The 72,089-nt window shown below is 39.4% G+C and overlaps 1 protein-coding gene across 1 annotated transcript; it reads right to left on the bottom strand.

The window, feature by feature from the left end:
• Positions 1–14,990: 14,990 nt before the first annotated feature.
• Positions 14,991–55,622, bottom strand: FOXO1 (forkhead box O1). The gene is made up of 9 exons (XM_044668950.1): positions 55,555–55,622; positions 54,824–54,993; positions 29,538–29,698; positions 29,314–29,414; positions 29,017–29,196; positions 23,523–23,655; positions 23,304–23,420; positions 16,158–17,514; positions 14,991–15,688 (listed from the first exon to the last, which is right to left on the bottom strand). Exons 1-8 carry the CDS (start codon positions 55,620–55,622, stop codon positions 16,177–16,179), a joined length of 2,268 nt encoding a protein of 755 aa, XP_044524885.1. The 3' UTR covers positions 14,991–15,688; positions 16,158–16,176.
• Positions 55,623–72,089: the final 16,467 nt, after the last annotated feature.

The following is a 72,089-nucleotide window of genomic DNA, read 5'->3' as shown; positions in this document are numbered from 1 at the left end:
ATGTTGGGTAACATAATAGTTGTAGCAGATCCAGTCAGAATGGTTGCGTGACTTTCTCCACCTTCATGCAGTACCACATGTATAGAGGAGTGAGGACAGCAGATGGTGGGAGTAATCTAAAGCTGAAGCTTGGTTCCATATAATCAGGGATATAAAGAATTCAAGAGACTAGGATAACATCGGATGGGACTGGTTCACCGAAGGGTCAAGATGGGGAGAAAAGGAGAGCATGGCTAGTCCAGGGGAGAATTTAAAGGTCAAGGGATTAGAAGGTGACTGTGCAGACAAAAAGTAGGGCTTTGTAAAGGAAGTTAGAAAGAAAGAGGTGAAAAGTCCATACATAACAGCTTGATAACAGAATTTTGGAATTCTTGCACATAGAGGTAGTACATTTGTGGCTAAGGTCAAGATCAAAGGTATGACCAAGGTATGAAGTGAGGGGAAAGAGTAGCTCGTGGGAATTGAGTAGGGTGAGAAAATGAGTAATTAGGGTACTTCGAGGAAAGTCAAGATGAATGTTGTGGTCAGGAATTGGGGAGGAGATAAAAACTGTGAGCCATGTACCAAACTCAGGGAGGAAGGGAATGACTTGGGGATCCACAAACATATCTGCTATTAGAATTTTGATTGTGTGGTAGCTATGAATAGCATGAGTCACAAAGGAAAAGTGGTTTCTGGTTGATGGAGATCTGCACCTTCTGCAGAAGGGGCATTTCAACTGAGTTCTTCAAGGATTTCAAGGAAACTTGGAGGGGAGAAGAAGAATATTTCAGGCAGGAGGGACAGTCAGTGCAGAGTCAGAGAGTATTGTTGTACAACCTAAGAGGTCAGTATAACTGGATCATAGAATATATGAAAGGGGATGAGGTTTTAAAAAGCCTAGAAAGGTGGGAAGGGACTAGACCATGTTGTGAAGGTCTTTAAAAGCCTGAGAATTTTTATTTGATCCTATAGGGTAATAGGGCACCAATGGATTTCCATAAGTAAAAAGATAAGAATAGACTTGCACTTCAGGGCTTTGGTGGCTAAGTGGAGGATGGATCGGAGTGGGGAGAGACTTGAGGTCGGGGTGCCAATTAAACAACTATCATAATAGTCTAGGCAGGAAGAGGTGAGGAACTGTGTAATGGGGAATCTGTGGGAATAAAGACAAAGGGACATATATGAGAGATGTCACGAAGGTATGACAATAAGTTGGATATTGGGTTGATGCAAATGAGGAATCAAGGCTACTCAGGTCTGAAGCCTGTGTCACTGGGAGCACAAAGGTATCTTTGAAAGTAATAGGAAAGGGGGCAGCTGGGTAGCTCAGTGGCTTGAGAGCCACGTCTGGAGACGGGAGGTCTTAGGTTCAAATCTGAACTCAGACACTTCCCAGCTGTGTGAGCCTGGGCAAGTCACTTAACCCCCATTGCCTAGCCCTTACCATTCTTTCTGCCTTGGAGCCAATACATAGTATTGGTTCCAAGACAAAAGGTAAGGGTTTAAAAATTTTTTTGAAAAAAAAAAGTAATAGGAAACTTGAGAAGAGAGGAGAGGTTGAATGATAAATTCTGGGTAGAATATGTTGAGTTAGAGATGCCTGAGACCATCCAATTTGAGACATTTAGAAGGCTACAGGTGATATAGAGCTGGAGATCAGGATTAAGATTAGGACCCAAAATAGAGATCTGGGAATCAACTGCACTGAGAACTACTTCTAGGGTGAAGAAGATCTCATTCTACTTAAGTATGCCATTATGTGAAATAATATTAAAATGGGGCAGTTAACATTCATTGGAATAATCTTACAACTAGGTCATAAGTCAAATTATATTTTGTTAGGCTCTGCAATATTTACTTTGTTACAGGCATTATGGTGAAATAATGTTGGTTGGAATATGGCTGTGCTTCAATAAAATTTTGTTTAAAAGAGCTGACATTCCCTAATGTAATATCAATTTTCCTTCTAATGGTATAAGCTAATGGTATAAGTATATTTCCCACCTCCTTCCCAAAGGGTAATTACAGGAATGACTGAGTCAGTGTTTGCAAAGTGATCCTAGCATCCTCTGAAGGGGGGACAAAAAAGGTATTACACATACATAATATTATTCTAATAACAAAAACACCTTGAGTTAAAAAAAATAAACTTTTCTGGGGTAGCTGGGTAGCTCAGTGGATTGAGAGTCAGGCCTAGAGACAGGAGGTCCTGGGTTCAAATCTGGCCTCAGCCACTTCCCAGCTGTGTGACCCTGGGCAAGTCACTTAAGGTATAGACTCCAAGATGGAAGGTAAGGGTTTAAAAAAAATAAATAAAATAAACTTTTCTAATAATCCACTTTTCTTAGTTTTCCTTCCATAAAGTTTTCTAGTTAGTCTAGAAAGAATATGCTCCATCTTATCTCACTATGCAACCAAAACCCTCAACGCTAGCTTTGTGTCCCATCTCAGGCTCTGAGCCTTTCTATGCCCTTCCTTTTCTAAATTTCAAAGGTATATAAAAAGGCTTCCCTAAAACCCAAGAATTAGAAAACTCTCTAAGACCAAACTGCAGCTACATCAAATAATAGTATGTGGAGAAAGCACTAGATAAGGTGCTAAATTTGGTGCATGAGGAACTAGAAGGGCAGCGAGATGGCTCAGAGCAGGGGTCGGCAACCTTTTTGGCCGTGAGAGCCATAAACGCCACATTTTTTAAAATGTAATTTCGTGAGAGCCGTACAGTGCTCACAGTGCGCTCCTGTAACAGCGCCTGAAAAAAATGGACTTCATGGCTCCTGCAGAAAGAGCCGTATCTGGCCCTCAAAAGAGCCAGATACTGCTCGAGAGCCATAAGTTGCCGATCCCTGACTCAGTGGATAGTGCCAGGTCTGGCCTTGGGAGGACCTGGGTTCAAATCTCACCTCAAAAACTTCCTCCCTGTGTGCCCCGGGCAATTCACTTAGTCCTGATTGCCTAGTCCTCTCTGCTCTTCTGGCTTAGAATTGATTAAGAATTAATCAATTAATCGATTAATAATTAACTAGAATTGATTAATGGATTAATTGACTAAGACAGAAGGTAAGAGTTTAAAAAATAATAGCACCTATCTCCCACAGTTGTGAGAAGCAAATGGAATAATATGCAAAGTACTTTGCAAAGCTTAAAGCATCACATAAATGCTATTATTATACTTGGAATTATCGAGAAAAATTCAAGTTTCTTTTTGGCATTAGGAAATCTTAACAACACAAGGTTGAATAAATGAAAATTCAATCTAGATTACATTATCATTCATTCAATTCCTATCTGTTTCTTAGATGCTCATAAACAGCAGGGAAGGAAAACTGGATGGATTTTGATCTAGTGCTTAAGGCAGAGTTAGGAAATGCAGACATCTAATTTGTTATAAAACAAAAGGCTTTCTATAGGAAATGTCTCTAGGTCCTTCAAAGCACAGTGACAAGGGTGCCCAGGGATGACAATGAAAATTATTTACCCTGAGATAGTCTGGTGAGCCATCCCATTGGTGAAACCAAAAAATTAAAGAATTCATTTCTCTGTCTTCTAGTAGCCCCAAATTATTTACCTTGGGACAGCTGAGTCATCCTTAAGCTTTCTTTTTTTTTTTTTTTAAACATTCGGTTTTCTTGTAAGACAGAGACAATGGCTCAGCTTGTAGTGTGCCCCATCCACCTCCCCCCCACTGGGGAAAAAAAAAAAAAAAGAAAATTGATGATTACATGATTTTCCATTCAACTGTTAATGCTTCCAACTTCTATTCAAGGTTGAAAAGAGTTCCCTTCTTTTTAATGGGGGTATCATGGAATAACAATGACACAGACAGAAGTAAGCTGGAAAGGAACTAAAGCTTTGGAGATGATCATCACCTCATTAAAAAGTCTAGCCAGTGGAAGCCCAAGGAGTTTCTGAGGTCTCTGGTGCTGTATTTACATGCATAAATGGAGCTCCTTAATAACTGTTTTCAGTGAGAGGAATCCTGGTCACTCTCTATACGGTCATGATGGCTTTATAGTTGGGGTGACCTGTCGCGGGATTCCAGGTGAAGCCCCTTCATTCCAGTGATTATCTTATTCCTTTATTTCCCATTTCTCCCATATATACTTTGTTTGCCTCTCGTCTTCATGTGCAATCATTGAGAGCAGAGGCTCTCCTTGGCTTTTCTTGGAATTGCTAGGGCTTAGTCTGCCCGGCACATAGTTTTTTATTTTTTATTTTTTTTATCAACTGACTTTAAAAGAAATTCTTGCTTTTAGGAGACAAGAAGAGAAACAGGGAGACATAATTCCAGCTACTTTCAAAAGGAAAATCTGCTACCTTCCCTTCAAAATAATTGTCTAAAAATCAAATGGTCAGTTAGAACTGGAAGGGGCCTTAGGAAGCATCTCGCCAGACCCTCTCTTTTCTTTGGTGAAGTGGCAACTAAAGTCACTCAGGTAATAATGTGTAATCCAGGATTTGAACACAGGTCTTCTGGTTCCAAAGTCTGTGTGCTTTCCACAGCTGTCCTCAATCTCATTGGACTGGTGAACATGCTCACAAATAGATAGAACTAAAATTTTCATTAACTATTTCATCTCCAATTGTACTGCTTTAGAAGTGTGTGTGTGTGTGTGGGGGGGGGAGCAGCTGGGTAGCTCAGTGGATTGAGAGTCAGGCCTAGAGACAGGAGGTCCTAGGTTCAAATCCAGCCTCAGACACTTCCCAGCTGTGTGACCCTGGGCAAGTCACTTGACCCCCATTGCCCACCCTTACCACTCTTCCACCAAGGAGCCAATACACAGAAGTTAAGGGTTTAAAAAAAAAGTGTGGGGGCAGGCAGGGACCTGGGTGGCTCAGTGGATAAAGCATCAGGCCTGAGGATGGGAGGTCCTGGATCAATAGCAGCCTCTTCCTAGCTGTGTGACCCTGGGCAAGTCATTTAAGCCCAATTACCTAGTCCTTACCTCTCTTCTGCCTTGGAACAGATACTTAGTATGAATTCTAAGATGGGAAATGATGGTGTTTTGGGTTTTTGGTTTTTTTTAAGTGTATGGAGCTGTTAAAACTAGGCTAACTTGCCATTGTCATTGTCACTGGGAAAAATGGTAACCGCTTAAAAGATGGAGCATTAGCAGATAAGCATTTTGGCTGAATGAATCATTTGTTTGCCAGCAACTCAACTGCCAAAAATAGTAGAGAAAAATGGAGCCCAAAGACCAATTTATCTTCATGTGGCCAGAATCTGGTGACAGCAAATATGGCAAGTGTCATTTTAATTGTCAGAAAGAATGGCATTGGTGCCATTTCACAAAGCAGTTTATTGACCCTTAAAGCATTTCTCCTCTTGAAATCAGGTGTACCAACATTCCTGTTTTGGGACCTTCTTAAGGGAAGTGCCTGACAAGTAATGTTTTTGCATTTCTCTTTGTATTCCCAAAGTTTTGTATAGTGTCTGTCACATAATAGTGGCTTATTAAGTGCTGATTGATTGACTGATTGATTGCAAACTTCCTCATTTCCTTAGTCTCTTTCAATTGGACTCAGAATAAAAAGGATCCTGTTTCCCATGCTTGGTCTTCAAAATGTACAATAATGTTTATGCAGGTAAATTTGTATCATTAGTAACACTGTTCTACAGATAGTAATTGTGGCTAAGATACTTTGTGGGGTCTCTTTGTGAGACTTTAATGGTGGGCAACCTTAAGACCAAAGCCAAAGCCAAAGCAAAGGATGATCAACCTCCCTCCTAAAGCTGAAATTTGATCCAAAATCCTAAATATATCCCACTCCTAATAATCCATGGAAAAAGTGGGCTCCATTTTTTCATTTCCAAACTCATAACTGGATCTGTGAGAACAGAAAACAAATCCATACCAACTTGGCCGTTCCTTTATTTACCTTCTTCTGAACTTTCTCCCTGGAATAAGATACGACATGGGGGCTGGAAGTAATGGATGTATGTGTAATGATGTAAGGTATCAGAGATGTACTCTTTTGTCTTTGGAAGGGGAACGGGGCTGCCATTTGGGGGATCAAAAGAATCCTTGGACTGTTGTATGAGAGGCATCATTTTTTTCTCCAAAAGAAGTCATGGAAAAGTACCTTAAGCCTCTCATAAAATCTCAAAGGAAATAATGGAAAGTTAATACTGCTGGAAATTTGGCACCATAAACACATGTCTACACAACAAGTTTTCTGTCATAGAAAAGAATACCCACGATATTTGTTCACACTTTTTTTCTGTATACATTATGCTTGGGAGACCTTCAGAATATAATTCAACCTGTCAAACATGGGCATACTGAAGGGGGGGGGGATTCTCAGTTCTCAGTCCTAAGATCAATGATAGAGTTTTCAATATTACTGAAATTCAGTTGTTGGAATAACCTTGGAGGGGGAAGGGGAGAAATGAATCTAACTTGGGACTTGTCTTTGAATCAGCCTTTAACAGCACTGAAATCATCCTACATTGTCCCGCAGGCATGGGCACAGTGAAGACTGATGCTTTGATCCTTGTTTTGGTCTCGCATTAGACAACAGTCAAACACTTAGCTCTTCCAGAGATAGACAAACTAGATAGACCAGGCAGACAAAAACAAGAGTGCGAAAGTGATAGAATGATAGAGGAAGAGAGAAGCGTTCCATTCTCTAAGGGAAAAAAATGTGTTTTGAGCTTTGATTGCTCCATTGCATTGATTCACCAAGGAGTCAAACTCTTATAGCTATTAATTTATAAGGCCATTTGTAAAGATGGCAAGTAGGTAAAAGTGTCTGGATAATCTGGGCTGAGGCCATTATTCATTAAAATGTACTTCTTTTTTCCCCCGCAGAGTCAGTCTTCTCCTAGTACGGTGATGGCAAACCTATTACAAACGTGTCAGCACTGAAGTATGGGGCCGCATGCCAAGGATGAAACATTTGATGTAGTGTAGTGTAGACACTCTGTGCACCATAGATGACAATTCTACCTATATTAATTTACCTATTTTTGTTTATTAAATAGTTATATATTACAATTATACATTTTTTGTTATTTAAACTATAAATATCACAAAAGTATGGCTTTTTTCTCAAAGTGACACACCAGCTGAGTTATGCTTGTTTTTTTTGGCGAATTTTGACACACCAAGCTCAAAAGGTTGCCCATCACTGGCCTAGTAGAATGTAATCTCTTTGAAAGCAGGAATTAAGAAGTGCTTTCTTTCCCTTTTTTCAACAGGAACTTCTAACAGGTGGATTCCTAAGATCTGATAAATGAATAGTAATCAAGCGCCATTAATATATGCAGTCTTGGATCTTGGAGGATCTTGGGAAATGTTAATTAAGCTAGTGAGGCTGAATTTTTCTTTGTAAGCTGGAGAGGAAAGCAGCTGAAGTGGAAGGGGAAATGATTCAGTTTAATTAGCATAATACAGGACACATAGTAGGCATCTAAAATGTCCTCATGACTCCCACCAAGTTGGGTGTCAATTTATTCAGAAAAGAGAAGCCAAAATTCAATTCAAAATATTAAGAGGAAGGGAGCCTCCTGGGTCAATAGTCATTTGTTAAACATCTCCCAAGTGCCAAGCACTGTGTTAGTTTCAGGATGGTCTCCTCATACCTCTGGCTGGATGATGAAAGGACAAAAGGAACTGAACAAATAGTGGAAGAAGAATTTTAAAAAGGAAGATTTACTCTTTGGCTCCAGCTTCAAAGGACCTGCTGACTACTCAGAAGTTCCACACAGGAGACACTATCATCTGAGGAGGTAATAATACCTACCACCTTGTATTTGTCAAAGGCTTTCCTCAGGGGCACTGGAAGCCATTTTCAGACATTACCTCATTCTCTAATCTTCACATCAAACCTGTGAGGCAGGCAGTGGTACATAACCTTGGGCCCTGCCTTAACTATGTGGAAAAGAAAGCTTAGAGGTGAAGTGCTCCCAGTTCTGGATTTTCAATCAAAAATAGCTCTTTGGAAATGTTGAGGCATCTGATTCATTGGGGAAGAAGGAGAGCGATTCTGTAAAGCAGCACACTATACACAAACTCCTGGCAAGGCAAAAACATTAGAAATATGTCCTGGAGGGAGTCAGGAAGATCTAGATTCAAATCTGGCCTCTGGGCAAGTCATTTTACCCGATTTGCCTAGCCTTTACCACTTTTCTGCCTTGGAACTGACTCATATCAAAGATAAGGGTTTTTAACAAAAAAAAAAAAGGGGGGGGAAGGGGGGCTAGGGTGGGATATAAACTAGAGTCGAATCTATTCCAATGTAGGTCCAAGGGAAGAGGTTTCAGTTTACCGAAAGAAATCCACCTACCTGATCTCTCCCAATTGATTCTTCATTTGACCACACTCTACTGCCAACCCCTTCATTGCAACCTCTTCCTCTGCTTCCATAAGAATTCGGGCAGGTTGAATGTAGTGACTCAGACCCATCGGAAGCCCAAGGCAAAGTTAAATCCAAGCAAAGGGCAGCTTTTCTCCCCAGAAGACAAAAAGACACAAGAGTGGGTTTCCTTATTGTAGTCACCTTAGGGCTCAAGTAAAAACAAGCCCCAATTGGGCAGACACAAGATATACATGGCAAAGATGGGCTTATCCACATGCCTTGAACCCAGCACAGTAAAGGGGGAGAGAATAACTTGGCTTCAATTAGACATTTTTAAAGGATTCTTTCCTTCACAATGGCATATCACCAAGGTAGAATCATGCCTTATAGATTTGGGGCTTTTATGTACTATTCGTGTTTATAACACTGACTTCATAAAAGAGATGCTAGTCGAGCCTTTCTATTTTTTAACTAATTCTAGGTTTTTAGCTTATGTATATTACATGTAGGACTAGAGACTAGACCTGCAATCTCACTGGAGAGAATTCCTAGGGAGGAAACTCCCTCTACCAAATGCAGGTTAGTAACTTCTCTCCAACCTAAAATCTTAAGAGAACTGTCTCTAGAGCACTCTCCGGTCCAATGATTTATCAAGAGTCACACCACCAGGAGATTCCTCTCCTAGTAAGCATTTCTGTATCATCACACATTTGAGAAGTTGCAAAACCTTTTAGGTGATCCTGTTTTTTCTATCTGTGGAAAAAAATGCTACTGGAAAAGAGAAAAAGCCATTAAAAAGACATCTTTCCATAGGATGGTGTCTGCTTGTAGCAGAAGCCACAACATCGAGTTCTAATTAGTTTGTCTTCTCCCATCGTGACACCGAGGAGTAGTATGTGGGGACTTGTTCTTACTTTCTTATTTCTCTCATCTCTACAGGAGTAAGGCTTATTTTCCTCAATTGGTCCAAATGATACTTTTAGAAGTAGCTTGGTATAATGGAAAGAACTAATAAATAAATAATGGCTAGAGGTTAGATACGGTGGAAGCCTTGGGTTGGAATCCAGTCTCAGAAATTCAACCCTGGACAAGTCCCTGAACACCTCTGGGCTTGCTGGATCCATCATTGGTGAAAATCGAGGACATGGGAAGTCCCCTTCCAGTTTTAAATCCACGATCCTATGAACTTGTAGTAAGGAAGCAGAGATCTTTGTCTTTAGGGAGAAAGGCTAGTTGATACTTGGTCTTACCCTTTGCCTTATTCCTTTCACGAGTCTTTAAGTCACTTCGCTTTCAGCCTTCAAAACCCAACAGAAATGTAGCTAGATAGGTTTGGGAGCAGCGGTCAGATGAGGAAGAGGAATCCCTCCCTTTGACCTACGTCGATTGTCCAGTTCACACTAGGTGCTGGGTGTCCATTCTCAGTGGGATGCTGAACTTTGCCTCCACCCCCGCACTCACGTTTATGTGATGGAGACCCTCATTTCATTACCCTACATCCCTTGGGCCCACCTGGGGACATCTGCTGTGCCATTGCTCCAAAGGATGGGAGGATCCCTACTGTTTAAGCACTGGCCTTTTCACCAGCAGTAAAGCTGACCTTTTGTAGCTGTTTCCTTTCACTAGAATCTAAGTTCCTCAAGAGCTCCTCAATCCTTTATCATATCCTCGAGCTCAGAACACAGAGGTATATCTAGTAGAGAAAACTACCAGAAAACCACCAATTGGAAGGTTTTCCATCCTGGTAAATTTTCCAGAACGTTTCATGTACGAGTGTGGACAAATGGACCTTGCCATTACACGTCTTTCATTAGCTTTTTCTTTTTAAACCCTTTTTTGTGACTTAGAATTGTGATGACATAACAGTTCCAAGGCAGAAAAGCAGTAAGGGTTAGGTAATATGGGTTAAGTGACTTGCCCAGGGTCACCAAGCTAGGAAGTGTCTGTGGCCACATTTAAACAACGCAGAACCTCCCATCATCTGGCTGCCCCTCTCATTCACTTTTAAAGGCCCAATCCATCCCATAGGATCCTCCATCCCAGGAAGGCATCCACAAACCTTGAGTTGACCCTTCTGATTCTTCTCCAAATCGTCTTCCATTCCTTGTCATTTTTTTTTTTCATCTAAAGAACAGCTCAATCCTAGGAACACAAACCTCTCTTCTTCTTCCTGAGGTTCTCCTACCCTAGTATCTTCTCTTACAAGCTTCACCTGAAGTTTGACTAGCATTAATCCTTCGAGGAGACAACCTTCTACCCATATAAATAGACATCATTGAAGTGTTTTTTAACATTTTTATTCCTTTGACTTCAGCTGTTCCTGAACAATAGACATAAAGCCACATTTGGAATTCTCCTTCCCTTGCCTATGGGCCCAGGTCAAAAGCACCAAGGTGCACGTTCTCAGGAAGCACCATTTTACCGTTTGAAGTATGACTGACTGAGACACTTGATGCAGTAACAGCCTCCCTCGCCCATCCGCCTTTGGACCACTGATCATTAGTGTAAGTTTAACTGGTAAGGATTTGCTGTAGATCCCTGAACCGTTCGAGAAACAAGAGCCACAGAGGAGTTCTCAGGCTTCCCTGGTGGCACCCACTATCAGCATCAGCATCTTCCTGGCCCGGTTTGTCCTATGTGTCAAAGAAATAAGACCCGAGTCAAAATCCTCATTTACTACCCCCTTCCCCAAGCAGGAGGAACAAGTGATTGGGAGGCTCCGAGTAACTTCCCAAACTGGAAGTCTACCCTCTCCCCCTAAAGTCTCCATCGGTGGAATGGGCAGACTCATTGCAACTGACAATTGGGCAAAAGCAAGCACAGGTGGTGTAGCACTGCCGGAACCTTAATTGGAATAATTAATTTTTTAACTTCTTAAAAATGAGATTGTGTTTATGTGTATGTCCTCATCTAGGGGAACTCAATTATTTCCCTGCCACCTTAATTCACTAAGCTAATAAAAAAGGCCAGGGATATTGAATAATAATAAGGAGAGGGCTTTTCATTTTAAAATGAAATTAACATTTTAACCAGTCAGAACTAAATGGCCTTTCAGGTATCCTCTGTAAAATGCATATGTACAAATCCTCCCTCTAAAGCCATTTCAAGAAAAAGTACAATTCTCCCCTGAACCCTAGGCTTCAGTGAATGAGAATTCTCAAACCCCAATGATCTCTGAAGGCTACGGCTCTGTAGATCTACATGCTTTCACCATGTACGGATACCCCTTACATCCTACCCCCGAAGGCTTTCAAACTATTGCCTTTAGCACGGTGTCCTCTGGCAGAAGACTTAAAACAGGTTCAGTCATTTAAGTACCATATGTTGTTTGAGAGATTCATCCTTGGCAAATCTCTAAACTGTGGCACTCCAAAGGTGGTTTGTTGTTAGGGATTCTACTTGTCTGTGATCTATCCTGGGGCTCAAATTTGACCCCAGGAAAATCTTTTCCCAACAGAAGAAGCTACAGAAAGAGCGAAGAAATTTTCAGAGTTGAGCTGACTCTACAACTGTGGCCATCAGAGCCTGACAGCAATCATAATTATATGACAGTGATTTTTAAAATTCTAGTTCATCCTTCACAATGGGGAACTTAAAAAAAAAAGACACCAAACTATTTTAACATAATTTATATACATTTATGGCTTTATACAATAATAGCAAAGATTGTTCTTGTGTCTGTAAGTACATCATCATCAGGCACTTCTCAGAAAAGATCTAAGTATGAACTTGAAGTCTGCAATGTTTCTGAACCAGAGAGGGGAGCTGGAGGCTGTGACCACTGCGTGAACATATGAGTATCCATGCCTACCTCGTGTCATATGCTGGGCTGTGAACACCTTCAAATAGGAGGCCAGGTTCAATGCCAAGTTGTGTTTTGTTTGCATAAACCATGCTGCATTTATATGTAATGATTGCCATAACAAAAATACAAAACACAAGGATATACCTTATTTAAAATCAGTTATAAATTAAGAAACCAAAGAGTTGGAAGGAGGATTTTCAAATAAAGGGAGATGGAGGGGACGAGGAAGGGAGAAAGTATTGATAACGTACATCCAGTGGTTTAACAAGTGCAAATTTTATACTATTTGAAAATTGGTCCAATTTTAGATTTTCCGTTCTCTTCTTAGGGATGCTCTGTTTATTTGCCACTTAATGGGTTACAACTTTTGCTTATAAACTTAAGCATTTTGTCAGTTTGCTAAAGCAGAGCTTTCCAATTTAATGCATTTACTACCTAAATATATTCCATACATCTATTACGGAAACAATACATCTTTATATTTAAAATATCTGAATAGTTCTATAATACAATATACTTTTAATAACAGTACAAACCAGAGGAAATAAATCAAACATGGCTGCATAGGTAAGATCATTTGCACATTTCACAAAGCAATCATTTACAATAATTGACAAAACTAAATTACTCCAGAAACTCAGTATTCTTACTGGAAAAAAAATTACTAGAGGTCACATAATGTTTGCTATCAAAACAGACAAAATGCCCTTCATCAGACTTCATGATGTCCCCGAGTTGTATGGGATTGATATCAGAAATTCAAAGAGATTGAGAAAAAAAGAAATTCAAAGACACAGGCCCAAGAAAGTAGAAAGAAAAAAAAAAGTGTGTCAGTCTACCCAATAACCAAAGGTTCACAAGGTAATTTTAATTGCTTGCTTCTCTAATTAAAATACTTTTTTTTTTTTTTTGGCTCACACTATGCCGGGGGAAAAAGTATATTTTGTGGTAAATGGCGGGGTGGGGAGGTGGGGTAAGGAACATAAAATTTAACAGATACTTTGGCACCATGGCTTAACATGTTATATTTGACATAGGGAGGCTACTAATTAGGGAAGCTAAGATTTAAAATAAGCAAATAGGCACACACTGCAAATATTGTACTACTCGGCAGATGGGAAGGCCATTTTTTGGAGTGGCTACCAATGGAGATGGCTGTGTATTTGGTGATTGGGAGGATTTTCCGTGACTTGAGATCATCGGCGACTCCAATGGTGAATGCCACAGTGGGAGGTCTATAATAGAGCTGGCCTATAGACTGTCTGTCATCTACAGTGGCTGCATTTTTGTCAAGCATGGCTGAAAGGCTGAGAAAAGCCAAGAGAGATGCAATTAACATGCAAGACAAAGCAAGTGTGATTTGGGCTAAGTACACAGACAAATGCAAAGAAATCAGAGTGTTCCTAACAAGCCCAAATGAAGACTGTTGTGCACCTGGTCTTTTATTTTGTCGTCTTGGAACATTCAAAGAATGACTTGAAAATACTGATTGATTAAATGGGACTCGAGCTCCAATTAACTTAGACTACAAGTTACAGGTAATTGAAAAGTATTAAATATAGTGATGGGAATGGTGAATTAAGTTACTTAAAGCTGAAGAAATCTTCAAATTCTTGACTTGTACTAAGATTTTTCTTTTTTTGAAGAGGCATCAATTAGAGATTCTGAAACAACTCCTTTTCAGGGATGGTGTGGTTATTAAAACCCACCTGTATTATGAATACCAAGACTCCAATAATCAGTATTGCTTCACTTAAAAATCCTCACCCCCAAATTAATGTGCATCGTGCAGTAAAGTGATTTGAGGAGATGAAAAAGGGGTGGTGTGAGTGTATGTATGTGTGTGTGCGTGCGCACACACGTATGTAAACAAAACTTCAAGGGAGGACAATAGTCTCAACCTTTTGGGATATAGCAAATATGGAGGAGGGGTACGTGACCAACACATCTGGCAGGCTTTTTTTCTAAAGCTAAAATGAACGCAAACTTTTCATTATAAACTCCAGTTTGTAAAAATAAGAAAATTGCAAGTGTGGTACTAAAGAAAGAGTTTGGTTCTAGAGTCAAAGACCTGGAACCAAATCCCACCTCTAGCAAGCGCTCACCAGCTGTGTGACCTTAGTCCAATCACTTTATATTCCTGTGCCTCCAATTCCTCATTTGTAAAATTTAGAGAACTGAACTCTATTGGGCCTTGTGGGGTCCCTTCCCACTCTCCATCTATGAGTCTACGCCCTTTTGGATAAAGGTTCTGCATCCCCCCCCTTCCCCTTTTCCTGGTCTAAAACATGATGAGACCTCTAGGAAACAAAGGTGACAAAGCATTACACAAGCATCTATCAAAGAATACTCAACACTTTGTGGTACTCATTGTTAACATGGAAAGAGAAGCAGATGAAGTTTCTAAAAATGAATATATAAAAAGCAGATTAGAGCTCTTAAACACGAAATGCCAAGTGTCTATAACTATACATCACTTTCCTCTCCCCAAAATGGGACAGAAATGCTTAGTATTCAAGGCCCTAATTATGACTTCATTTCTTTTTTAGATTAGTCATGGAGATATCACCAAGTAGCATCCCAAGGTGTACAAACTAGTTAAGCACATATAAAATTAGTACGAATCCAGTTAAAAATACAAAATGAACATTATGAATGCTGCCCAATACCTGTGATTCCATAAATTTACAAGCTGACCATGTAACAAAGTAGACTCTAATTTTAAGAAAACATTATAGTTCAATATCTATTCCCTCCCCCCCACAAAAAAAATTATCTGAAGTCTCAAGAGCAATAAAAATCATTCATTTGGAAATCAGAACCATTTAAATGTTTGCACCAATGTGCTACCCACCCCATCTCCAAATAAAAAACAAAAACAAAACAATAGAAAAGACCTGTGTGAGCTGGTATTTAATCTATTGTTTCAAAACCGTTGACAAGTCAATTAACTCTGCTGATTCCTAACAGGCTATTTCTTTCTCATATGAATTACGTGGCAACCTGAATAAAGTCCGGGGCTGTCCTGGAGCTACTGAATGGAGATCTTGGTTCACTGTGAGTCATCAGTTCAGTTCAGAGGAACACAGGTAGCACGAACAAAAATGATTAACTTACGTAGGACATGAGACCATCACGGCTTTACAAAAAAGAGTATAAACTTTCCTTGGACCAAATGGATATTCTTAAAAAACAAAAACATATAAACACACACACAGGCGCACACACGCACACACACAATTCTTTATCTACTGCTTATATACAAACTCTAAAGCTCTCCATGATCCGAAAGTCTATTCTGTGATTATATGGTGTAGTGAGTTTGGCACTTCATTGTAATGAATGAAATCTCCAATGGCACAGTCCTTATCTACAGCAGCACATAACCTGCAAACATCGGGCAAACATCCTGTACAGGAAAAGTAGTTTTGCTGCCAAGTCTGACGAAAGGAAAAAAAGGAACATGGGTTTTTGCTTTTTGTTGCGTTGCGTTGTGTTTTTTTTTCTATCAAGAAAACTAAAACGAGGGTGAAGGACATCTTTGGACTGCTTTTCTCAGTTCCTGCTGTCAGACAAATCTGAAGTACTTTTAAGTGTAGCCTAGGAAAATCAAAAAGAAACAGTGAAAATATAGCCAAATTAGGATAGACTTATACTTAACACACTACAATGACAGACATGTACTTAAAAAAAAAGAGAAAAAACCAACCCACCACCCTAAAGATGAGAAAGCTAAAATTACCAAAAGTGGTTCAAACAGCTTTGAAACCATTGAATGGGGAAAATTCCACTTAAAAAAAACACCAGGGCTTGATGTGTATCAAACGCCCTCATTTACTGAAAAGCTCCTAAAGAAAGGTGGCCATTTAACTGTCAACAGAAAATCTTGAAGGCGGCTAAAGGAATCCTCCTCGCACTTAGGCTCGACAGGGATCATCCGGACGCTGCACAAAGGGCAGAAGGAGCCCTCCGGAGTGTCGGAGCCGGCACGGCCACAGCCGCCGTGGGCCGCGCCTCGGCTTTCAGAGGGGCAGGTTTGTTTTTGTTCTTAAACGTGTGGGAAACTTACCTGCTCTGCTGCCTCCTCCTCAGCCCGACACCCAGCTATGTGTCGTCGTCTTGACGCTGTGCGGAAAACTTTGGTTAGGCAACACATTGTCAAAGTTAAAATCTAGCGTGTCTCCGTCCATGAGGTCGTTGCGGATGATGGACTCCATGTCGCAGTCCAAGCCTTCGATGAACATGCCATCCAAGTCACTGGGGAGCTTCTCCTGGTGGAGAAGGCCCATCCTTCCGTAGCCGTTGCAACTGTTCACAGCAGGGTAGGGGCCCACGGTGTTCATCGGCATGGGGTGGGGCAGAGGCACTTGCAACAAGGGCTTCACGGGGGTCAGGCGGCTCAAGCCCGAGGGGTGAGACATGGCGCTGGCCACGTGGGGCAAGGCGCGCCCGTTGACGGCGGAGGTCTGCGGAGAGTGTCCCGGGTGCGGGTGGGCGCCGGCGCCCATCATCTTGTTGTGGGACGCCTGGCTGCCGTAGGCAGGCATCACCGGGCTCGGGGCCATCAGCACGTTCTGGCTCATCACCCGGCCGCCCGGCGGAGCCACGCCGCCATCGACGGGCGTCAGGATGTCATTGTGGGGAGGAGAGTCAGAGGTGAGCAGTTCCTTGAGCAGCCCCGCGGGGCAGTTATACTGGTTCATGCTTCCGTAGCTCGATTTGCCATCTTGGAGGCTCTGCATAGGCATCTGGGGGAGCGGGCTCATGGCGGACTGACCGTAAGTGTATTTTTGGTAGCTGGGGCTCGGCGAATTCATGCTCGTGTTGGGAGGGGTGAACGAGTAGCAGGGCGTCTGCTGCATCATCGTGGCGGGAGAAGACTGAGTGGACACGCTTAAGGAAGTAGGCGATGGCAAAAGGTTGAGATTATCCAAGAGGTTTTCCATGTTTTCGGGATTGCTGATCTCCGACAGGCTGGGCAAAGTGGACGCCATCTTAGTGGTGGACGAAGGATAGACCATCGAGTGGACGTCCCCGTCGCCAAGATCGTCCTGTTCGGTCATGATGGGAGAGAGTCTCCCGCTGATGGTACTAGCGTTGGAGCTCGTACGAGGGCGAAACGTGCTCCAGTTATCGAAGTCGTCGTTGCTGTGAGAGCCGGGGCTGGCGGGCCACTTGGAGAACTGTGGTCCAGGGCTGTCGCCACTCCCTTCCTGGCCAGACTGCAGAGACGCTTTTTTCTTGGCTGCTCGGCCTCGGCTCTTAGCGAACTTGCTGTTGTTGTCCATGGAGGCGGCTCTTCTCCGAGGAGATTTCCCGCTCTTCCCTCCCTCTGGATTAAGCATCCACCAGGAGCTTTTCCCAGTTCCTTCATTCTGCACTCGGATGAACTTGCTATGCAGGGACAAATTGTGGCGAATCGAATTCTGCAAAGCGAAACAAACATGTTAGAAACAGTGTGCCTTCTCCCATTCGGGAAATCTTTCCTACAACATAAAGGCATGGATGTTTTCTTTAAAAGACAGGTACAATTTAAAGGACATTACAGTACAAATTCCAAGGGCCTCACAACACAGGGACCTGTTCTCAACCATAAAAGACAACGATCCTGCGCCAGCAATTTATTGGGTTTCTATGAGTATTACAAACTAACAATGGGGATGAAAGGGAACCCAAGTACCATTAACCCCATCTTTACTTTATGCACAGAAAGATTATGGGATATTTTCATGGGGAAAAATACAGGAACTGGTACAAATGATAGATAATTCATTCTCTATCTTAGTTCTACTTAACTAGAAGGCTTATAAGACTAATAATAATACAAACAGCATAAAGACAAAAAACATTTTCATGCCATTCGATTTTATTTTTATTTTAAGTTTCAATGTAAATTCAACTCCAATGTCTAATTTATAACTTGAAAAAAGTGGATAATTTTATGTCATTGGATATGGAGGGAAAAGTGATTGAGGCAGAGTACTTTTGATAATAACAAAAGAAGCCTAAAAATGTATAAGGTTTATGAATTAAAATATACATATATATGATAAGGCCTTAGATAACATCGGGAAAATACATAAATCAAAGGAAAGAAAAAATTTCTAGTATCAAATAATCCTGTAATTTAGGAAAAGTTACTAAAAAGGACGTTGTAACCCTCATCATAAAGGTCTCCAATATTGGTATATGAGATTGGAATCACCAACTATACTACCTTTTATAGCTTTAGTGACATCTTTGGATAAGGTAAGCAGGAGAAACCAGTTGACTTTCTTCCCTCTCTATATGATTTGGGAATTGAAAAGCTAAATTTCAAAAGAAAATAGTATAGGAAGAAAATATACTTAAAAGAAAATATTGGGAGCCAAATTGACAGAGAAAAAGAAGACTATTGGATACATTCTGTCTTTTGAAGGACAAGGGAACATAACAGGGTAAATATAAGAGAACTCATCCATGAAGGCAACAACCCTAACTGGGCTTTTAGACAAAACCTTAAGTGACTTCATTTGCAATGTCCCCAGAGCACCGGAGGGAGCTACTAAGGAGTTAGGGGTGTGTGGATATGATCAAACCCAAACCCCTCAGTAGATAGTGACAGGGAACATTTTTAAGCTTCAGTTGTGTTTCTGCCTTTCTATGTGAGATACATCAGGGAGCCCCAGTTAGATTCTGCTACTAGCCAAAACTGGGCACAGAGAAGTAAGGAGGGGAGAAAAAAGACCATTTTATGGTTCTGTGACAGAGGTGGGGAAGAAAAAAAAAAAATCACTACAACTATTCAAATTCAAATTGTCCTAATATCTGGGTCTCTAGATTCCCAAGGACCCCATTGGGTTTCTTTCTTTTATTTTTTTTAAAACTCTTACCTTCTGTCTTAAAGTCAATACTGTGTATTGGCTCCAAGGCAGAAGAGTGGTAAGGGTAGGCAATGGGGGTCAAGTGACTTGCCCAGGGTCACACAGCTGGGAAGTGTCTGAGGCCAGATTTGAACCTAGGACCTTCTGAGTCTCTAGGCCTGGCTCTCAAACCACTGAGGCTACCCAGCTACCCCCTCCCGCCCACCCACAGAGTTTCTGCTAGGACTAGCAGGCAAATTTCCTGATAAACCCAAAAGATCTTGAGTTAATGTAATAACTGCACGGAGACTTCCCTCAGTCCCCTGTCTGAAGAGGGTTCAAGGTTCAACTGACCTTGTACCTTAACTCCATCTCTCTTCTTTCCAACCACAAAGAGGTTCTAGTTTAGTTTGTGGTCACTTAGGGATGTAGCCACAGTGCCCACATCCTTGTGCCATCAACTTGGGCCATAGTTTTGTCTGAAGTGAAATAATTATATTAGACCAGAGCCATTATTGAACAAGGTGACTTTAAATATTTCACTTCAAACTCCAGGATGGTAGAAAAACTAGGGGGAAAACCTCTCATACATACACATACATCCTCCGCCACCCCACCCCCCAGCTTTGCTGTAACTCAACTAAATCTAAGAAATTTTAAATTTAAAAAAATCTCTAATTTGCAATGACATACCCAAACATTACAACACAGAACTATGTATAATGATCTCCTGATTAACCACGTGGGGACTTTGGGTCAGAGTTCCAATCCTGTTTTATTTGGGGTATGATGATATCAACATGCTGAGGGGAGGAGGGCTGGAGAGGGCGGATTTCTAAGGGAGCTGCAGTGAAGATGTAATCTGAAAACTACTGATTCATCCCCACCTCCCCCCTTTAATTTCCTCTTCATATACCAAGATGAGAAAAACCATGCTTTGGGGAGGGGAAATGGGGTTTCAAAGCCACTATTACTCTGCAATGGTCTCCTGAGGCTACTATTTTTTAAACTGCCTTTAATCTAGTTTTTACAAATTTGCACAAAGCACGTAACATACACTGGCTCACTCAAGATGCTACGGCACCATCACCCTGCTCTCAGGATGACGTCCCTCCTGCTTCTATAAAACCCTAAATCCCTGGTCTCCTTTAGGATGGCATTTTGGGATTGAAAGGCATCCTAACAACCAACATTCCAAGTTTTAAATCTTGCCTTAAAGGCAGAAGCCAGACATTCTGACTATTGGAACACTTGGACAACAAATAGATTAAATCCTAGAATACCATTCTGAAACATTTTTAAAATTTTAACTTCACTGCCTAAGCACAGAGAGAGAAATTAATAAGAAATCTATAAAAGAATGCAATTTCTGTATTCGTCTTCTGGTTACAATTGGTTTAATAGTGAAGAGGAAGCAAGATTTTCCTAGATAGTAGCTTCCTGGTTTCTTACGTTAAATTAGGAAGGCAGGAAAGGGAGGGTTTGTCTCTCTTCAGCACATATGCTGAGGCAGAGTACTGAATCCCTCCCTTAACACTTCTGTTTTATTTTGCAGTCTGGTTGTGTGTGCACCAGCTACCAAACTATATCTCCCAATGTAAAGGCAGCAAGCTGGGTAGTGGTTACAGAACTGGCTAGAGAGCAAGAAGATCTGGGTTTGGGGTTCAATCCTATTTCTGACACGTATTGGTTGTGTGATCCTGGGCAAATTACTTAACTTCTTAGTACCCCTAGTCAACCCTCTAAGACTGTAATTGCAGAGCAGGTACCAATGGGCACTGGTAAAAGGAATTTATAAGATGAAGTGATAAGTCCAGTTAAAAGAAAAAAATATCCCATCATAATTTCCCCAAAGGATGTGATAAATCAACGTTTCTGAATTGAATACAGAATATGCCTGGGTGGCTTCATTGTAAAAACTGCATTTTGGAAGTATTCTCAACGTTGGGTAAAGCATCTTGGAAAAGTGCCTATTAAACAAGCTCAACAAAAATGGTCTACACATCAAGCGGCACATATACACTATAACCTCCATTTCCCCTCTCTAAATGTGGCCTTCAGAACATACGGCAATCCCTTAGTCATCAAAAATATTACAATCTAATATTATTGTAAGAGGACATTTGAGGTCGCTCTTTGAGTAACAGAGCTGTCTCTTAACTTTGCCAATAGTTAAAAAAAATTTTCCGAACAGGAAAAGGTTTGCAGCCCTGAGTTTGTTACATAAATTCCTGTTTTTCACACAGCCAGCAGGACATTAAAGAAGCTATGATTTACTAACTTGGGGGAGGGGGGCGCACAGAGTGCTGAAGAGGTAAATCTTATGAAAATATGCCCTGCTTTAATGACGTTGTGTCTACGAATCTTTGCCCAACACAGACACGACATGACAAAAGCAGAGCTTCACCAGTAGAACCTGGCACAGGGCAAATCGCGATTGTCACGGTTTGGAGATTCACGTTTAAAACTACCAACTAGCATCATATTGAGCGAGTGCCTTGGGCTGGAGGCAAGGTAGATCCCTTCTCCAAATCTTGAATCTTTGGCACGATCTAATTTGAAAGAAACCAAGTTAGTAAATCCCTTTCTTCGTTTCACTAAAGTTCATTTCTCCCCCACAGGAGCTTGTCTAGGGACACCCTCACTCCACAAGTATGTCTGTACAAAGCCTTTTATTTCTCCTCCTTATTTATTCTTCATGAAACCACGTGGCTTCCTTTCCACAGGCCTCCTCCAGGAAGCTTCACTAAAATCCATTAACCCTACAGGTCCTCTGTTCAGGAGCATAACCATTTTTTTTAAACATGTTGCTCTGTTGTATTCATAAGTAATGATGACAACTTAGCATTCACAAGGCATTATACATTTGTTATCTTAGGTCATTGCTATTATTATCATCTCCATTTTACAAATGAGAAAATTGAGGCTGAGAGCAGTGAAGGGAGCTGCCCAGGGCCAGACAGCTGGTGAGTGTTTCAAGTGGAATTAGATCTTAGGTTTTTCTGACTCCACATCTCCTTATCCTCTGAACTACCAAGCTATGCAATAAGATGTCATAGAGTAGTAATTTTGTCTATGTTTTATATGCATTTTTAGGTATATAGGTTTCCCTGATAGAATGTAAACTTTGTGGGCAGGAAACATTTCTTGAAATATTTCCTTTTTGTCTTTGTTTCTCCAGTCCCTAATAGGGTACCTGCTAAATTTTAAGTGTTTGATAAAAAGGCCAAGTCTTACTGTTTCCTTTCTTACCTTTAAAAAAAATTTCTACTGCTTGCTCGTTGAATTGAATTATAAAATACTCAGGGATCGCTCATCTTAAAAATTACATTTTGGAAGCATTCTTGGTTGGGTGAGGCATCTTTAAGGTATACTGACTATTAAACAAGTACAATTAGGTGGCGCAGTGAATAGAGTGCTTAGGCCTCAAGTCAGGAAGACCTGAGGTCAAAACAGACCTCAGACATTAGCTGTGTGACTCTGGAGAAGTCCCTTTACTCCGTTTGTCTCCGTTTTCCCCATCTGCCAAATGAGCTAGAGAAGGGAATGGCAAACCAATCTGGTCTCTTTGCCAAGAAAACCCCAAATGGGGTCATGAAGAGCTGGGCACAACTGAAAAATGACCAACAAATAAACAAGTACAATAAAAGAATGTAAGAAATGTTTTCCAGGAACTCGTTTCTGACTCGTAGGGTACTATGTGTTAAGAAATGACCAAGTGCCCCAAAAGGTAAGAGAGTTTAGTTTTCTCAATGCACTTTGCTCATTATATTTGCCATTTATTTCCTAAGTCTTCTCAAATCACTACCACCAAAAAGCTCTGCATTTCTACTGCAATACTCTGGCTTCTGAATGTCCTAGCTGCAGCTAGCATGAAAAACGGAATGCTGGCCAATGGATGTTACAGGAACGTATGAAGGAGGCTAGCGATGGGCCTTTGGAGCAATGCTCTATTTCAAGGGAGCCCACTGACATCCATCATGGATGCTAGAAATAGGGAGAAAACAGAGGCCCTAACACTGACCCCAAGGGCTGGGCATATCTAAAAGCTCTTTCAAGCCCTGAGGATCATCCCCAGGCAGTGCTGATCCTCCAAAGCTGCCCTCAAGCCATCCAAAGAAACTCAGTGCAATGTTCTAAAGGCCCCTTTAAAGGCTAGTGTTCCTAACATGGGGAAAGTTGTCTGCCTGAGGTTTATTCTAGACTAGTGCTGAAGCAATCCCCAGCCTCCTGGCTCCGGTTCATTCTTCCCTCAGCCCCTCCTCTTTTGGCTCTCTCATCTCCTTGGCTTCCCCGATCTCAGATCTCCTCCGCCAGAGACTTCCTGAGCTGAACCCCCAAACCCAGGGCCTCTACCAGAATCAATCCCTCACCTGACACCAGCCACTGCTTGTTTGCTGTCCTTCCCCAGGGCCAGGGTAGTTCAGTGGCCCATCTGAGGAGGAGACCAACACCCCAAACTCTGTGTTACAGATAGATACCTGCGGGTGCTAACAAGGGAGCCCAAGGGAAGGAGCATGGCGAGAGAGGCACACATTCCTTGCTTCTAGGAGTTAGTGAATAAACCCCTATTTTAAGTGGGCACTACATGCCAGGCACAGAGGATCCAGAGTGCGGGGCCCACAGTCTGATGGTGATGGGTCAGAAACATCTGCATGCTTGATGGCTAAAATATGAACTCGGAGCAGAGCCCTCAAATGTGCACTTGCAAAACTCCCCAAGAGGCTGAAATCAGAAAAAGACGCTTGAACCTGATTAAAATGTAAGTGGGAAAGCTTTAATGAATTTTTTTTAAAAAAATACAAAACCGATAATGTTAAATTGTAGTTTTCTCAGTAATATTTGGCCAGCAGACCGATTTCTATTTGAGTTTGACATCACTATTCTAGGAAATATATTTATTTTTCAAAATTGACGTTGGCCTAGAAATGTCCTTTTTGTATATTTTTATCTTGTGTGATGAAACAAAATCATTTCCATCTATGTAATGCTGTATATTTGCATATTAGTGTACACATATAGGGCATGTATGTAGATAATAAGAACCTAGGTTTTCTTTCATTCCACTTAATATCTGGCTACTAAAACAGCATGAAGATGGTTAGTGTGTTAAAACACTAGCCTATTCCTGAACACCTTCAAAATGTCCCCGCAAATTTGGGAGTATAAAATTCTCTCTCAAGATGATATTTTTATAATACAGTGGTCATTGAGACAGATTTCAATATTAAGGCCAGGATACAGTTTAATTCATTTATTTACTTAACTAGGAGTGGGGGAATAATGCTTTGTATGAGTTTAAAAAAAACTCATTTCCTGTCTTCTAATAAAGTTTTTGACAGACTATCCTTAAGTATTCTAAATTTGTCACCCATCACATATCCTGGTGATCTAAAAATCAATATGCTTATTGTAAAATATGGTGGTTTTGCTTCTATAAAGGACACTCCAATGCCATATTCTTCTTGGTTACCCAATCGTTAGAGGCATTAGCAGCTGCCAGAGCTTGGATTTATAATGTGTGTTACCATCCAGAGAGACGCAATGTAAAAGAGGTTTTGGGGACTGACCAAGGAAACAACAAACTCACCAAGGGGCCGACTCCTAGAACTCCCATCAGTATTTATGGAAGTCGGGGCAACAGTCCCATTAAGTTACCTATAAGCGAGTTCCCAATTGGAGACTGGGACACAGAGCTAAAAGAGCTTGCTGTTCTAGAAATTCTAGAAATTCTTTCAAAATGCTGGACAAACTAGATTCTTCCAATAGCATTTTATTGAATTTCTGTGAACTTTCTCAATAGATGTGATTGTTACAGTCTCCAAGTGACCTTTATTCCCTCCTGTTGCTTCCTCTCTTTTACACAATCCCTTCCTGCCTTTGCCTCTGTACATGAAAATGTAAACTAGCTCAAGAAAAAGTGGGAATGATCTTAGTTTTTTTTTTTCCTCTTAAAGTCTTAATAGAACAATGTTATACAAGGCTGGGGGAAGGGGGGGGCACATTTTGATTGCTAAATAAAACTTCCTCTACAGAACTGGAGTACAATATAGTTAGTTACACACATGCTATTTAATGTCGGAATACAAGCTAAATAACATACCTTGCTCTTAAGTTCCATTGCAGATAACCTGCTCTTGTCATTAAACTCTAGGGCTGTATCACATCAAACTTCTTTGCCAGTGTGCCTCCTTTAACGGCTGCCTCCCCTTCTCCTCTCCCCCAGAAAATCTACACTGGAGAGTTAAGGTATTAAAAAGAAACTCCTGATAGTAGAAGTAGTGAAAAATGAAAAAGTGTGTGGCTGAAGCAAAGTTATCCAAGAATGCAAGTCCTTCTCCCTCTCACCTCCAGAGACCCCCTGTGTGTATGATCAATGCCCTCCCTATGGAACAAGAGAACATTTAAGATATTTTTCAGCTTTGCGCTACTAGAGATTTGCGTGTAGCCTTTCTAATAATATCTTTCCAAGTCAGGCCATTCAAAGTATAAAGACTATAAGCTACCCCTGGCCAATCATTAATTATAAAAAAAGTATGAAATTATTCTCTACGGTTACCAAACAGTAGCAAAATGGCAAGACAAATGTATCTTTAGAAGTAAAGAGAAAAAAATTGTGCTTGATCTTTTTTATTAAGAGAAGATAAGGGGCAGCTGGGTAGCTCAGTGGAGTGAGAGTCAGGCCTAGAGACGGGAGGTCCTAGGTTCAAACCCGGCCTCAGCCACTTCCCAGCTATGTGACCCTGGGCAAGTCACTTGACCCCCATTGCCCACCCTTACCACTTCTTCTACCTATGAGACAATACACCGAAGTTAAGGGTTTTAAAAAAAAAAAAGAGAGAAGATAAAGTAATATATACATGTGTACAATGTTCCTAGGAGAGACTATGACTGAAAAAGATACTTATCACAAAATTCTTACCTTTAATTCTCTCTATAGTCAAACTGATTTTAATCACAAATGAATCACTAGAAAGGCATCAGGGTGGTTCAGTAGATAGAGGGACAAGACTAGAAATAGGAATTCCTGGGTTCAAATATAACTTCAGATACTTCCTAGCTGTGGGACCCTGGGCAAGTCATTTAACTCCCACTGGCTAGCCTTTTATCACCCTTCTGTTTTGAACCAATATTCAGAATTGATTTTAAAATGGAAGTAAGGATTTAAAAAAAATCACTATGAGCTACAATCTATGTGAGTCCCAAGACAAAATTACCCACCTCAAAATATTTTTAATATAAAATTTTCTTAAATTCATAAAGTTAAGACATACTGGTAAGATATATCCCTTTCCTGAAGAATTTTTTTAAGGCCCAAAGGGTTTCTAAAATATAAAAACCGTTTTAAAGAGGCACCTTAAGTTCTACAGAGATGTCTTGCAAGGAAGGAGTTATTGTGTGATCTCAAGGAACAAAGAAGGAGGGAAGAAGGATGTTTCCCTACTTGGTGTGGAAGCTAAGATAAAGGATAGGTGGGGAAATTCACAACGGAAAAAGAAAAAGCTGCAATATGGACTGTCTGATTTTTAGTAAAATCTCTCCTTTACCCAAAGCCTAAATATTTCATAGGATGAGATCTTATTTACAAGGGGTTCAAAGGAGCAAAGCCAATAAGTTTATACCCTTAGGATAAAAACAGAAAGAAACAAAAAACACTTCAAGGACAGATAGAAATTTTACTTAAAGATATCAAAACTGCAGAGATTTTTGTTTCTCAAAAGCAAGTAATTAAAAGAGAAGCACCAAGCTTCCTTTACTATAGTTTAACTATGTCCCACAGGAAATTCCTATATCAAAGGAAGCTAGTTTTGTGAAAGGAAGGGCAAAGCCCTCAGTTTTTTAACAGGGAAAACATGTCTGTTCTTTATCATTCTATGCCATGTGTTTTATCAACTATTAGAAATGGAGTACTTGCACACATATTAAAATTTAACTCAATAGACCTAAAACTGAACCCAAATCAATTTATCAGTCAACATTTATTTTATCAAGGATAAAGAATATTTTATCAAGGATATCCATATTTTCAGTTGAGATGATAGATGAGGCTTGTCCCTCAATTGCAAGAAATGTTGGCTCAACATTTTACTTAGGATAGGTCCAGATTTTTAGGATCTTTTGTTTATTCACAGTGGCACTATAAAGTCTATGGGGCAGAATTGATCCATATCTAAGCAGAATCATGGGTGAAAAAATGCTTAAGCTTCACACTAACACATTCCAGTGAAATAGTGACATGTAAGTCCCCTAAAAGCGAGGACAATTCTCAAATCAAATCTAAGGCTGTGCAATCCTATCCTCATAATCTATTGTGTCCCTTAGTAATGACTCTTTTACATGCTTCCATAAACATTATCAAGAGAAATAAGAAGAAAAGCCAAATTCATTCCAGTGGTATCATTTATATGTCTTGTTCTTTAGTTTTTTTGCTTTTCATTTCTTTCCCTCTTCTATCTTAGAATCGCTACTAAGCATCAGTTCCAAGAGAAGAGTCAGGCAAATGGAATTAAGTGACTTGCCCAGGGTCACGCAGTGACGCCGTGTCTGAGGCCACATTTGAACTGAGGACCTCCTGACTCCAGGCCTGGCTCTCCATGCACTGAGCCACTTCGCTGTCCTATAGTCATTTGCTTTTGATTGGTTCTGCTTCGTTCTGTAAGAGCCTAAAATGGGCCAGCCCCACTCTACCCTAAGCTCCCCAAGCTTGACCAGAAGGCGGCCCCTTCCTTCACCACCAGGTATCTCAGGAGAGGAAGTTCTCTCCCAGTTCCATCCCGCCTCCATGACCCACCACCGCCCACCCTCACTCTCGGTCCTGGCTTGTCATCTGTTCTGCAGAGCTTTCCAAAATTTTAGCTTGAAGCCCAGAATTCAAACTGACACGCCCCACAACTGGTTTCCTCAGACACACGGGGGTGAAGAGTGAGATGAGAATATTAAAAGCAATTTGCTGCGGAAGCACTTCCCCTTGTGTTCAAACACCAATAGTGTTTACTATTTTATAGGTCTTACCTCTTCTGCGATGGCTCTATAAACACGCAGCAGCATAATGGAATTAACTATCATTGCTTTTCCAAATAGTGAGAAGCAGCAAAACATAAAAGAACTAGTTTGCATTTTCCCTTATAAGAACAAGTAAAATATTTCCAGTTCAAGGTCCAGGATTGGGAATAAGATCTAGCTGACCACAGATATTTTTTAAATCACAAAAGGAAATTTTATTGTATTTTTGTCTTAGTGATGAGCCCATTAAATTTGCTCAAGTTCGGTAAATGTTTATCCAAGTTGTGTGCACAGAATTGTTTGCAAAAGCCAATGAAGGTTTACGCACACCCAAATTTATAGGCACAAGTGCAGAGGTGAGATAAGGACACTGGAAATTCGACCCATAAAATCTCTGAGATCATGTTCAGCCCGGTATATGCAGCCCTGAGATCACTTATAGCCTAAACTGGTTTGTATTGCCCAAAATATTCAACACATGTAAATAAATATCCAATCCATTTTTTCTTTTTGGCACAATCCATTTTTAAGAAATGTTTTATAGCATTATAAATTATACCTAATAATAATGAAATTAAAACGATACTAAAAAGCAGCCAAAATCTAGTTAAATGCACTGTACCCATCTCAGCTGCAGAGAACATCTTCCTCATCTCTTCGAGAAGTGGGGATGGGGGCTACGGCAGGGAAAGTTCAATTCCATTTCAGAAAGGCACTCAGGGGGTTGGTTTTGCTTAGCTAGTTTTCTCTTTAACAAGGGGAGGGTTCATGGAGGGCGAGGAGGAGAGGGTCAGGGAGATTAATGTCGGAAAATTATGGAAAACAAGAAGGTATCGATGAAACTTTTCAACATTGCCTACAGTAAATGCCATCTCAAGTATGGGGCCTGCTGCTGCGAAGTCTGTTTCCTTAGTCAGATGCTATTATGTGCAGGACTAAAAACAACATTTAAAATGGGGCAGAACACAGCGCCTGGAATGCTACCTATCTGTGAGGTAAATCATTTCTTAGGTACGAATAGGGCTTTTTTTGCACTGAATATTTTCCCAAACAGCCCTTCTCCGGCTTCTGTGTAAGCGTCACCTCTCCCACTCCAGAGTGAGCTCTTCAGGACCAGCACCCCGGCTTAGCCGTGCCTGGTACGCAGGGGGTGCTTCATAAGCATAGGCTGGCCCAGAGCAGCAGGCCATGGGCCACTCGTGTCCCAAGCGGGCCCTCCTTTGCCACAGACAGCGAGCCCTCCCGGCATTTCTGCGGGCCTCCCTGCGGAGGGCAGAGACACACTTTTTTGTGTGACTCCAGGAGGCCCACAATCGCTAAAATCCCATCTCTGCCCGAAGCCGGCCTCGTCATTTAGACGTAGCCATTTATACTTCAGACCCGTCTGACAGCCCCGCAGAGTCTCGCTGGCATCTCACGGCACTCCTGGGATCATAGCGGATGGCATCCGGTCTGCACTGATGCAGCGAGGGGGCCCCGGGCTGATGGGCGGGACCTTGGCGAATTTGGTGTGGAAACCGGGCCTTGACTCCTCTTCAGAGTGTGAGTGTGTGTGTGTGTGTGTGTGTGTGTGTGTGTGTGTGTGTGTCCGTCCGAGAGGCCGCCGTGAACAGGGCGCCGCTCGCCTTGCTTCCTTTGGGAACGCTGTTAAAAGGCCGGTGGGCACGCAGCGGCGCCTCTATCTCGCAGGTCACTACAGGAGGGAAGCCGCTCTGCTGGACACCAGGCCAGGATTCCGGCCTCCCCGACCCCGAGCTGGGGGGCCCTGGCCGCACAAACACGGAACCTCAGAGAGAGCCAACTGCACTACCAGGCCTCTCCACCTCACCGGGGTCTGGGGAAATTAAATGAGAGAATGGAGAAGCATGCACACAATGGAGCCCCAGGGGCGGAGCCAATGGGGGGGGGGGGGTGTGCACAACTTGGCTCTACTAGTGTTTTCCTCTAAGACTCCCGGCTTCAGTGTTCTCATCTGTCAAAGAAGCAGATGGCCTAGAGCAGTGGTGCTGAACTGGAAAAGAAATGGGGAAGGGGGGGATGTTCCCATTTATATTTTATAAGGGCCTCTTGCATGTCACAGGCTGATTTAGAAAACCACAAATGAACATTATCTAAGTTTTACTGTATTTTCACTCATTTTGTTTAAATATTTTTCAATCGCATTTTAATCTGGTTCAGACTACACACTCAAGAATATTGTGGGCATATTTGCTGCCTCTGGCCTTAGATGATCCCTAACATCCTCTAATTCTGATTTCTATCATCTATCATGAGTAGATTCCTACTGGGAAAACATAAATGTCCCAATTGAAATATTCTGGGGCAGCTGGGCAGCTCAGTGGATTAAGACCAGGCCTAGAGACGGGAGGTCCTAGGTTCAGATCTGGCCTCAGACACTTCCCAGCTGTGTGACCCTTTGCCACTCTTCTGCCAAGATGGAAGGTAAGGGTTTAACAAACAAACAAACAAACAGAAATATTCTAGGTGGCTCAGTAGATGGAGGGAGAGAGGGGAGGGAAGGTCCTAGATTCAAATCTGGCCTGGGATAATTCCCAGCTTTGTAACCCTGTTTCACTTAACCCCAATTGCCTAGTCCTTACTGTTCTTCTATCTTGGAACCAATACTTAGTATTGATTCTAAGATGGAAGGTAAGGGTTTAAAAAAAAAAGGATTAAAGAATTCATTGATAGATACTTCTGTCAATCATATACTCTCAAGTGAAAGATAAGACCTCTTGGGGCAGCTGGGTAGATGAGTGGATTAAGAGCCAGGCCTAGAGACTGGGAGGTGCTAGGTTCAAATCTGGCCTCAGACACTTCCCAGCTGTGTGACCCTGGGCAAGTCACTTAACCCCCATTGCCCACCCTTACCACTCTTCTGCCTTGGAACCAAAACACAGTATTGACTCCAAGATGGAAGGTAAGGGTTTAAAAAATTTTTTTAAAAAAATGAGATCTCTTAAAAGAAATTAATAAAAAGAAAAAAAGAAAAGAAAGTGTTACAGGTGGTGACTTGATGCTTTGTCCAGAAATGAAATGTGTACTGGAAACATAAATGGAATTAGATGGTATTCACAAAACAATAGAGAATGTACACTAAAGAGGGAAAAATGAAAACTGCAGGGTATTAAGAGAATGAGAAGAAATTAAGAGTAAGCAAATTTTGACGATTAACCTAGAATTCCATTATTTTCCTTTGTTGGATTAGCTTTTATTTTATTGGCTCATCTTCATTGTGGCTAAAAAAAAAATCCTCCAGGTGGTCCTTACCTAAAACAATTGGGATTAGAAGAGCTACATTGTGACAATTTTTTAAAATTACCTTAAGTTTCAATGAAATAATTGAGAGAGGTAATACCTGGTTGAATTGTTCTATATCCCCCACAGCTGCAAATTAATTCAAGTAAGCAAGCAACTTTAGACCAAAACACCACAGGGTTCCCTCCAAAGTGTATTTCTGGGCTATAATGGTACATGCTGAATCATCTCAAAAGCCAAGTTTAGTTTGAGGAGGCTGAAGAGTATCTTTTTTAAAACTTCAAGCACTACCTTTTTCCTTCAGGGACATTCCCCGTTTGTTAGGAGGTGCTCCATGAGAAAGCAAAAGAAAATGGAGAGATGACTTAGGGCAGACACTTAATCTCTCCAAATGTTAGTATTTCCATCTGTAAAATGAGGGCCTTGGACTACATGACCTTTAAGATTTCTTCAAGCTCTAGATTTATGCTCTAGACCTGTTAGTAACTGACATTAAAGAAGAGCCCCGACTGGATCCTGTCAGAGAATCTCACTTCAAAACCTGCCTCTCTTCCCATTTAACTATGTGTGCACAAGTCATTTAGCTCCTCTGCTCTCCCAATCAATAAAGTAAGGAGACTGACCTCAAAGGTCCCAACCAGCTTTAAATCTCTAATTCTATGATTCTGCTTACCACCAAAGCCCTGTAATTATACTTTTTTAAACGGATCAAAGTCCTAACTGAATTGTTAAGTCTAATAAGACCATTTAAATTGACCTTCCACTTCAGAAAATCCATTCCAGTCACTTAGCCCTTACAGCTCTTCTGCCTTAGAGCCTAGCCTGAGATGGAAGGTGAGGACTGTTAGGGAAGTGGAGAAAAATGCTGGGATCTTCTCTCTCAAAGGACTTGATAGCACATCATTTGGAACTGAGAAGGGCCTTTGAAATCATCTACTCCAGCTCTCATGTTATAGATGAGGAAACAGCTCCAGAGAAGTTAAAGGGACTTGTTCAAGATCACAAGGATAAATACATAATTTTTAGGGCAGCAACCTGTATCTATCTATATGGATATATATCTATCTACATAGCTATATTCATGTTTTCTAAGATTTATCTGTGTCCTTATTGTTAACCTCTTTTAGTAAGCACCTTGAGGGCAGGGACTCCCCCCCCCCTTTTTTTGTATTTTTTTTTGTATTCCCAGAATCCAGCACATTGCCTATCTCCTAAAAGGCTCTTAATAAAGGCTCTTAAACTAATGAAAACAGCAGAGCAAATTTAAGTTAGCAAAAGAGGATATGAACCTAAAGCCTCTGTCTTCAAATCCAAATTGCCTTCCTCTCCCCAAAGCCACCTACCTTCCCTCTCTTCAAGACCCATCTTGGCAAACAGCAGCAAAGCATTTCAGATTGAGAAAAAGTTCCAGCATAAAGGCAAAATAGCTAAAATTTCCCCAGTACAAAAAGAACTACAGGGTACAACTCTGGGAAAAAATGATAGAAGTGTGTATTTTCTGACTGTGTTTTGTGCATTTTCCCCACCCAAAAAACAGTCTCTGCAGCGGCCCTTTTAAGCTGCAGAAGGAGGGCTGCTGTGGCCTCTGATGCCTAATGGCTCTGGCGAGGGACTGCTTGCAAACACATGCCCACCTTCCTGAGTTTGCAATGCTTCTTTCTGGGAATGATGGTGCAGTAACCTAAAGCTGCTCTTTGGTTTTTCTCTCACTATCTGAATGATACTTTGGTTGTTTTTACACTTGCAGTATTGTCAGGCGCTTAGAAGTCAGGGTTTTGTTTTTTTCCATAGGAGGTTAAAAAGGGTAGGCCAAGGGGAAAGTTTGTTTTTAAAAGAAAACAAGATCTTCCCCCTCACTGCCTTTACATGGAGTGTGTTTTCACACATTTATCCATCAATTATTCCAATATTTGGCTGACAAACTTAGTTAAGTTTTAAAAGTTTATTTTTGTTTCTTGAAGTCATTGTCTCAGTCTGACCATAACATCTTTAAGATTGTTTTGAATAGCTAAGAGGAAATTGAAGGAAATAGTGTTTGACAATGTGATAGTTCTTTTGTATACGTGGAAAAAGAAAAAACAAGAAGGCTGAAATAAGGATCATAGATTTAGAGCTGGAAAGGACCCCAAATGTCATGTTCCAACCTCCTCATTTTATGGATTGAGGAAACTAAGGCCCAGAAGAGTGACTTGACCTAATCTAAAGAATAAGATCTAACTAGTAAGAAGCATGAACAAATAAACCTTTATTATTCACCTACTACATGCCAGGCGCTATTCTAGGCTCTGGGACTATAAATATGAAAGTGAGATATTCTCTGTCCTCAAGAACCTTACATTCTAATAGGAAATGCAATAACAATATAGGGAGTGATGGTCACTGGAAAAGGGCCAAGGTTCAAAATATTTAGATGGAGAGGCTAGTTTGAAGAAGAAAACAAAGAATATCACCATGGGGTAAAAGAGCACATATAAGCAACTACAAAGGCACTACACAATCAGATCAGGGATGGGAAAACCTAAAAAGGCATGAACTCAAGATGGCATGCGAGAAAACTACAGTCCCTTTTGTCCTCCCCCTCCTGTTACCAGGCCACAGTCAATGACCCTTGACCTTTCTCCAACCCTCCCCAACAAATGGATTCATTAGTCCATGTGGTAGCCCAAAAATGAAAACAAGAGATAAAGGGGAAAGGACATTGTCACAGCTCTTTTTAAAGATTGCCTACCTGATTTCAATGGTAAAGACAAATTGATATTTCTGTCCATCCTATGTAGTCTATTCAACTTTTAGTCTTCTTTCCTTTGTCTCAATCCCTATCACCTCCTTCCTGGTCCAATGGCATCTGATTTCTAACTATTAGGTTTAAATGAACAATTTTGACACCTAATAACAAATGGGAGTAAAGAACTATTTACTAATATTTCAAATATACTTTTTCAAAATGTCGGTCCCACACTCATGTAATATATATGCATTACTTTCTAAAATGCTTAAATTTTTATAGAAAGTCCAAATTCAGGAAGGGAAAAAAAAGAATTTAACCTCTACTGATTGTGAATTATTGCTCTAGGTTCATCCAAAGGAAGATCTTCATTTGGACAAGGTGTAAAACTAACCTTTTCTCTCAAAAAAAAAAAAAAAAAGTTATGACATTGGGCTCTTGAGATCGGATCTAAGTATGCTTCCTTACTTAGTCTAAGACTTCAAGGAAAAATTCTCTATCCTCACAGCCTGGCTAAAATGATTTTTGTTAGCATAAAAATGACTCTGTAAAGGTATTTCACTCATTCCTAAAGGAAATGGGTGGTTGATTAAAATGAGATGGATATGGAATTTGCCACCTGGAGCCATAACCGCACAGTTCTATGAATAGCCATGAATATAAGCCTGGCTGCATATTAAATAAAGGGGCAGAGAGAAGGGGAATCAGATGGCATCATTCAAGGCATTTGTCTCATGGAGTCTCATGCCAAGACATAACAGCATCCTACTTCAGTGCCAGTTTTCCAAAGTTCACAATGGCCAAACACTGGCATTTTCATAGTCTATAAAGCACAGATCTCCCACTAACCAGCAGAAGGAAACTTCATAGGACAATTACAACGGGGAGAGTTAACTGAGATCTTGGAAATTTTTCAGAAAGTTTGGACATTGTGGTTAACATCCCTGGTGCCAGTGTGCCCTAAAACGGGTAACGGGGTCACCAGGGCACCTCTGTATCTCCATCTCTGAAGTGTCCCATAGAACTCCCACCCGGGAACACAGAATCATGTCACAGTTCCTCCTTCAGATTCTCGCCTCAAGAAGGGAATCAAACGAGGAGCAGAGAGCTAGAGCCAGGGAGCCGTCATGCTCGTAGCGAGACCTAAGCTTCTCCTGGGATCATTAGGGCCTCCTGCAATTCTGGCAACTGCAGAGGTTTCACAACACAGGCCACAACAGTGGCAAGGGCCAATGATAGCCATCACCCGGGGAGCAGAAGAATTGAGTTCTTGACTTAAGATATGGCTCCAAGGGACGTTGGGAGGGATCTAATTTTCTTTATCTTTATGTAAAATGGAAAGGGAATGGCAATTATAAAAAAGAGAGGGCAGCAGGGCTAGGAAGAAAAAAGCCTTTATGACCAGATGTTGATCCTTAAACTTGAAGCTTAGTGACTGACAAGTAAGGCATGATACAAACCCAGTATCTGAGGGTTCACACGTAGCACAAACCCATAATCCCTGCTATGGAGAAGCTGAGGCTGGTAGCTCTCCTAAACTCAAAAGTCTGGAGCAGCCGTGAGCCGAGTGGACTGCATTATCATTGGGGGACAGAACTACAGCACCGATAAGCTGGGGTGGGGGGCCGGCACACCAGGGTGCTTGACAAGAAGGGAACCAGCTGAGGTGAGAAGAGAGAGTCGGCTAAAGCTCCTGGGCTTATGGGTCATGATGGAATGGAGCTTGTCAATGGCTGCAGCATATCCAGCCTGAGTGATGGTCTCAATATCCGTCTCAATAAAAAACAAACCAACAAAACAATTATACATGCCACTACCATTTGATTAAAGGGACTCCTTTGGTCCATGAATACAAATCAAACATTTAGTGCCTACTGAGTCCACAAATTCATACAGAGCAGATTATCTATAACTGGAAGAAATAGCGTTCTTTGTTCCCATTAATATGAGAACTTTTTAAAGTAATTTTTTTCCTCTTCTATAGTATGTCAATGATAAACTTCAAAAAACAGAAATAAAAAAAACCTATTCAGGTTTTTTTCTCTAAGACTAAAGTTTTCTGAGTTTTTTTTCCAAAGAAAGGTTTAAATTACAGCCCAAAAATTCAATTTCTGACATAAGAAAACAATATAAAAGGGGAAGAACAGTTGAGTTTCAAAGGACCTTCTAATGATTCACATCTCTTACAACACCAATAAACTATACTTTCCCAAAATTCATCTGGAGAATGCTCTTTCAAAGGTCTTGTTAATATTTATGCAACATTTATTATCAATGGAAATACCAATAACATTACCATCTAAGGATGAAAATGAATTAACATATACTTAAGAATGCATGCCAATAAATAATGGGTAAGTAAATTTAATCTCATAGGACATGGTATTTTTCAAAAAAATAAAGCTATTTCAGAACAAGTTACATTTCAATGAAATAGGCAGACTATCGTAAATTGTACCATACAGTAAACCATATTTTAATATTCATACAATTAACTAAAAGAGTCAGAAAATACTACACTGGTCTATGCTTATGGCAGTTGATTCCGTAGAGTAAAATGTTCCTGGTAAAAGCTCTTATCCAGCATGATGTCTCCACTTTAAATTTTAAAGATCATATGAAATTGGGATAGCTAGGGAGCACAGCAGATAGAGTGCTGGGTTCAGAGTCAGGAGGAAGTTGGGTTCAAATTTCGCCTCTTCCCAGAGGTGTGAATCTAGGCAAATTCCTAATCCCCCACTGCCTAGCCCTTGGGGCTCTTCTGTTTTAGAATTGATACTAAGACAAAAGGTAAGGGCCTAAAAAAAAAAAAAAAAAAAAAAAAATAAGATTTTCTAGTATATGCAATGGAGAATAACTATTTTCTGATAATGTTAAAGTGAGATAAAACAGAGAGACCATTCATCCCCAAAATATAGACCTACCCCCTTTCTCTCATTCTCTCTCATACACACAACCAAAGTAGTCTCTTGAATCACAACACAAACCCTCCTCTCCCCCCTGGTAAAGATGGGGCAGCTCACAAACACTGAAATCCATGGCTATAAAGAACTGGAGTAAATACAGGGCATCCCAAGTCTTAGCGCAGTTTAAAGTTTTACTACTTTAAACTGCGCTAAGACTTTGGGACGTCTGATGACGGTCACACAAACATGGAAGCTCATATGGAAAACCTCAAGTCTGTTGTAGTCTGGGAGTAGCCTTAGATCTCACAAAGGCCCTGCAGACATAGTTTTTTGAAATTCTAGAAAGGGGGGAAAAAAGAGCAAAGAACATAAATAAGAAGCGATGGTCTTTATTTGTTGCTGAAACAAAGTTACTTCAACTTCAAAAAATAATAATGAGGATATGCAGATGACTATCCTTATTTAAAAAAATAAAATGTGTTTAAATTAGGAAAACATCTGCTCTTAGATCAGTCGCCCTTTTATCATCAACATGACTTTAATTAGTATCCATCTGCTTCCTGTTTTATGCTTTAAAAAAAAATCTAACTTTCACCTGTTTCAGGCAAAATTACAATAACTCTACTTATAGTAAATAAAATGCTTTCTTACGCTCACTGCAAAAGTCCTATTCTGACACCTCAGTTGTATGGAATTCTCCTAGACTACACCAGTAGCACTCTAGACAGTTCTGCCATTTGGGAAAAATAATGAATGGTCCTAGTTTTCTTTTTGTGGACCAGCCTAGCTGAGTATGGTAAGCCTCCCAGAGGACAACCATTCATGATTAATTCTTTAGTAATGGCAACTCATAAAACTAAGAAAAACACCCGGTGGTCTTCAGCTCCTATTTCACTTGAGCAGTGATGTTGACAGAATAGTGGCAAGAGGGTCAGAGTGCTAAGACTCACGCAGTTTATGTATTATCAGATCATCTATTGTGAGAGAAAAGATAAAAATCAGAAAAAAAAAAAAAAAAACACAGAAAAGGGAGTCCAAAACAGAGAAAGAGATACACAGTGTCCAGGATGAAGATGGTACCTGTCTCAGTGCACTATGCCTTTATCATATCATATCTGGAGTATTGTGTTTAGTTCTGGATAATATGTGAGAAGTAAACTGAAAAGCTAAAGAGTATTCACAAGAAGGCAAACAAGGTACTGAAGGGTCTTGATTTCAAACCATTTATGATTAGTTGCTAGAACTGTGAGAATTCAGTCTGAAGAAGGGAAAAGTTATTGGGGGGACAATATAGCTGGCTTCAATAATTTAAAGGGATATCTCAAGGAATTTGGTTTGTTCTGCTTGGCTCCAGAGGGTAAAATCTAGATTGCTAGGTAGATCTTACAAGAAATAATAATAATAAAATTTTATTATTTTAAATGCTAATTTAGGCTTTTTGAAAGCAAAATCTTCCATAGTTATTACAATGAGAGCTAACCCAAAGTGGAATGGGGTACTCTGTGAAATAATCAATTTCTCCTTACTGGAAGTCTTCATAGGTGGGATAGCCATATGTATGGAAGTCAAACACAAATAAAAATGGATCCCTGAAGAAAACTGAACTAACATTATCAATGCTGTACTGTATTTTTACTTAATTAAACATGTTACAATTACATTTTAATCTAACTGGGACCCCAAGTTTTGAAGCCTGTGAGTGTGACACATCTGATATCCTTGGGTTAAGGATAGCTAATCTCTGAGGTCTCATCTAACTCTGCAAGTGAATGAGAAAATGTCTTACAATCAAAACAGCTCCCTACTTAAATAGTTCATCAAGCCAGAAAAATGGGAAAAGGATAAACAGAAATTGATAATCAACTATCAATACTTTATACAGGAATTTAACTGCTACAAAAAAATCACAATAAGGGCAAAAAGTCCAAGTTGCCTCAGCCAGTTAATAAACTCCTTGCCAACAGAGAGATGGCATCCAAGGCATCTTAAGACTATGAACTCATTTGTAAAAATCTTTTGGAAAACAACAGAGGAAGATTAAGAGCAGGCTCACTTCATAAAACTATCAGAAATGGTGGAAAGAAAACATTTGCAGAAAGTTTGGACCTAATTATATACTCAGAATATTTAAGGACAAAACTGGAAGGAGAACGGACAAATTAAAAAATGGAAAAGACCTCTTGAAATTTCTGTATGAAACATTTTTCTCCATCAAAGAAAGGAATGCAAAATACTATATTTGGATTGTAACGTGCTCAAAAAGTTCATTGAAATGGTTTCAAGGAAAAGAAGAGCAGCTGGGATACAGCAAGTATCTAAGGGAGGAGGTTTGTGCACCATTTTGAGGGCCCTGCAGGATTAATTTTCAAGATTTTCAAAAGGAGAGGAAAAACTAAACTGGGGTGGGGGTGGGAATCACAGATATTACATATATTCTAATAGAGAAGGAATCAGGAAGAGATCAGTAATAACTGAATCATACATTTACTTTATCATTTCTTGCAAAACCAATCCAAGTATTTTTAAATTTTTAACAAGTATTTATTAAGCACCTACTATCCATAAGGCATGGGGCATACAAAGACAAATATGAAAGTCTCTGCCCCTAAGGAGCATTCTATAGAAAATTCCCATTTTACTTTAACATATAGATTTTCCATAACAAGTAAAATATATTTTTATGGTCATACAACTGACTGAAAAGTCAAGAGAATACAATATTACACAGTGAAGTTTTTTCTTAAAAGTCTATAAGTAAAACACTGTTTTAAATGGGTTTTATCCAACATGTTCTCTCCCCTGCATAGCTTAACTTTTACAAAAGACCACCTGGAAGATGCAATGTAAAGGAACTTTGATGATCCTCTGATTATTAATGTCAAATGAAGCATAAAAGAGAGACATTTACTCTTCAAAGTAGTATGCCATAATCATGTAGGATGTCTAGAGGAAAATACAAATTAAAAAGGGATTCCCTAAAGATTGTAAGATTCTCCAGGTAGTCACATTTAGAAATGACACTGTGATGACTTGCATTAGGTCCCAGAACAATGCAATCTCCTAAACGTGATTATCTACGTACATTGGGGGAAAAAAACCAAGCAGGTAAAGAATATTTACTCTATGGCTTAAATGGACACCTCAGAGAGCCAGTCAATTAGGATGTGTTTTAAACAGATTCTATGGCTGGATAATGAACTAAATCCAGAAATGAAAAGAAGGAAGAGAGAGGAGAGGGCTGGACTGAATTTGGAAGACCATACAGCATTTTCAGTGACTCCCAATTTTCTCAAATTCACCCTGTTAATATATTCTGTCAGAAATGCTATATAACTGTGAATTATGAAATACAACAATCTCAGTAATCAAAATTGCAGATCACCCAAAGAGCAATGGAAAGTATTAGAAGGATAGTAAACTGGCTAAAGGTTAAACTAAGTGATTAATTTCATGCACAATGTAACACAAAAAATAATAGCAAAGTGATGTATGCTGGGGAAAAGAGGTGAACGAGTCCCATGAAGTAGATCCCCCGAACATCAACTGTGCCACTTTCCATGGAAGATTTTTGGGACCATGTGGACAAGTGTCATACTAAACAAGAAAGTGTTGAATGGTCTGTAATCTGCAGCACTGGAGAATGTCTTCGCAATGAGAAGATGAATCCATTAACATATGTATTGAAGCACTTAAGACATTTCTTACACAATAATAAAAAAATTATAAGTAATACTAGTTTATTCCAAATTATGTATAATTCAAAAATATAAGTGTATCCTGTGTAACATTATTAATTGGCTCTATGAAAACATAAAATTATGGAAAACAATATGCTTGGGTACCATAAAAGCAATATCATAAATGGCAATCAGCCAAATGTTATCACCAAGGTTTAACAATAATATGTTATAGTTTGTTTATTATATATTAACATTATTTATTGTGAAACATTGGGGTGAAATTACATGGAGATGCTTGAACTGCTTTCCCTGGATAACTTAATATCCTATAATAAAAATATTAGATAATTTGAGCATGTATCAATTCACTTCAGTTATGTTCTAATAGCATACTGAATAAACTATCTCTACTTTTTTGTATTTAAAATGAATATTATTTTAACTAAAAGGACCAGGCACATTAATTGACACAATTCAAAAAATAATTTTGCCATAATTTCTCCTACCTGCGTAATTGCACTTTAAATATATAATTATTAAAAAAGTAGACTTTGAAATAAAAATTTTACTCTATTTTCTTTATAAACACATTGTATCAAGTGATGTCCTTCAAAGTATTCTTTAATACCAGTTTTTCTTCTTCAAGAGATCTAGTTTCTATGTTCTTAATCTACTTTTAAATATGAGAGGCAGTTCATAAAAGTAACACACCCACCTTAAAGAGCTACTGGGAGCATTTTACATTATTTACACATACACGTAAAGGTGAAATGGATAGCTAATAAACATTCACAAAAGAATTAAAATTCAAAAAGAGATGTTTGAAAACATGATGATAGAGCATCCAGATAAAAATCCAGTTAGGTTTGAAATTCATGACTTTCACTTAAGACTCACTGGGTTGTTTTCAAAGAAAAAGACTGGAGCAGCATCAGCAAATGGGGAAATGTCAACTTCACTTTGTCAATTTCCTGAATTTTCCTCTCTAACTAATAATCCCTGGAAAATGTGTACATAAATGTATATGTATATACACATATACATATATGTCTACACACACACACATACACACACACCCAGTGCTTTGTATATTCAAAGCAGAAAACTACTTAAAGAACTTTAATCGAACAAGGGCAAACAGTTAATTCACTTAAGATAACACTTAAGCATAAGTAAATAACTCTTTTGCCCATTTGCAGAAAATTTGTAATTTTTTTTACATCTTTCATTGGTTTCATTTGGAATTTCTTTGACAGTTTCAACAAGCCTTCTAGCCTAGGTAAGTACACTTTCATAAGATCAAAATCTTGTAGTTGCAGACAGTTGAATGAGAAAAGTCAGGTCAACTTGACTCCGAGATTCTCAAAGGAAAGAATATAAAACCTCACCCAGGGAAATGAATCCAAGCGACTGGCAGTTTCTAGGGCCTGAGAGTTAAACCTAACCTGACAAAGTATGCCAAGTGTGGCACAGAAAACCATTTTAACCATTCTGTCAAATCAGGATTTAAGAAGCAAATCCTGTCTGTTGTAACGTTTAATTTGATGCTTGACTTTAGGAGATCAATGGCTGAAATAAATTCAGAACAGCTATTTCTTGGGTTTTATTACTTAACCACACTCCTTGAATGGGCTCCCATCCTTATGTCACCTTGTAAGCCAATTTTACATATACCTACTAACTTATTGCTCTTTCCCTACCTCAAGGCTGTTGCCATGAGCATGAAGACCTTGGAAGTATGAGAAGTCCCCAGCAAATACAACAGAACACGATTCAGAATAGAGAGACACGTCATCTTCTTTCTCAAGGGTTAAGATCTTTAAATGAAGCTTTGATGAACAGAGAGAGGTAGATCTCAATATTTTATCAAGGTTGTAGGAAAGTAGAAAAGTGGCCATTATGCCTTATGGACACCCAGAGAACGCCTTGAGCATCTGACCACTGGAAAGGCAGGATTAATCCAGCGAGGGATTTAGTAGCCTGCCTGGTGAATTAGTAACTCATAGAAGGGTTGAGAGAAAGCTTTGGAATCAGGAGAGTCCTGGATTCACATTCTGCTTCTGACAAAGTACCTGGCACACAGTAAGAGATGAATAAATGCTTGTTGGCAGGACTATGCTTATATGACCATGAGCAAACTGCGTAATCTCACTGAGGGTTCAGTGGACTTCTCCGTAAAACAGATATATAATACTTGCAATACCTACTTCGCAGGATTGTTACCAGGCTCACATGAGATCACGTACATACTTTGCAAACCTTAAGGTACTATATAAAACTGACAATTATTATCTCTCATTCTTCTCATCTTTTTTTTTTAATGGAGTTCACATGTTAATAGTCCTGGAAAAAGTTATTCTAGTTTGGGGAGAATTCTAATCCTGTCTTGGACCCTGGGCAAGACAACACCTTCTCTTAGCCTCAAGTTTTCACATTGGTAAACTGGGAAGAAAAACAGCACCCATCTCACACCACAGGGTATCTGTGAGATTCAAATAAAATAAAGTATGTGTAGGGTTCTGCAAACCTTCCAGGGCTATACAGCACGAGGAAGATGAGAATGAGGATTTTCTGTACACTACCCCACAGGAAGGTAACCAATGATTTTTTTTTTAATTTAGTAAAAGCATTGAGATATAAGCTAATCTTGTGAAAGTATTACATACCGATCTAAGCAATATCATCATTTCATTCTACTTATCTTTTTAACAGAGCGAAGTTTAAAACCTTACACCTCCCTGCCTCCAACAACTCTAGCTTCTAACATTCTGAACAAGACTGCCAAACTAGTGGCAGCAAGGTGGCTCAGAGGATTGAGAGCCAGGTCTAGAGAAAAGAGGTTCTGGGTTCAAAACTGACCTCAGACACTTCCTAGCTATGTGATCCTGGACAAGTCACTGAACTCCCATTACCTAGCCTGTATTGTACTTCTGCCTTGGAACCAAAGCAGTGTTGATTCTAAGACAAAAGGTATGAGTTAAAAAAACACCACCATAAACAAAACAAAACAAAACAAAACCAAAAAAAATCACCAGTATTAGGATAAATTGCTATCCTGTATTCTTTTATATTGGAATTTTATTGACTATTATACAAATAGATAAAACAACGCTTATAGTTGAATAAAAGTATTAGAATTCTAGTCTATCTTCTACAGACTCACTGGAAGTATTCTTGGTATAATGCCATCAGCAAACAGGGCAAAGGGAATGATATGGATCCTCATCCCATTCCCATAGGACTCCAATCTCTTCTGCTGGATCTCTTGATTATGAAATCTTTTAGTTCCACATAGCTTGGAGATGACTTGGTATGGCAACATCTACGAAAACATGACCCTGAAATTTTGCTGGATCCGTGCTAAGTCTTGGCAATTATGGGAGACAGTGTAGACGAATAATGCTCTAGGAGTTCTCAAGGACATTTTGAGATCTATATGTGTAATATGGGGATTTGCCAAGTCTCAGTCCTTGACAGCAAACTTCTGCTATATAATTCTAGCCATTGGGGCATGTCTTGCTAGGGAATCGGGGTTAAGTCTTTGCAACCTGTAGTGATGTGTTACACAGTTGTTACTACTTCCCTGAATAATTTCCATTGATCATTAAGTCAAAGTTCCTTTATTCTCATCATCGTTTCATTCTTCTCATCTTTCTTCCAAAGGATTCAAATAAGAAAATGTTCCAGGACAAGTTCCTATTCTATTGCTCATCGTTTACATTTAAATTATATTCTATTAAATTATTCTATTTATTTTATATATTACTCTTATACTATTATATTTAGTGCTATTGTTATTACTGTTATTAATAATACTATTAATAATGTTATTGTTATATTAATGTTGATGTAATCACATTATCCTATTTAATATTCCACAGATATTAATTGAGCACCTATTTTGTGCCAGGCACTGTGCTAATCATTTGATAAAGTTTTCATTCTTAAAGCTGAATAAAAGGGTTATTAGTCTGTAAACCCATTCTATGCTGATTCACTGAAAGCATACTCAGCACAACTCAAATAGCAGATGAGATGAAGAGGACCATATGTACTTCTCATCCCATTTCCACATGATTAAGATCTCTGCTCAGTCTCAATACTTTTTCTGTTCCAAGAAGTTCTGAGAATGAGCTTTGGCCACAGTAACATTAAAAACATTGTTCTTAAATTTTTACAAATCAATGTTAAGTCTAAGTGATTGTGGGTAACAGTTCTGTCTGATAATGGCCCAATTCCAGTAGAGATTCTTGATTGTGCTCTCTGGGAGGTTTATATTTGTAGGATGGAGATTTGCCAACTGTCAGCAAAGCTTCTGGTGTATAATTCTAGCCACTAAGTTATGTCTTATTACCAGGCATTTGATGGATGCTAACTCTTTGCAGATTGCTGTGATATGTTATGGTCTCTCATGTATTTGTGTGATCTACATGAACTCTCTCTTTGGGCTCTTGAGGGATAACTCTTCCTTAGTTTCAGTTAGGTGGTGTGCAGACTTCAAGTGCTGGGCCTGAAGTCAGAAAGACCTGAGTTCAAATCAGGCCTCAGACACTTCCTAGCTGTGTGACCCTGGGCAAGTTACTTAACCTTGTTTGCTTCATTTTCCTGGTCTGTAAAATGGGCTGGAGAAGAAATAGCAAACCACCTTATTATCTTTGCAAAGAAAACCCCAAATGGGGTCAGAAAGAGTCAGACATGACTCAAACAACTGAATAATTTCTGATGCCAATGAACTGCTTATCACAAGCCCCTTTATTTCCACAAACAAATCTGTACAAATCCACCATTTGCCTAATTAATGCTTCTTTGTTGACATATTGTTGGCTGACTTCATGCAGATGTAACCCATGGAGAGCTGATTTCATGCACCTTCTCCATTAGTTCAATGTGACTTTCAGATTCAGGCTCAAATTCTTCATTGTTATCATGTTGCTATAATACTATTATAATTATTATTGACTGCTGGAAAAATAAAAGTAAAAACCGGAGTCCTATTTTCTCAACAGTAAAATAGAGATGGTGCCCCTTGTCCTCACAGAGCTATTACAGTGGGAAACAAGCCAGAAAATCACAATAAACTCTATAGAGAATTTAAATCCTACAGATAATCCACTCCCCCTTTTCTGATAGTTATAGAAGAGGATGAGAATTCAAGGCTCTCTCCAGGATACAGGGCACTGATGGGAGGAGGAAAAGCAATAACTAGATTTAGGGGCTGTTTATTAGGGAGCCTCTTGGATCTCACCTCTATCACTTAGCACCAAGTCACAACCTCTCTGGTCTGTTTCTCCATCCATAAAATAAGAATGCAGTGCTGGATGGTGGCTATTATCCCTTCCAGCTCCAGCTCTAGGATCCTGTCAACTTTACTTCACCTGCCTTTTTGGTGGGTGCAGAAGCTGAAGGTGTAGAGACTCACACAAGGGAGCCACAGCTTAGTCAAGCAGGAGAAAAAAAGTGTTTAGAATGTGTTTGCTGCCAAAGCAGTGAAGGAGACACACTGAACAATCTTCTACTGGAAACACTGCTTAAGTGTTTTTAAACTGAAGATTATACCACCACTTAAGATATTTTTTCCCTGCTATTTTGCCCAGCATATTACAAAACTGTATCCAGGACCGAAATAGCAGATTGCCTCAAGAGCAAATGACAATATTTGTACCAGAAATGTTGGCAACCAGCTGCACAGATGGATTTCTGCACAGCAATCTTCAAACTGGGGCTCCAAGAATAACTCCGCCCACTGTTCCAAAGCTAAATTGTTGAAGCCAAAGTCAAAGGAACTCATTATTACATATTTTTATTCCACACCTCCTCCCAAATGAACACGTACCTGTCTGACCTCCATCAGCCAAATGAGAGTGAAAAGTAAAGAAAGAAGGGGGGGGGGGGAAGGAGGGGAGTAGAAATCTCTGAAAATATAGACACTGGTGATAAATGTATAGCTAATTCCTAATTATCCATGGCAATAGGAAATTATTTTGGTCATCTAAGCAGTCAACAATTACCAAAACAAGAATGATGTAGATTTCAGTCCTCCTCATACATCTTATCAATATATAAATATATAAAATAAATATAGCTATTAAGAAATAAGACCACCAAAAACACAAGATTGCATAAAAAAGGAGAGGAGAAAAAAGTAAGTAAACCACATCTGTTGCTTCAGCAGTAATGAATCATTAAAGTGACCTTATTTTGATCCAGGGCCTAGACTAAAAATCACCTATCATCTACTCAGTATCTTACACAGATCTGTGTGTGTGTGTCTTCTTTCCCATTAGACTTTAAGTTCCTTGAGGATAGGAAAGGTTTTAATTTTTTTCTTTTAGCACAGTGCCTGGCATGTAGAAAGTGTTTAACAAATGATTGTTAATTGATTGTTATGCTAGTAGTATGACACTGGGCAAAATCCTTTCCTGTGTTTTTGTCAAATTTTGAGGGAAATGTCCAAACAGAAAAGATGCATTCATTCACTCATGCATCCTTTGAGTTCCTCACCAAGATTTCTCTTCTTCTGTAATGTCTACCAAGTAGACTGGAAAAGCAGATCGAAAAGTCTTTGAGACACCAATTTTAAATGTGTCCAATTAGATCATCCCTTCTGAGATTCATTAGGCTTAGGAGGTTTATCTATTTGTGTGTGTGTGTGTGTGTGTGTGTGTGTGTGTGTGTTTTGTTTATTTTGTTTTGTTTAAAACTCTCACCTTCTGTCTTAGAATCTATACTAAGTACTGGTTCCAAGACAGAAGAGCAGTAAGGGCTAGGCAATGGGGGTTAAGTGACTCACATAGGGTCACACAGCTGAACAGTAGCTGAGGCCATCTCTGTCTGTTTTTAATGGCAAGAGGTATGAGATGAGGGGAAGGGAAAGGAAAGGAATAATTATTTATAACACCTATTATGTGCCAGGCACTGAGCAAAGTGTTTTGCCCTGTTAAATACAAGGAACTTCCAACATAGTTTTCTGTTCACTTTAAAAACAAAACAAAACAAAAAAACCAAAAACCCCTTCTGTCTTAGAATCAATACTGTCTATTAGTTCTAAGGCAGAAGAGCAGTAAGGGCTAGGCAATAGGGGTCAAGTGATTTGCCCAGGGTCACACGGCTAGGAAGTGTCTGAGGTCAGTTTGAAACCAGGTCCCTCTCATCTCTAGGCCTGGTTCTCTATCCACTGAGCCATTTCCCTGCCTCCTCTGGTCACTCTTAAGGGTCATAATGTCTTCTATGCAATTCATCCCAATTCAAACTCAACAAACACTGAGCACTTCCTATAAGCCAGCGACCTATGGAAGAAATGAAAACAGTCCCTCCCTTAAGGAGCTTAAAGTGGAAGCAAAGAGAACAGAACAGGAATATAAACTCCTATCATCCTTTCTCAAATAAGTAATGTGAAATTAAAACAAATTCTCATTATAGTCTTATTCTTTCCTATGAAATGTACATCGAAAAATTAAAGCCTAGACTGACTTTTAGGAATGGCTATCATTTTCAAATCTGAATTCATGAAAAACACAAAATTTGACATTCGAGATTTGAGCTGGATCTTGAAAAACTGAGTATGACAAAACCGCTCCCTTTCTCCACTATCCCTGCCCTCACCCCAAGTCTAAACTATTTCAGAAACGAACACAAGACTAAAGTATCATTGTGATAAAGTATTGTCTCAGCATCACTTTGTAGGAATAGAACCATCTTCCAGTTTGGTTAATTAAATGCTAACCTTAAATAAACTGAGAATAAAACTGCTGTTTGCTGAATGCAATAGTGTGGACTAAAAGAAGACTTTCAAGGTTTGTATTGCAGTGGTACCTTGACACAGGAGTGCCTTGAGATATGGGCAGTCACGATGGGGAATCTTTGCTTTAAGTCACTACTGGATATTAGGAATCACAAGCTTCAGCCCATGGAAGGAGCCCGAAGTGGATGAGGTAATCAGTACAGGCAAGATTAAGGAAGTGTTGAAGATTTGGGGAAAAAATTAAGCCTTACTGAAAAGACACACCCAGAAAAAGTTACAACAGGTCATACATGGAGCTGTGTGATGACACTTGTTTCACACATTATCGAAAGGTTCTGAAAGAGAGGAAGAAACGAACTTCCATGGAAAGGTTTTTGTTGAAACAGCCTCTAAGTGAAATCGAGGAAGGTGTGGCAAAACAGCCAAAATCCAATGAAGAAAATGATAAGTAAAGTTAAAAAAAAAGCAATCAAGTTTGACAATAAAGTTTTATGTTGCAAGTAATGTGTAAAGTCAATTTTGCATTTAAATGTAGAGTTACACGTGTAGAGAGTAAGTTATGTTAAGCAATAGCGCACGAAATGAAAACCTCCACCAGCAACTTCCCCTAACCTTGAAGGTAAATAACTTCTCATAAGCAAGTTTATTTGTCTACATTCTTTCTTATTATCTTTAAATATATATTGCCATTCATAAAGTACATTTTTGTATTTAAAAGCATATAAAAGAAAAAAATCCATGTGGTTTTTGGGGGCCGCAACAGAATAACTGCATTTCCATTCATTGCAATGGAGAAATTCGATTTGACACACGAGCAAAATGAGTTATGAGCTTGGCCGTGGAATGAATTAAACTCGTGTGTCAAGGTGCCGCTGTATTTTAAAACAAACTGCAAAGTCACCACAATAGCTGTCTTTCTGGAAGTTAAGAAACAGGCCCATGGGATTCTATATGTCAACGGTTCGTCAGTTTTTAGGGAATCTTATTGTTCACTTCTTGCAGTGGGAGGTGACAGCTGCTCTAGAATGGCATGAGTTAAGGCATGAAAAGGTTGTCAGATTTCTGGGGTTTGGTCACTAGAGCATGATTGAACAAGACCAGAAGCAGCAGCTGCTTAAGGGATGCTAATAAATAGCAACATAGAGTATCGAATGTTACTAATTCAAAGCTGGGGGAAGGATGGAGGCACAGGGGTACAGGGTAAACTGTGGATTTCAGGAGATTCTGCTTTTCTTTTTTAAATCTTAACCTTCTGTCTTAGTATCCATTCTAAGACAGAAGAGCAACAAAGACTAGGCAATCAGGATTAAATGACTTGCCAGGGTCACATGGCTAGGAAGAGTCTGAAGCCAAATTTGAACTCAGGGCCTCCCAACTCTAGGCCTGGTACTCTATTTTGCTACCTAGTTGGTTGTGAGATTCTTTTTTTTTTTTTTTTTTTTTAAGTTTATCTCAACAAATACGCAGTCTTTTGCCAAAATGTTTGGCAGAAATAAAGGGCAGTGCTTTCATCTTTGCCTAGGAAAGTCTCTCTCCTTTTGGTCTCTATGGTCCACGTGTCCCCACTCCCTTAAGAGAGAGGTAAGGATGGAGACTGGACCAACAATTTCTCTGGTCCACAGAGAGGGTCACATGTCAGGGGTGGAGCCTGAACTCAGGCCTTTGCCTCCAGGGACAGTTCTCTATCACTGCTCCATCCTGACCCTTTCCCTCTTCAGGATACAGTATCATTTACCTCAGCACAGAAAATTTTAAAATGAAGTCGATAATAATGACTAACATTTATGTGGTACTTTTAAGGTATGCTGAATGTTTTATGTGTAATTTCAAAACCCACAGCAAACTATTGTCTTTGGCTGAACCAAGTAATATCAGAAAATATAAACACTGACAAAGAGAAAGCCATTCTATTTTTATAAAACCAGACATTTAGAGGTGAGAAAAAGTGAGACCTATAATATCTAAACTATAAGAAAAATAACAAGTAGAATTTATACTGTGGTTTAATGTCATAAAAACAACAAGAAATTCCTTCCTTGTCGTGCCTTTTCAGACCCCTTATTTAAAACCTTAAATATCAATAGTGATCTTTGCCAACTTAGAGACGTGTTTTCCCCTTCTAAATGACAATGATATTCCCAATTAAAATAACTGAATTGAGAGAAAATTCTCAAAGGTAATAAATGTTTGGTAATTCAATCAATCAATATGTATGTATGTGTGTGTGTATGTATGTACATATATAAAATGCTTACTATGTTTGCTACTATGATCCTGGCACTGTTATAAATGTTAGGAATACAAAAAGAGGCAAAAACAACAACAACAACAAAACAGTCAAGCTTATAATCTATTAATTGTCTAATTATGAGGACATGAAATAGCTTTTGTTTATACAGGCTTTGAGATTTATGTGTATGTATGAAACTGTATTACTGCCAAATTTTCTTATTTAAAAGTATATTTATCATTTTTAAACAGCTCATTTGCAGTTTTTGAAAGAGGCAATGTGATATATACATCAGGAAAAGTACTGTATCAGGAGTCATGGGTCCTGGTTCTAGTCTCAGGTCTAACACTAATTCGATGAATGACCTTTGGCAAATGATTTAAACTCTTCAATCTCAGTCTCATCATTAGAAGCAATTAAGCAAAACAATCCCACATACTAGCTACATGACGCTGAACAAGTCACTCAACCTTTCGCACTCAATTCCCTCTTCTATAAAATGAAGGAATAAGGCTCAATAAATCTTAACATCTCCTCTACCTCTAATCTATGATATTTAGGATTTTCTTGTTTGATCCTCAAAACAATCCTAAGAGATAGGTTGCCATGTAGTTCAGTAGATTGAGAGTCAAGAGATTGGAGATAGGAGATCCTGGGTTCAAATCTTACCTGGGACACTTCCTAGCTGTGTGACCCTAGGCAAATCGCTTAACTCCCATTGCCTAGCCCTTACTGCTCTTCTGCTTAGAACCAATGTGATACCTGAGGCAAATAAAATTAAGTTGCTTGCCCAGGGTCATACAGCTAGAAAGTATCTGCCTGGATTTGAACTCAAGTCTTCCCAACTCCAGATCCAGTACTGCTGTACCACCTTGCTGCCCTGTCAGTTATTACTGGAGTTGAAGACTAATGTCTTCAGTTTTTCTTCAGCTTCAATAGTACCAGTTCCATTTTTAAAAAATAATATCAGTGGCAGGATTTTTAACTCAGTTCTTAACCTCATCACTCTAAAGGAAGTACTCTTCTTTTTCTGCTGCACTAAAGATATTTTATAGTTCAGCTTATTAGAAGTCATTACAGAAAAAAAATGTAATTGACATTAACAGTCGTACAATCTTTTCCTATATAACCTGGGAAAATAATATTTATCTTGCTTAGAAGATACCACCAACCTAAAATCAAAATGAAAGGCTTCACCATTAATTATCCCTCAAGCATAACAAATTATTTAAATGTGATTGTTAAAAAGCAATTCAAATCTAAAAAGTAATCAACCCAAGCAATCAAAGACAGGAATATTCTACTTTTGGGTCTTTCAAGTGGTCCTAGAATTTTTAAAGTTTTCCGTTCCCATTCCAAGGTCTCAAACACCAGTTTTCAAACATTTCAAAATCTAAACAAAATGAGAAAAATGTGTGCTAATAAGCTCTATTCTGTTTATGATAATTAGCTAATCACTGCATTATTATCCTCTCCTTAGATCATATCTGGTTTATCAAACTCTGGCAAGTTTGTCTAACATGCTCAGCTACAAAGAAAACGAAGTTGTTAATATCTTGCTTTCAGCTCCTAGAAGATTCTACGTTTTCATCAGCTCCAAGGTTAGACATAATTAAAACTACTTTACATCTGTTGTCTTAGCAGACTACACCTGGACCTTAAGGTAAAGGAAAAAATGGTAGCAGCTGCTTAGTTTGGAAACTTTTGGTTTTCAACTAAATTACTGGTCCTAGTTTTTCCAGAGATGTGTACATTCAACATCCCTTGTTTCCACTTCATTCAGCAGCTAGTATTTAGATGGTGCTTTAAAAGTTTGCAGAGAGCTTTACCTATGCATTCTCATTGGGTCCTTACAACAACTCTGAAACAGGTGCTAATATTATTATCCATTATTATTCAATTGGGTTTTTTTTCCAGCTGTGACAGACTCTTCAAGACCCCAATTGGGGTTTTCTTTGCAAAGATACTGGAATGGTTTGCCATTTCCCTCTTAAACTCATTTTATAGATGGGGAAACTGAGACAAACAGGATTAAGTGACTTGCATAAGATCACACCCCTAGGAAGTGTCTGAAACCCAATTTGAACTCAAGAAAATCAATCTTCTCAATTTCAGGCCTGGCATTATTCACTGAACCACCTAGCTGCCTGATTACCCATTATACAGATGAAGAACTTGAGTTACTTGATTTGCCCCATGTGACATAATAAGTGACTGAGGGCAGGACTTGAACTCAGGTCTTCCTGACTCCAAGTCCAGTACTCCAAGCACTGTACCACTTAACTGCCTCCCCTACTTCCACTTCTTAATTAAATGCTCAGTAAGCATTGGAGGGAAACTCTTAAAAAGGTGCTCTGAAAGGATCTTCATTAAATTGAGTGTCAAAACTAGTAGCCAGTACACTGCCCTGTAGGCAAGGATGACAATGAGCAGTGGTTTCACATTAAACGACCTCGGCACTGCCCCCTCCCAAATAATTTCTATCTTCCACAACAAAAAGGTATTCAAGGAAATGTGTCATTCCAAATAGGTTTCAAAGGCCGAGGATTTCACTGGCACCGTTCCACCCAGCCCAATTTGGACACAAAAATAGTCCCCTTTCTAGTAGTCGGGCTTTAAAATCAAAGGATTTCTTAGAGGAGTGATTTACTGTTTTAGATCATGAATGAAGAAGTCTTTATCGACTCCCTTGACTCTCTCAGTTAAGGTCTGGCCTTCTGGCTTTTGGTATTACTTTGTATAAATTCCATATTTGCTTCCTTTTTCCCCTAATTAGACAGCTTTATGACTAGCACACAGTAGGCACGTAGTAAATGTCTGCTGAATGTAAACTGAGTAATACAAATAAATACAGTACAACACTTCCAGTACCTTCAAAATTAACGTCTCCTCCACTTCCTCCCCAACCCCTAACTCTCTAAGGTACAAAAGGAAATACTGCTGTTTCCTAAGCAGGAATTGATTGTGCTGCTCTTAAGAACCATCAAGAAAAAGGAGTGGAGGGCAAACTCGACCACCAGTAAGCTGGGGACAAACTATAGCATGCAGAACAGCCACTTTTGGCCAAGCTTTGGAAAGACTAGCTTCTACAGCTACATGAGAATAATGCTTTAAAGTTTGCAAAGCACTGTGCTCTCTCATTTGCTCTCCACAACCACCTTGTGAAATGCTATCATTATCCTCACTTTATAGATCAGGAAACTGAGATAGAAGTTAAGTGACTTGTCAAGGATCACACAAGTGTTACATGTCTGAGGTGGGATTTGAATTCATCTTCCTGACTCCGGGGTTGAGCATTCACCCATAGTGCTATCTAGGAGCCTATATGGGAAATAAGGTGCAGCCTAGAACCTTCTCAAATATCTCTCTTGATACAGAATGAAAGCCAGGGAATGGAGGAGGGAGGGAAGAATAATTTGGATAATAGTCCAATCCTCAATGATATTTGCATAAGAAATGGTACCTTTAGGATTCAGTATTGTGCTTTTAATAATATTAATCAACTTGAAGCTCACCAGAATAACCATTCTGCTATATTTCCATTTTAAGTAAGACAAAATTGTTTTGAAATTTAAGCAACTAGGGTTGTACAGGAAGGAAATACATTTTTATGTTCTCTGTCTGTCCGTCTCTCACACAAACACCATATTTCAATGGTTTAAATATTTAAGCAAAAAAAAAAAAAACAACATGAAAATATTTAAGCAAGGGAAAAGTATAAAAGCCATACACTTCTGAAGAAATCCCAACTACCTCCTTGCCAGCTATTTACAATTCCAAAGGCTCCTACAATTGATTTGAAATTGCAACTTTGATCCATTTGGCAAGTCCTGACCAACACTGTAGAAATATCAAGTTTAATTTCTTTAGCCTCTATGTCCACCAAGTAGATGCAATGTTAACAGTCTTCACAATTTTTGAAACCATGATTTTGGCACTGATATCTTTTTTAAATTGATTTTTACTTTTGACGTTATTGGCTGGTACCGTCTCTCAGTCAATCCTTAGCCTATTAATTTCTTCCAAATTTATAACCTTCTCTCCTCATTCCCACCATACTCCTTATTCTAACCACACCGGCCAGAGCTCTCATCTGCCCAAATTTTCCCAGAACCTGTCCCCAGCCTAGCCTGCACATACAGTACAATATGCTAAAGGTAGCAATGCTCATTCATGGACTAAAAGGTATGACGGAGAGTGGAGGGTGGATTAGCAATGGGTCTCCCTACATCCTTTCCTACCTTCTCAGAACAGGTTTAAAAGGGCCACAGGGTCAGAATAACTACTATGGAGGACCACATTGATTCTAATATGCTCTGAGATCCTCTAAATCGGGTATAAAAAACTGACGGCCCATAAGAATGACTCCCAGGCAAGCCATTAGAACAACTTCAGGCCCATGAGCTTTGAGAGGGGTCACCAAACCAGCCCCGCCACCACAAAGGGGTCTGATGTCACAAGTAAGAAGGAGCCAGTCAGGGATGGCCAGAGTTTCCTCAGAAGAAAAGCGGCAGCCACACCTTTAAGCCCCCAGGAAAGAAACAGGTTTAATCCTCAGAATTTAAAGGGTGCCTTGTGTTCAAGCACAGACTGCCTGGCTATGTCCCAGACCAAAATCTTCATTTCCCCCCCTTTAGACGGAAGGAGCCTGTCCTAGGGAGGGCTTTATCTAGAATCTGAACAAGTCTCTTCTGCAGATTCAGGGACAAAAAGTAAACAGTAGAGGGCCATGGAAGGCTCCCTACAAACACAAGCCAGTATCTAAGAGGCTCTGTTCAGAGGCGTGAAAGCTCCTCTCTCTCCCAGCCCACAGAGCCTTCCTCAGCTGAAAGGGCCTTTTGAAAGGCATTAGGTGTGTTAGAAAATCTTCATTAAGTAATTTAATCATCTAAGCGTCTGGTACTTCAGTCCTCAAACAGAAAGGAACGTCTGGAGATGCCTGCCTGCTGAGGAGGAAGGAACACACTTCCCAGCAGTTTGTGGCTGGGAGAGCCGTCCTGGCTTACAGCTCCAGGCCCTCCCAGAGCAGCCAAGGAGGAGCTCGGGATTGAATTACAATCTGGGTTTATTCCCCACCTTACCCTCTGCCCGTGACACTGTCTATACCTCCCCTGTCGTCTCCTTCATCAAAGCAGGGCCCTGTTTTCATCTTTCTTTGTATTCCCAGCATTTAGCACAGAGCCTGGTATGCAGAAAGTGCTTAATAAATGCTTGGGTTTTTTTGTTTTTGTTTTTTAAAACTCCTCCTAAATATCAGTTCTAAGGCAGAAGAGTGGTTAAGGACTAGGCTATTGGAGTCAAGTGACTTGCCCAGGGTCCCAGAGCTAGAAGTGTCAGAGGCCCAGTTTGAACCCAGGCCCTCCCATCTCCAGCGTGGAGCTCCATCCACTGAGCCACCTCGCTGCCCCTTAATAAATGCTTGTTAACAGACAAGGTGGCAAGTCACATAAATAGCGAGAGTTAAGCTTCAACCAGGCAAAAGGGGCATGCCTTTTTGGACAAAGACAGATATATAGAAAAACACACATATATGATACAAAAAATATAAATATATCACATTATATGATATATAAAATAGTGTAAATATTAAAATATATAGTGCATGTGTGACTATGTACATATACATATGTGTATGTGGCCAACGGGGGAAAATGAATGAAAATAATACAAATAACAATAACAATTTCTGGTTACAAAGAAAGGAGATGAGGGATAGGGATGAAATCTATGATTTCATTGATTCAGAAGCTCTAAAAAACAAGAATCTTCTGCAGGTTGGAGGCTCCTCTGCGATACAATCTTAGAAAGTTGCCTCAAACATTGGGTGGTAGCATGACTTGCTTAGAGTCACATGAGCCTTTAAGGGTCAGAGAACAAGATTTGAACTTGCTTCTCTAAAAGAAAGGAGGAAAGGAAAAGGGAAGAAAGGGAGAGAGACAGGCCTACTTTTGCCATTTCCTTACCCCAACTATAAAAATCATCTATGTGACATGCATACACACACACACACACACACACACATCTTCGAAGGACCAAAAGTCCTCACCTGCTGCTATGCTGCTTTACTTTCCCTACAGGTATGTATTTTGAGCTCAGTTACAGTTGGCTAGGAGGCTGTCTACAACATCATTGTGAATAATTAAATTTCTTGAACTCAGACCCCAAACTATATTAGGTGCTACCCATATAAATCAATGAGTCAATGCATTAATTATCTACTATGTGGCAGGAACTATGTTCGCTGACATAATGAAGTTTTTTTAAAAATCATTCCTGGTTTTAAGGACTTGGGTATTTCAGAAAGACTAATCAATACATGGGGAAATACACATTAAAGGAAAAATCATAAAAGATACATTCGAGACAGATGCTAAAGAGACACTATGAAGTAGTATGTATTATTCTTCACTGTTGTGTACTTTATAAGTAAAAACTGACATAGGATTTGGGAAGAGGGAAAAGTCTAGGTGGTTAGGGAGGAATTAAAAAGTATTATGGCGGGGCAGCTGGGTAGCTCAGTGGATTGAGAGTCAAGTCTAGAGATGGAAGGTCCTAGGTTCAAATCCGGCCTCGGACATTTTCCAGCTGGGTGACCCTGAGCAAGTCACTTGACCCACATTGTCCACCTTTACCACTCTTCCACCTAGGAGCCAATACACAGAAGTTAAGGGTTTAAAATAAAAAAAAATAAAAATAAAAATAAAAAAAAGGTATTATGGCATCATAGTTGGATGGGTAAAATTTGGCTAAAACAAAATAGGCAACAATAACCCCCCAAAAAAACTGTATGGATATGGAAATTAAGTAGTTTGCAAAGAAAGAATTAAAAGAACTCAATGACTGACTATATATGAGCTCACAAAAAGAAAATGAGGAACCAGAGGCAACTATAAGGCTTCAAAAGACTTGACATCAGCAGAAATCAGGAAGTCAAGAGGAAGAAAGACAAATTCAGCTTTAGATACATTAAGTTTAAAGTGAAAAATCATGCATCCAAAAAAGATACCCAGCAACTTTGTCACTGGGGAAATAAAAATCAGAACCACAAATATGGTTGAGAAGACATCTGCATGCTAGAAATGATGAAGCCATTAGATGAAATCTCCATGAAAGAATAAATTAAAAAAGAAAATCAGAGAACCAAAAACTGAAACATAGAAGACAAGAGAAGGAAGAAGAAATCATAGAAGATGCAAAAGAAGGAAAGAGTCAGAGAGGCAGGAGGAAAACCAGTATAGTAAAATGATTGAAACAATTCTTATTGTACATGTTCTCTAAACAGTTGGTCATTTTGGTCCAATAACCACAAATGCTGATTCAGATTGTCCCAGGAAATGTAAGGTACTCCGGAAGCACCATTAACTCTTTCCAGCTCCTTCAAGGTACCACTTAGTAAATTATTGCTTCAGTACACTAAACTTAGTAAATGAATGTTTGGGTACACTAAATAGTACCCTAGCATTCTCTAAGAATTAATGCTACTGTCAAACTATGTAATTTATTCCCAGCAAGTAGCTTATAAAATGGGAGAATCTCACTATTTTAATATCACCAACACAAACTTAAAGGAAAAACAGTGGATTTTGAGTCAAGACTTCCTACATTTGAAACCCAGCTTTGCAATTTACTACCAGGGTGGACTGGTGTAAGTCACTTCAGTTTTTTAGATCTCAATTTTCCACAACTAAGAACTGAAGGAACTGGACTAAATGACTTCAAAGATCCCCCTTTGGGCTCTAAAGGTTGTATCTCCCTTCATTTATTCAAGATTCTTCTCTCATTTCATATCAGAAGCTTCCTGATATCTTGCATCCTCTAGAAATCTAGATGGCACCGGTTTTTCCATGATCCTATCTACTAATGCAATAGCCATAATGATGATGACGACAATGACGCAGCAAACAGAAGAGCTAAAGCCTGTAAAACCTATGATAGAGCAACTTATCTCAATAGTGTCAATATGTGTGCAAGCGTGTCTGAGCTACGTCCGAGATGAATAACGTCGGACAACTTCAGGTGATGTTGTTACTGGGTTGCTACGGTCAAGGAGTGTATCAGTGGTGGCCAGGCACTCCGCGGTGATGACTTCTCCATCTTTCCATGGGTTGGTCCTCTGATAGCTGACTCAGCCAAATGGGCTAAGACTTACTTCCTGCGGTCATGCATAGCTTTCAACAGTGCACTTCCATGCCTTGATGAATAGAAATAAAGGAGCCTTCAAGGTTAGGATCGGTGAGCCCAAAAGAACAGCGGCCATGACCAGCTGATTCTTCCTATGCAGCACATAGTCACTTTGGGATGTTCGACAAAATTTAAAATAATAATTTCATGTCTCTATAATAACTCTAAATTGTAGGTAAATGTAAAAAATGGATTTAATACTAGTTGTTTGGATTATAAAATTAAGTAATGATAGTTCATATCATCAGATACAATTGAGCAGCACAGTGTATTGAATACAGACCTACTCAAGAAGGATTGAGTTCAAATCCAGCCTCAGACAATTACTAGCTGCATGACATTGGGCAAGGTGCTTAACTGTCTGCCTCAGTTTCTTTATCTGTAAAATGGAGATAATGGCAGTGCTTATGCCCCAGGATTGTTGTGAGGAATAAAATGAGATATTGGTAAAGTACAATATAAGCTTTAAAGCACTATATAAAGGTTAACTATTATGATCCTTATACTTATTATGCTTACTAGCCCATTTATATAAATCGCCTAACAAAAATGAACAGTATTGTGATCCATCCAAATACAAATTTGAACAATTCGATGTGTCTCGTTCCCCACAAAGGGGAACTGACTTGTGGTTAAGAAGATGGGGGTTCAGGTGCCAGCTCTGAAGGCACTCTGTTATTACCTCTGTGGCTTGATAAAGCCAGTTAACTTCTCTGGGTCTTGGTTTCCTCATGTGCCAAACCCTAAAAGATGGGCTAATGAACCCAAAGTCCCTTTCAGCACTAAATCTCAGATTGTCAGACTGGATGGCAGTAGACCAAACATAGCTGAATTTGATCATTTGATGAAGTCTCTTATTCTATCCTCCTGGACAAGCTGGAAGGGAAGAGGCTGGCAATCACTCGGTTAGCTGGAAATCTGAAGTCGTTCAACATGAGGGAGCCCTCGTGCAGCGTGGACTAGAGATCTTTGGACCTGTGCTTTTCAACACTGACGTCTGAAGGGTAGGAACCCACAAATGGAAAATCTGCAGGTGGAAGAGATCACTAACATGGTGGATAACAGACTGCATCCAAAAGGCTCTTTAAGACTAGGACTGAAACTAAATCCCTACACTTTGGATCCAAAAAACGAACTCTACAAGTATAGAATGTGGAAGGCCTGGCTAGAGTTGACGTGAAATAATATTTAGGTTTTAGTGGACTGCAAGTTTAATGTGATCTGTAGTGTGATACGGAAGCCAAAAAAGCTAATGCAATATTAGACTGCATTAACAATCCTAAAATAGGGGAGGTACTGAGAGTCTCACTGTATCCTGCCTGTTCAGCTCTGAATGCCACATTTTAGGAAGGCCCCTGATAAACCAAAGAATGGGACGCTTATTGGCTAGGTGTCTTTGGAAGAGTTGTGTAACCTTTCTGGACCTTTTTTTTTTTTTTAATCAGCAAAATGAAAGTGATGGACCAGACAGCCTCTAAGTTCCATGACCCTAGGACAGTGATTCCCAAAGTGGGCACTACCACCCCCTGGTGGGTGCTGCAGCTATCCAGGAGAGTGGTGATGGCCACAGTTTTTTGTTTTTTTTTGTATTACATTCTATTCTGAATTCAACAAATAGTTTCATAATTTCCAGGGGCGCTAAGTAATATTTTTTCTGGAAAGGGGGCGATAGGCCAAAAAAGTTTGGGAACCATGCCCTAGGATATGGGTACTAGGACATATAAAGCTTAACTGGAGCTATTTAGCAGAGAGAAAATTTATATGATGCACTATTTGTTTTCAAGTGCCAAATAGGAAAAGGATAACACTTATTATTATTGCCAGAGAGAACCAGGAGCACTAGGCAGAAACTACAGGAAGATGGATTAAGATCCCTCACAATTAGAGCTATCCAAATGTGGACTGGACTGCCTTGGATAATAAATATGAATGATAATTATAGAATAGTAATAATAATAACTGCAGCAGCTAGCATTTCATAGCACCTAAAAAATATTATCTCATTTTATTCTCACAACAATGCTGGTAGGAAGATACTATTATCACTCCCATTTTACAGATGAGGAAACTGAGGGAAACAGTGATTAAATTATTTTATCCAGGGTCACAAAGCAAATAAAGATCTGATTTGAACTGATGTCTCACTGACATCCAGGTCCAGCATTCTATCTACAAAGCTCCCTAAGCATCTTGGATGACCAATTGTCAGAAATTCTGTAAAGGAGATTACAAATTCCAGTCAATTACTACTGAGATCTCTTCCAAATTCCTAAGGTTCAAGAAGCTGAATTTCAAAGCAAGTTAAAATACTAGAATTGTTAAAAAAAAAAAAAATTAAGTGTTTATATCTATGAGTAGCTCAATAGTATTTCTGAAGCAATGAAACTCATTCATTAATAATACCAAAGCATACCTTCTTTGTAAAAATATCATACTAATAGTACTAGTAGGGGCTAATAAAATGAGAAGCAGGGAAGTGGGTTCCAAGGAGTGTGAAGGTAAGGAGCACCAGGGTTAGAACTTCCTATAAGCATAAAATTTTCATATCATTACTTATTGTCAGCTCCCCACCACCACCACCACCCCTCCCTAGGCACTTTCTCCCTCAGGTCCAGAAAATGGGTCTGTTTTGCCTTCCAACTACTACTACAATCTACTGCTTCCATCTAGGGTTTCTTCTCCCCCTTGACTCATATCACAAGAGCCCTCATAAAAAAGCCTTAGTTTTTCTACTTAGTAAAGAAGCAAGAAGTTAAGAGGACCCCTCCCTAAACACCTGTCCCACTTCTGTTTTAACTTGCAATTTGGAGAAAAAGATGAAGATTTGAAATTAATTTTCAGTAGGGGAAAGAGCAATGGATGTAGAGTCCAAGAAGGAGTCAGTGGATCATGGTGCACATGCCAGCTCCGTCAGGTACTAGCTAGCTGCATGGTTTCAGGCAAATCATTTAAGTAGGAAGTAAGGGAAATCCTAAGCATTGGTTAGGAGAGAAAGGATAAGGCCCCATCACTCCAGACCTATTAAATGAATGATAATTTAATTACTTATAGCAAATTTATTTAAGTTTCCAAATATCAGAAATCATTTTAAGAGGAAAACCATAACTATAATAATGGCGGCATGGCCCGGTGTGACTCAACGGTCACTGTAGAGTCAGAAACACCTGTACAAACTGTCTTGTGTCAGACACATGTAAGCTGTGTGTCCCCTGGCAAGCCTCTAAAACTTTCAGTGCACTAGCAATTCCCTAAAACCACAAATTACCAAAGAGCTTGAGTTGCAAGAGCGAAGGGAGTCTTTACACTGGGACTGACCTGCATCACTGTACTAGAATCAGAACCCCACTCCTTATACATACATGCTCTTCTCTAGTGACATTCTTGTACTACACAAAGGGATCCCTGCAAACTGTATCTCAGAAACGAAGATGGAACACTATGGTTTCCCTTTCTACTTGTTTTCCTTCTCAATCATCCTACCACAGTAGGGACAAACTAACTTTCAAATCAAATGTGAGACACTAGAAACTAAAACAAAATTTATCATTAGTTCATATGGCTTTAAAGACAAGTTAGGTTCCTGCCCTAATTTATTAAACATCCTTTTGAAGGTAAGTCTGATTGTATAAAATGGGGCATGTATAGTCAAGAGACAGTGAACACAGGCACATTTTGCTATTAATGAAATAGTGATTTAAACAAAAAAAAGAAAAAGAAAAACAATTAATTCCACTGAGAAAGTTGAGGAGTTAGAAGGTATATGAGATGAAGAAGGTCTCAAAACAAAATTGTAAGGGTCTTCTCTCTCAAGTGTCAAACCCCTCCCAAATTAAGAAATATAAAAGTTCAAAGCATCAGGCCAATTAACACATGACCCTGGGGTGGGGGAGAAAGACAGCATAATCAAGGCATTTGTTCAATCAAAACTAGAATGAAAATGGAAGGGAGAGAAAGAGATTGTGCCAAACAGTGGCCACAGAAAGGGACATTTATCTTCACTGGCTGTCACAGCCAAATTAATTCCCATTTCTCCCTACCCAAGATCCTTCTGAGAATTCTTTTTGGTCAACGCTGTAGTCCTCATCTCAACCCAATATAATGCCACTACTGTAAGCCTGGCATGATTATCCATCCCCCCTTTGGTCACAGATGACCAGCCATTTTACAGCTCTCTTAGTGAGGAGCTCCACCAGGACCCATGAGAGAGGCTTTCAAACCAGGCTCACGCTATAAATGCTCTTTTCAGTTGATACATGTAATTGAGGCCAAAATCTCAAAACCATATGAACTTGCTAGCTCAGTTACTTGAAATAACGAAAAAGACATGGCATGCTAACCCATATTTCTACATAATTTATACACAAGACTGCTTACTTATGGCATTTAGCAGTCTGACATCAACTGCTAACACAGTTCTAATTCTAGCCACTATTCAAACTCTGTATATTTGTAGGGAGGGGAGGGGAAGGGGAGAGTTAATTTACATATTTACATATATTTTAGACACACAGAGGAATACTGTCCTACTACTATTTTTAGAAAGAAGACCTCTTAAATTACATCACTTCCATGTTTTAGTCTACATCTCTAATTAGCTATGTGACTGGAGCAAGAAATTTATTATCAGTTTCTACACAAATGAATTAAAGGAATTGACAATAGTATCTCTACGGTCCTTTCTGATTCTTCTAACATTCAATTCCAATGTCCTTCATTGCATTTGACTCTAATCTGCATGTAAAGCAACATCCTTCACTGATTGCCCCAGCTGCCAAAAACAAAAAAAAACAAAAAATACAAACCAGAGGAGTCAAAGTATCCTGAAATGAACAGAGGCTCTGAACACCCTCCTTCTTTCCTACAACCTAACCCTAATTCAGTTCACTATGGATGAATGAGATGTTGTCACTTTTCATTTTTCCATTACTTGACTATGAGGCAAGTGAGAGGATAGAAAGGTTTTTTTAAAAAACACCTTTTATTTAAAAGGAGGAAACAATTGTATTTATTCTTATAATAGAGATTATGGAGCTGTTCTAGGAAGGAAAATTGTACAGATTTTTAGTGGCAATATTAGACTTCCTAACCTTAGTGAAATGATTCAACTCACTGTCTCTGCCCCACTTCCTACCATCACCTCTCCTGCCCCACCAAAAACAAAGTTATTAGCAATCTTTCTCTCTCATGAAATTACTTTGTATATATTTTTCACTTACTGTACTTACTTGTGTGCACATGCTGTACCCGTTCTCCCTCTCCTTCCTTCTTGCATTCTTCATGTAAGCTCATCAAGGGCAAATTCAGCTATGCTTTTGCCATTTTATTCCTGTATCTTGTACTCAGCAGATACTTAATAAATGGATACCAAATTAAATGACAAACCAAATCCATGAATTGGCACCCTAACATCAAATTTTAGATTTCTACGCAAGCTTGTTCATTCAAGTACTATTGGACAAATCTGAATGATTTTGTTCATAACAGTAATAATAACTAGCATTTCAGTATGGTTTGTAAAGCACTTTGCCAAGTGATTTGCACATATTCTCTCATTTGAGCCTCACAAAACCCCCCAGGACGTAGACTAGTGTCTATAATATAATAATAATCGCCATCTTACAGATGAAGAAGCTGAAGCAAACAGAAGTTAGGTGACTTGCCCAGCGTGGGCCAGCTTGTAAGTGTTCTGAGGCAGGATTCAAATGCGGGTCAACCTAAGTCCAAATCCAGTGTGCTCCCCCCACTGTGCCAGCAGCAACCTGCTCGGTGTAATGCTGCCATTTCTATGTTTAGTGCTCAGGAACTCATTTCCTTCTATACCCGCATGTGTCTCCATATCAATTCTCAACAATCTCACCAATGAAAGGGCAGCCGTAGTACTGGTGACTCAAGACTCGTTCCTGTTGGGTAATGGAATACTTTTGTAGCACATTCACCTTCTAATTAAATTAAATTCTGCTAATACCAATATAAAAAGTAGGTTTATGGGATCATAGATTCAGAATCTGAAGGACCTTCAGAGGCCATCTTCGTCTGATCCTTCTCATTGTACTGAGGAAACTGGGGCCCGGGAAAATTAAATGACTTGCTCACTCAAGCACAAAAAGTCAAAGACAGGATTTGAACTCAGGCCCTCTGACTCCAGAGCCAGTTTTCTTTCTACATGTTCACAGAACACATCATATAAGTATTAAGCTACAACAAAATTCTAACGTGCTTGACGTGCAAAGGCTGAGAGTATGGAGTAATCTCAAGTTTGGCCCTAAATGATCCACAAAGCCTGCAATCAATAGTTGACTCTATTATTTTCAGTCCTATCAGACTCTCTGTAACCCCGTTCACATATCTGTACACAATATGTATAGCCTTTACCTGTACATACCTTGTTATTTTACAAAGTACTTTCCTGTAACAACCTTGTGAAGAAGTAAGAAAGATTAGTCCACCTTACAAACTACTGTTACAGAAGCCCGTAGTGGGATCTGGAAAGGAGAGATGAGACTTGAACCCTAAGCCTTCCTACTCTAGGACGGAAACAAAAGCAATCATTTTGGGGAGCCAGCTGATAAATTAGCATAATGATAAAACCATGGTGCTAATAGTATGCTCCATGTTCCTGTAAACCATGATATGAATGATAAACCAAATAACAAATATGAAATTCCACTACTTTGGGAAATAACTCCTATACTAAGAGTCACCAATAAACTATAAATTCTGAGTTCTAATAAAACAAATAACAGGGGGCAGCTGGGTAGCTCAGTGGATTGAGAACCAGGCCTAGAGACGGGAGGTCCTAGGTTCAAATCCGGCCTCAGACACTTCCCAGCTGTATGACCCTGGGCAAGTCACTTGACCCCCATTGCCTACCCTTACCAATCTTCCACCTATAAGTCAATACACAGAAGTTAAGGGTTTAAAAAACAAAACAAAACAAACAAAACAAATAACATAGAACTTGTTACCCATCCTATTTAATTAAAATCTTAGGAAAACTTACACAGAAAAAAATAAGGTTTGTGACTGATAAAGGGACAAAAGTAAATGGTGATTCAAATCTGGCCTCTGATACCATAGTCTGAGTGTTCTTAGGCAAGTCACTTAACCTCAACTGCCTTGCCTTTACTGCTCTTCTGCCCTAGAACTGATACTTGGTAGTTATCAATTCTAAGACAGAAGGTAAGGTTTAAAAAAAAAAAAAAAAAACAAGCAGTGAAAATCAAGGCTCAAAGGCCTAGGAAATTTATTTCAATGACTAAGATGGTTTCATTCACTAGCATGCAAGCTTTTACTTTATAAAACTGGAGCACTATCGTGCTTTGATATCAATTCAAGCATTAGATACCAATCACATAAACTACATGTGGGCAAAACCATGCCTTAATTATCTTTGTATCCTACCCAACACCTAGCTTAGTGGCTTTGCACATCAAGTCAAGGACCTATGATTACAGCAGCATGAGATTGTGCATAGTTTCACAATGATTGGAAAAAAAAGGAACAAAAGGCAAGGCTCTAGATCCTCTGAAAACTGGTCTGGGGTCATTTTTGCCACAGGGCCTCTAGATTATTGTATTGATGATATTGAACAAGATTAAAGCAATGACAGAAGACCTGTCATATAAATTACTGAAAGCAAATTATAGAAATTAAAAAAAAAGTAATACTCTTCTTGGAGTGATTTACACAATTTGAGAGCTTTTCCAGTTAATTTTTTTTCCTTCCCAAAGGCTCTATTTCTAGCTTCTTCATTTCATGACACAATTCCTGACATAACACTCATTACCCCAAGTTAAATAATTTTAAATTAGACTGAAATCCCATACTCTCTTTTCATACTTCAAAAAAGCTATGCTTGCATTGATGTGGGTACTCCTTCCACCAAAAGAGATCACGAACCTTCCAGATCTTCATAAGTTATCAAAGCAACAAAAATCATCTCTGGGTGATCAATCTTTTAGTCATGTGCCACTCCAAACTTCTTTGACTAATCCTCCAATAAGATTACTTAGCCAGGATCATATATTAAAAACAATTCCAGTTTGGAAATGAGCTTTATGTTCCATAACCATGGCGAGCCATCATTAATCAAGTTAACGTATTCAATGTTTTTTATTCTTTTCTAGGATCTTTATTTCCCTTTAAATCACTTTAGTTCAATTCATTTTTCCAGTTTGCCTTTCCCTCATAATATGGAATAAGATGTTATAAAAATAGATGGGCATATAGGGCTTTTATACTCAGCAGGCACATTAAGACCACCTAAGCCAAGTCCCTCATTTTAAAAGATGAGTTAACAGATCCAGAAAAGATAACTGATTTGCCTTGGGGAGACATAGATATTAATGGGAAAACAGCTCTCCGGACTCCCAACCCAAACTCTTTCCATTGTACTGTCTTATATTATCTTATTCAATCTTGAGGGACATATCCCTTTTCAGGGTGATATAGTTCAATAAAATTAATCCCCATCTGGACAGCCAAGATAGGGTAGTGAAACTGCTAAAGGCAATGGTCTTTTCACAGTCTTCATCCTCTTTAACCTTCCAGCTTTTGATATTATTGGCCATTATTCCTTTCTCCCAAATTATTTTCCCTTGATGATGTGTCTTCTGGTTCTCCTCTTACTTGTCTGATCAATCCTTCTCAAGCAATATATATATAGTTCCCATGGGTTCATGTTTATCTCTTTGCAGATGGCTCCCAAATCTATAATCTCTCCTGAACTTCCTAAATTCCTCCTCTTGAATAGTCCCTAATGTTTGAAACCCTCACTCATCCCCTCTCCCTCCAAAACAGTCCCTCTCTTAAGCTAAGGGTGCTACCAATACTCCTCATGATCCAGGTATGTCTGTCTATCTGCCTGTCTGTCTTTGTCTCTCTTCCTCCACTATAAACAGATGCCCAGTTCTGTCCATTTTTCCTCCCATCTCTTTTCTACCTCTAAGCTACAGCCTAGGTAAGGCCTTTATCACTTCCTGCCTGGACTACAGCAATAACCTCTTAATCGATCTCCTTTTTTTAGGCTCATGTGTCTCTCCAATCCATCCTACACAGCAGCCAAAATAATCTTCCTGAGATAGACTTCTGACCATAGCATTCCTCTACTCAAAAACCCTTCTGTGGCTCCTTAGGGAATCCAGGACAAAAGCCAAGCTCCTTTGCCTGGCATTTAAGGCCTGCCACAGTCTGTCTCCCACCTAATTTTCCAAACTATTTCACAATACTCCCTTTCACAAACTTGATGTCGTAGGCAAACCGGACTACTAGCCATTGTGTGACCTCAGTCCCGTCTTCTCCCTCCTCGCATCTTCACAAACTATTCCTCAGTACTAGAACACACTCTTTCCTCATCACTACTTCATCTCTGGCATTACTTCAGGGACTAATGCAGAGGCCAACTCCATGAAGCAGGCTCTCCCTAGTTGCTGGTACTCTCCATCCTCTCCTTGGACTATCCATGTCATTCCTGCCTTAATCTCTTACTCTGCCTCCCCGACAAGTAAATGTAAGCTACAAGGCAGCATCTATTGCCATTTTTTATCTCTGTATCCCCAAAGCCTAGAGCTTTAGGGGCCATCCATAACTTATGTTTGTTAAATTGACAAAATATTACCAAAGGAAAAACACAAGAGCATTTCAAAATTATCTAGAGACAACGGGAGGCAGAAGGAAGGGTATACATGTGAATTAAGTACCTACTGTGGGCCAGGCATTGTGCTAAGCACTTGACAGACATTATCTCATTTGATCCTCACCATCCCTGTGATGGGGAGGTACTAGTACTCTCCTCAGTTCAGAGATGAGGAAACTGAGGTGAAGAGAGGATAAGTGACTTGCCCAGGATCACAAGGCTAGGAAGTAGCTAAAGTATTATCTGATTTCAAGTTTTCCTTACCCCAGGCCTAGTGTTCCATATACTAATTTTTAGGGATGTCCTCCCGCTAATAAAAAGATGTTTTCTACAAATACCATTTCGCTCATTTTCCAAGTTCTATCCACTTTGTTCTTTCCTCCTTTATTCCTGAACTCTCCAGCACACTTTAGGCAAAGCTCTTTCATAGAGGAACACTTCTCCATCTTGAAGCTATCCTCCAACATCTTCTAGATCATTAAAGAGTTGCTACACAAGACAAAGGTAGTGAGAGAAGGTTCCATCCAGCTGCTCAAAAACACAACTCCCTCACTTCCATGAAGAATGGCGCTTACAATTTTCAGCGCATGTGACAGATCCAATAAAAAAATGAACAGTTACTGTGGCGAGTAAGACTGACCTCTATGGTGAACATGCTCATCTCTCATACTACAGAGGATGTTCAGTCATTTCAGTAGTGTCTGACTCTTCATGATCCCATTTCGGGATTTCTTGGCAAAGATACTGGAGTAGACTGCATTTCCTTCTCTAGTTTGTTTTATAGATGAAGAAACTGAGGCAAACAGGGTTAAGCGATTTACCTAGGGCCACACAACCAGTAAGTGTCTGAGGCTGGTTTTGAACTCAGGTCTTCGGGCCTCTAAATCTGGCGCTTTACCCACCTTGCCACCTAGCTGCTCTTGAGAACTGAAAACAACTGCCATCAGTTCATACTCCAGAGAGAGATTACAAAATTATGTAGGCTTATTTCCCTTTTTAAAAAAAAACTTTCAGGAGTATGCTAATTTCAGAGTAATTTTAAAGTATTAACATTCATCAAAAACTTTAACCAAGTTTTTCTTATTCTAATATATAGTTCAGTGTCGCCTCAAACTACTTACAATTAATTACTGTTTAAAAAAAAATAAAATTTAAGTCTTTCTACCTCAGGAGACCTGAAATCAAATTATAGTGGTATAATAAAATGTTTCAAGCTGTGCAGTCATCTGGAAGAAAGGGAGACATAGAGAGCAGAAACATAGCTGACTGCTGTGTTCAGAGGCCCCCTGCCATATTGAATGATGAAACCTGGAGTCAGAAAGTCTTGGGTTTAAATCATACCTCAGAGACTAAATAGCTTCGTGATCCTAGGCAAGCCATTTAATCTCTTCCAGACTCAGTTTCCTTATCTGTAAAATGGGGATAATAACAGTACCTATCTAACAAAGTGTTGTTCTCAGGATCAAACGTGCCCATATAAAGCACTTTTACAAACCTCAAAGCACTACTAAAGTGATACCTCTAGTAGATGTAATAATGAAATGGTGATAATAACACTTCTTTCATATGATTGCATGAGAATCAAACAAGACCGAATGCTTTATGATAAATAATAACAATAGCTAACATTTATATATCATTTTAAGGTTTGTAAAGTATAAGCATCATCTCATTTGATCCTCATAATAACCCTGGAGGATAGGAGTTATGATGATGTCCATTTTACCAGTAAGGAAACTGAGGTGAACAGAGGCTTAATGACTTGCCCAAGGTCACTCATCTGAGACAAGATTCAGGTCCAGAATTCTATCTATCAAGCCCCCTACGAAACCTACTGTCCATCTTTCTTTTATAGTTATATATCTGTCACATAGGGAGTATGTGCTGTTTCTCTACCTCTGGTAGGGCTATAAGTGTAAAAAAAAAAAAAGGAGAATGCTATTTAAGCTCTTGTGAATTTATATATTTTGCTACTAAATAGCAAGTACACATATGTTATATGTGTGGATATAAAAATATACATACATACGTATAAAACATTGTACAGTATATTACCATTAAAGTATATAGACACACATACACACACATACATATTGCATTACTTAGCCCCACAGAAAATATAATTTTAGGACAATTATCTTCTAAGAAAGGCCAAAAAGTTGGGGTTTTCCTAAGAAAAAAGAAGACAATTTCTCCATTGGTCACTGAGTAGCCAGGAGGTAATTATTCAATTAGAGTTTAGCCAGAATGGTGGATTAATATCTATGACACTGCACAGAACAAATTCATTACCTTTAAGGAGTGATGGGATTTTTATATTTCCACCTGCCTTCTCCCCAAAACTAAAAAAGGGATACCATGATTCTAATTAAGAAACACGTACCATCTACTATAGCAATTATTCTTCAATTTTCCCAACTAAAATTTGTCTGGTCCCAGTCACAGCTACTGATAGATACTCAGGTGTGTCCCTGTTTCTGTCTCTGTGTGTGTCTCTCTCTGTAGGGAGGAAGATTGTTAGGTTGAAGGAAGAGAGGGGAAAGGAGATAACATCCCTTTTTTTCTCATATGTCTGTAACAGTGAAATTAAGAAATGGTAATTATGATGAAGCATCTGTCTATGGCACCACCTAAAACCTGCAAGCAGCAATTGTACAACAAGGTAGTGTTTAGTGTGTGAGGTTTAGGACTTTCTGCCAGAAAACCTAAAGCATCCAAGTTGTAAAACATTGTAATAAGCAGGTAATCTTCAGCCCAGCATCCAAGTTTCTGCCCTAACCTGTTCCTTATGATTATGATTTTAAAACATCCCAGTGTCAGCAGGTTCACTCTGAGTCAGAACTGAAATAATAAATGGCTTATTTTCCATCCTGATGGAGGAAATACATCATGGCTCATTGTGGCTCACTTAACTGAGACTGTTTTTACAGGAAAATGTAAAAATAACCAGGTCATTCTGCTTTACAGTTCGTATTTTTTAATTAACAAAGTTCCTTACTACAATCAATTCCTAAAAGAAAAAATAATACATGTTTTTAACATAGGCAACAAAAACAACACCCCAGTAACACCTAGAAAAGTCATGTAAACACTTAAAAGAAAATTGAATTTATAAACAATAAATATCCCGGCAGGCCATGATATTCTACTGGTCAAACACTGCAGTTGGCCAAAATAACCAATTAAGTCTACTCTATCTACTGAGATAAGCTGAATTCTGTCCAAGTCATTGCTATCCAGTAGGTAACATGTTTAAAAGACATCTGAGGCGGCAGCTGAGTAGCCCAGTAGTTTGAGAGCCAGGCCTAGAGACCGGAGGTCCTAGGTTCAAATCTGGCCTCAGACACTTCCCAGCTGTGTGACCCTGGGCAAGTCACTTAATCCCCATTGCCTACCCTTACCAATCTTCTGCCTTGGAGTCATTTGACTCCAAGACGGAAGATAAGGGTTTAAAAAAATTTTTTTTAATTTAAAAAAATTTAAAAAAAAAAGACATCCAAAATGTTTTATTTTAATTTACTGATTTTGAGTTTGACAAAAAGGGGGTGTGTATGTGCCATTTTGAACCTTAAGACAATAAGCTTCAGCTTCTTCTCATTTGCAACTAAGTACTATGCAGAAGAACTTTCAGATACCTTAATGTTTGCTTGCTACCCCAGGCACCATCCTCAGAAACAACCTAATAAGCATACATTTTGTGAGAATTCAAGTTACAAACTATTAAGAATGATTTATGCAATTAGATACTTTTCTACTCTACCTTGCATGCAGAAGTCACATTGACTTCCAGGTTATGGACAA

Source organism: Gracilinanus agilis, chromosome 3 (genome assembly GCF_016433145.1).
Source record: "Gracilinanus agilis isolate LMUSP501 chromosome 3, AgileGrace, whole genome shotgun sequence".
Taxonomy (NCBI): Eukaryota; Metazoa; Chordata; class Mammalia; order Didelphimorphia; family Didelphidae; genus Gracilinanus; species Gracilinanus agilis.
This window is presented reverse-complemented; position numbering and strand designations above follow the sequence as displayed.

Excerpts from the sequence above, each read along its gene's own strand:
- FOXO1 (XM_044668950.1), bottom strand. The coding sequence starts at position 55,622 with ATGAAAACAGGGCCCTGCTTTGATGAAGGAGACGACAGGGGAGGTATA. Across the intron at positions 23,421-23,522 it reads CTCTGGATCCTCTGTGCCTG|CACCCGCAGGTATCTATCTG; the intron begins GCATGTAGTGCC and ends CTCCCTTGTTAG. Across the intron at positions 17,515-23,303 it reads CAAGCAGTGGCTGGTGTCAG|AATTCGATTCGCCACAATTT; the intron begins GTGAGGGATTGA and ends TTCGCTTTGCAG.